Source organism: Entelurus aequoreus, linkage group LG09 (genome assembly GCF_033978785.1).
Source record: "Entelurus aequoreus isolate RoL-2023_Sb linkage group LG09, RoL_Eaeq_v1.1, whole genome shotgun sequence".
Taxonomy (NCBI): domain Eukaryota; kingdom Metazoa; phylum Chordata; class Actinopteri; order Syngnathiformes; family Syngnathidae; genus Entelurus; species Entelurus aequoreus.
In genome coordinates this window covers 57,938,830-58,001,328 of record NC_084739.1, presented here as the reverse complement: position 1 = coordinate 58,001,328, position 62,499 = coordinate 57,938,830, and the positions used below count along the sequence as shown (strand labels likewise).

The following is a 62,499-nucleotide window of genomic DNA, read 5'->3' as shown; positions in this document are numbered from 1 at the left end:
TTAGCATGATACCGGCGTCAAACAGCAAATGGCACGGAAAACATGTTCCAAGTACCTGGACAGTGAGTACATAAACATGGAAAGCGAGCTAAAGAAAACACTCCAAACTCTGCCTCTGCTCATCATTCAGCACTGAAGGTATACACACGCTGTCAATTCTCTTATATACTTCTTTCTAGACTTCTAGAGTGTTTGATTATCACATCACTCTAAAAATACAGACTATAAAGTTCACAAACATAAAGAGGGATCCTAGTGGGCCAGGGCAATCTTTCCTTATCTCTAAACTAAAACTGGGGAAATGTGTAGAGTGTTCTGGGCTTCAGTACAGTGTTGATCTCCTGAATACATTTTATTTCCGAATTCCTTGAGAGAGAAAAAATGCCTGGTTAGGCTTTGTGTATGTCATGTGTGCCTTCCTTAGGTGAAGCCAGGTTTACAGCTATGTTGTTATTATGCTGTTTGTTACTTACGTATGTTATGTTGCAGCTATTTAAAATAGTTTTGTCAATTTGTTCTGGCCTGAAATAAATTGGCCCTTTGAAACATATCTTTGTCTTTGTGTGTTGTATGTAGACCACATTGCTTAGCAGAGTTCAGTGATGCAAATGGATGTCAAGTTGATCAACAGATTGTATTATTCTCCAGTGCAATAACAGTACTGAAATGAAGGAGCATTAATGGGAGCTTTTTTTTTTAAAAAAAAGTGGAAGAAGTAACTAAATAGTTACTTTTCACAGTAATGCATTACTTTTTGGTGTAAGTAACTGAGTTAGTAACTGAGTTACTTTTGAAATATAGTAACTGTAACTAGTTACTGGTTTTCAGTAACTAACCCAACACTGCGTGTGATGTCTGTAGAAGTGGTTTCATGCTTATTTATATGTGCTATCGTAATGTAATGATTGGCCAAATTGTGTGGCAAAACTGGGGGAATTGGACAAAGTTAAAGGGCACGCATACTGGTTTAATTTGCGTGAATTGGCAACATCGCGAAATCTTTGAGGGACTCATGTACAAATTAACGATTAAGCCCAGCAAACTTTTGGAGTCTGGTGAGAAGCAAAAAACAGCTCCAGTTCGCCACCCCTGTGATGTCCTGACAACAACAAAAGCTGTGAAAACATTCTCAGAACCAGCTCTCAAACAGCCACAGTGGGATGAGGAGCCTACAGAGGTTTTTGTGCGGCTGCAGCAGAGATGTCAGTCATTGTGGGCTGAATGGCGCAGTAGAAGACAGCAGAGTCGCTCAGCTGCACGTCTTGGATCTTCAGAGGAGCTTGCTTGGCGGTGTCATTGATGCTGCAGCTCAACCTCTTTTCAAAGCTGCTCTCAGTCTTGCCCTGACTCCTCAAGAGGCTCAGGATGAACTTTGGTGCCGCCTGCCCGTCCTGTTTGTACCAGAAGATGTTGTCGTTGCTTCCAGAATTTTCATAGCTACAGTCCAGCGTAACTGAGTCGCCTTTCATGGCGTACACATTCTCTGCTGGTTGGTGCACCGTCTGGCTGCCACATCCTGTCAGAGGACAACAATGTGGTCAAACATCATATAACCTGACATGCTCACCTCAAATGACCTTACCAAGGCTCCAGGCAGCCATCAGCACACACACCAATGCATGCTTCATGTTTGCACTTCTGTGCTGCGTGCACTCTGACTTGGTGGCTGAGGAGGCGGAGCCTAATCCCAAAGAGGGAGGCACTTCACAAACACATCACATACATAGGCAGGGTTTCCCGCAGTGTTTTGTTGTTAAGGCGGCCACCTTAACAGAAGAGAACAGAATAGAATAGAATACAATGGACTTTATTGTCATTATATTAGGCACTTCACAAACACATCACATACATAGGTGTAGTACTGGGGGAAACATGCCTCTTCAATACTTCATTATTGGAGAAAGACGCATTTGTCCCCAAAAAATATACTGCGGAGGTATACATGATTTTGTTTTGAAAGCGCAACACATCATCATGTGACTGACAGGCCCCTTACCTCACAGCAGTGAGAGAAAACCAAAAGAGAGCAGGCTGTGAGGGTGACACTAAGCAGACGGTCTGGAACGAACTGTTGGGAACATTGCCATGAATATTACATGATTATAATGTCTTGCCGTGTGTCTATTTTCATATTTAGAAACCATGTCCTTTGAGTTTAGTCATCTTAATCCTGGCATGGTCACACGTCCATAATTTAATTGCTAACTTCGAACAGTGTTCCTAATCAGAATAATTTTCATTGGCATCATACAAATGTGCAATGACATTGTTGTGTTTTATCATTCCTCAGTAATTCTACTAAAACGTCACTGTGGACTGATTGAGTCTTTTTAGCTGATGGAGAGGTAGGTTCCACAGCTGGTGGGTCCTTGACGATGACTTCTGTTGTTTGATCAGCCGTTTACTGCCGTGTTACAAATACTGTTTGGAAACAATTAAGGTATGTAAATAAACATTTACAAAATATTTCTGTGTAAATAAATCAATTCATAACGTATATATCTGCGGCTCACAGTCCAGTGCGAGCCAATATATGTAAAAATAATATTTTTCTCCTAAGATTTTGTGGGTGCGGCTTATCCTGGTGCACTCGATAGCCCGGAAAATGGTCATTTTGGTTTCGGTTCACCATGGCCCAGCTCCAAAAGTACCTGTTGGATGAACTGGACATGTTTACTTCATGGACATTGGGTAGTTGAGATGCAGTCCAAAGAGAATGCACACAGCTTTTGGTAGGTCTTGAATCTTGTCCATCACAACTTCTCCCTAAATGATGATTCTCAGCGTGCTTTTCGAAACACTCGTAGCAATATGTGTTTTAAAAAATACAAGTAATTTCAAGATAATACTTAAATGGGAAACACAAACTTTAAAAGTGTATCAAACAAACCTTTAATGAAGTGGTCACTGCAAACTCCTGCCGCCCCCCTGGAACAGAAGACAGGGACGGGTGGGAGGGAGCCAGAGAACCAGTCTTTGCAGCACTCAAGCCGCAGAGCTTATCCATCATAGAAACCAAACGGGTACACTTCTCCTCAACGGCTTTCTCCCGAGCAGCCATTTTTTGCCTCCAGACAGCCCACCAAATCTCTGGGGGTTCATGTTTGGCCCGATGATTTTGTCAGGGTCTGTTGTCTTGAACCCCAAGATGCAGAGATGGCAGGCGTTGCGCAGGAAAACACGACTTTAATGTCAAAAAGGAAATGATGCAACTGGTAGGTGCACATGCAGGGAAAATTGACACAGGAAACAGGAAATAGGAAACAATCATCGAGCCCTGACTTGAGGGCGAGGCAACTGCAACAAGGTGTGCCAGGCTGCCAATCAGGGACAGGTGAGGGAAACGAGCGCTGCGGGAGACATGCAGGAAGTGGAACTAAAATAAGAGTGCTGACAGGAAATAAACACAAACTAAGGAAACATAACAAGACGTGAATGTGACAGATCGTCACAGAATCTCTGTTGACGTAAACCAGGAAGTGAAGATGTTGAGCGATGCAGGGAGACATTTGATTGGTTAACAGTTGCGTTGCGTTTGTGTGCTGGCAAAAATGTCAATGATTTGCCAAATTGTGCGGGCAAACTGGGAAGATAGGACAAAGTTAGGGGGCGCGCATAATGGTTGAACTTGCGTGAATTGGCAACATCGTGAAATCCTGGAGGGACTGATTAAGGAATGTACAAATTAACGGTTAAGTCCAGCAAACTTTTGGAGTCTGGTGAGAAGCAAAAAAATTATCTCCAATTTGCCACCCCTGTGATGTCCTGACAACGACAAAAGCTTTGAAAACATCCTCAGAACCAGCTCTCAAACAGCCACAGCGGGATGAGGAGCCTACAGAGGTTTTTGTGCGGGTGCAGCAGAGATAATGGGGTAATCGTCGCTTTCTCGGTCCGAATCGCTCTCGCTGCTGGTGTAAACAATGTGCAGATGTGAGGCGCTCCACAACCTGTGACGTCACGCTACCTCCGGTACAGGCAAGGCTTTTGTATCAGCGACCACAAGTTGCGAACTTTATTGTCGATGTTCTCTACTAAATTCTTTCAGCAAAAATATGGCAATATCGCGAAATGATCAAGTATGACACATAGAATGGACCTGCTATCCCCGTTTAAATAAGAAAATTTAATTTCAGTAGGCCTTTAATTACATATTACAAAACTGTTGTATATACTAATTCACAGATATTTTATTATAAAAAGGTCAGTAAATGATGTATATATTTGTAAACGCTATGAAGTGGGAAAGGGGTAGGATTAAATAAGCTTTACTTCTTCCTACTCCTGTAAAGTGAAATGATATGAAAGTGTGATGTATTATGATGTGGTCGGATCATGTTTTGTTTAGTTATGTTCTGTTAGTTTTGGACTTCCTTAGTTGTTTTGTGCACTTCGGGGGTTTGTTTTAGTCACCATGGTTACTTATGATTTTCACCTGTCTTGTACGCGCACCTGTTGCTCATCAGAGACTCTATTTAAGCCTGCCTTTTCCGGTCACTCGTCGTGGCTTCATTGTTTGCATTTGCAACAGTTACGTTGGCATTCTGGTTTTCGAGCTCATGATTCCTGTGCTAAAGTTACCTTAGCTTCTAGTATTCCTGTGCTAAGAAAGTTTTTGCTTTAGCTTCTCATGCGAACGGCACGCTTTCCTTTTGTTTCGTTCCTGTCTGTTGTAATGTGTATGATTTATGAGAAATAAATCATCTCCTACCTGCACGCTTTCGTCCGGCGCCGTCAGTTTTGCGTCCCGGGAACGAACGAACCGCAGCACGCTGCATCCCACCGTGACAAATGACGTCATTTCTTGTGATGTCACACGGGGCATTTCTTGTCGGGACGGGAGTCGTTTCCAGGGATTCGAATAAAGAACCAACTCTTTTTCTTTACTATAGTGGTCTCAATAACGGGTACCGGTTCTCAAAAAGGGATTTGAGTCAGAGGACTCGGTTCTTTTCTTATCGAACAACCGGGAAAACCGGTTTCGTGCATCATCCCTACTCATCACCCCCTGTAATGGGACCAACCACCATTGTGTCATCGGCAAATTTCATGATGGTGTTCTCCGGGTGGGCTGGACTACAGTCATGGGTAGGGATGATGTTTGATAATGAATTATCGAGTTTGAGCCTATTATCGAATCCTCTTATCGAACCGATTCCTTATCGATTCTCTTATCGAGTCCAGATAGGTTGTTGTATATGGAAAAAAACACACAATATTTGGTTTAACAAAAGCTCACTTTTATTATATAATAAAAAAATAAAATCTAATAAATAAATAAATATTGACTGTTACCCACCTAAAAAAATAAAATAAAATAAATAAATATTGACTGTTGTTACCCAAAGTATATTAAGTGGGATTTTTCAGAGAAACAAATATATACAGTAACACAAAAACAACCTGTCTCTGTGATCACTATAGGTGTATAAATAATAATATAGTGTTAAATAAAATCCGTCCCTTGGGCACAACACTGGAAATAATACAGCTCTCCAAAAAGTGCACTTCTGCTGCTATTTGACATAACTGTTTGTTATGATGCTTTGACATTTTTGCACTGTATTTCTTTATTGAAAGAAAATTCTATGAAGAGAAAAGTTCTTTGCAAATGTGGTTACATTGCTAAAAAAATGAAAAGTTAAAGCTAAAAAAAGAAATACACTTTATTGAGTTAACATTATTTCTTTATAGGGGGGAAAATGTTATGAGCTAGAGCAGGGGTCACCAAGGCGGTGCCCGTGGGCACCAGGTAGCCCGTATGGACCAGATGAGTAGCCCGCTGGCCTGTTCTAAAAATAGCTCAAACAGCAGCACTTACCAGTGAGCTGCCTCTATTTTTTAAATTTTATTTATTTACTAGCAAGCTGGTCTCGCTTTTCCGACATTTTTAATTCTAAGAGAGACACAACTCAAATAAAATTTGAAAATCCAAGAAAATATTTTAAAGACTTGGTCTTATTTTGTTTAAATAAATTCATACATTTTTTTACTTTGCTTCTTATAACTTTCAGAAAGACAATTTTAGAGGAAAAATACAACCTTAAAAATGATTTTAGGATTTTTAAACACGTATACCTTTTTACCTTTTAAATTCCTTCCTCTTCTTTCCTGACAATTTAAATCAATGTTCAAGTAAATTTATTTTTTTTGCTGCAAAGAATAATAAACACATTTTAATTTAATTCTTAATTTTAGCTTCTGTTTTTTCGACGAAGAATATTTGTGAAATATTTCTTCAAACTTATTATGATTAAAATTCAAAAAAATTATTCTGGCAAATCTAGAAAATCTGTAAAATCAAATTTAAATCTTATTTCAAAGTCTTTTGAATTTCTTTTAAAATTTTTGTTCTGGAAAATCTAGAAGAAATAATGATTTGTCTTTGTTAGAAATATAGCTTGGTCCAATTTGTTATATATTCTAACAAAGTGCAGATTGGATTTTAACCTATTTAAAACATGTCATCAAAATTCTAAAATTAATCTTAATCAGGAAAAATTACTAATGATGTTCCATAAATTCTTTTTTAAATTTTTTCAAAAAGATTCGAATTAGCTAGTTTTTCTCTTCTTTTTCTCGGTTGAATTTTGAATTTTAAAGAGTCGAAATTGAAGATAAACTATGTTTCAAAATTTAATTGTCATTTTTTTTCGTGTTTTCTCCTCTTTTAAACCGTTCAATTAAGTGTAAATATCATTAATTATTAATAATAACATAGACTAAAGGTAAATTGAGCAAATTGGCTATTTCTGGCAATTTATTTACGTGTGTATCAAACTGGTAGCCCTTCGCATTAATCAGTACCCAAGAAGTAGCTCTTGGTTTCAAAAAGGTTGGTGACCCCTGAGCTAGAGAATATAACAACTACACTACCCAGCATGCAACGGGAGTTACGAGCATGCGCGGTAGCCCTGAAAAGTGTTGCATGTTGCCACGCTGTGAAAGTAAACGTCAAGAACTCAGCCAACACGCCTCGTCTGCATTATTTATAACTAGACAGACAACACATCTACAGTGTGATTTTGTTTTGTTTACAAGGAAAGAAAAACAAAAGTTAAAAAAGGGAGATATATGTTGTATATATATGTATGTGCTGCGGTTGTTTTAAGAACGTTGCGACAGCTGCCGTAAAGGAGGTGCGTTGCTAGCCTGGTTGCTATGTTTCCGGTTGGTCGTAAAAGTGTTCGTCATGTGTTTTACCCTGCTAAAATCTCTCAGTAAAGTTATTCGATGGATTATAGCTTTTGTTTTGAACTTTATTACACCTTGGAGCGCTTTTTCCCGTCCATTGTTTTCCTGCTTTCGCTATTTGCGCCTAATGACTGAGCTAGGTGACGCCATTTCTTGTGATGTCACGCGGAGCATTTCTGGTCGGGACGGGATTCGAATAAAGAATCAACCCTTTTCCTTTACTATAGTGGTCTCGATAACGGGTACCGGTTCTCAAAAAGGGATTCGAGTCCGAGGACTCGGTTCTTTTCTTATCAAACAACCTGGAAAACCGGTTTCGAGTATCATCCCTAGTCATGGGTGTAGAGGGAATACAGCAAAGGGCTCAGCACACAGCCCTGTGGAGAGCCGATGCTCAGTGTGCGGGAGGAGGAGAGATCGGGGCAGAGTTTCACTGTCTGGGGTCGGTTGGTCAGGAAGTCCTTAATCCAAAGACAGATGGGTGCGGGGAGGCCTAAGTCCAGCAGTTTGGTGACCAGGATGTCTGGTATGATGGTATTGAATGTGGAGCTATAGTCGATGAAAAGCATCCTGACATAGCATTCCAGGTGGCTCAGTGCAGAGTGGAGAGCCATGGTTATGGCGTCGTCCGTGGATCTAGGTGGGGGGGAGACAGGCTTGGATGTGATGTAGGACCAGCCTCTCGAAGCACTTCATGATGACAGGTGTGAGTGCTACTGGGCGATAGTCGTTGAGGTTGTTTGTGGCAGCTTTCTTGGGTACAAGAAAGCTGTTGTTGTTAACAACAAAGAGCCACCGCCTAAACTAAAGTCTTAACAAGATCTCCAGCCACACGTGCGCATTTAAAAAACTATTACTGTCTCCAAGCAAACGCATACACTGAGTGTCATACGCATGCCAAAATACTGGGGGCGCTGTAGCCTAGGCGGCCTATAGAAAAAAGGGCAGGTCACGGCAAGAAAGAATAATATATGTGGACTGACAGAGGAGTAGAGATACTTTTAAGCATCGTTTTGGAGTTTAAAGTTAACAAAACTCAACAAAGTGTTGACTGGGAAACTCGCCAGTCCAAGTGTGGTGAAATTTTTACCCTATTTTGGAACGGTACTGACTTGGAGGGACATCTGAGGAATTTCCTCATAGGAAACAGGACATCACAAAAACAACTATCGGCACGAAACTGAAAGCGATTTGTGGAAAGTCAAGCAGTCGACGCAGGTTAAAGAAGTGGTTACGGTAGAGTTTTTTTGCTGTACTTCGAACTATGCGAGCAGATTTCTGGCGGTTCTCCATCAACTACATCCATTCAATTTGGAATAGAAACATCAGATATTGACACAAGCTCTCACAGGAGTTCAGAATCTCCATTCACCCTTGACAGCCTGGTCACAGACAAAGATATGCCAAATGATGTACAAGAGCAGCAAGATTCCAATAGGAGCAATCCACAATCTTCTGTGGTGAAAGAGAGAAGCGCTCTACTTCAGGTATGTGGGCTGAATGGCGCAGTAGAAGACTGCAGAGTCGCTCAGCTGCACGTCTTGGGTCTTCAGAGGAGCTTGCTTGGCGGTGTCATTAATGCTGCAGCTAACCTCTTTTCAAAGCTGCTCTCAGTCTTGCCCTGACTCCTCACGGAGAGGCTCAGGATGAACTTTAGCGCCGCCTGCCCGTCCTGTTTGTACCAGAAGATGTAGTCGTTGCCTCCAGAATTTTCATAGCTGCAGTCCAGCATAACTGAGTCGCCTTTCATGGCGTACACATTCTCTGCTGGTTGGTGCACCGTCTGGCTGCCACATCCTGTCAGAGGACAACAAATGTGGTCAAACATCATATAACCTGACATGCTCACCTCAAATGACCTAACCAAGGCTCCAGGCAGCTATCAGCACACACCAATGCACGCTTCATGTTTGCACTCCTGTGCTGCGTGTACTCTGACTTGGTGGCTGAGGAGGCGGGGCCTAATCCCAAAGAGGGAGGCACTTAACAACACATCACATACATAGGTGTAGTACTGGGGGAAACGTGCCTCTTCAATATTTCATTATTGGAGAAAGACGCATTTTTCCCCAAAAAATATACCGCGGAGGTATACATGATTTTGTTTTGACAAAACAACACAACGTCATGTGACTGACAGGCCCCTTCCCTCACATTAGTGAGAGAGAACCAAAAGAGAGCAGGCTGTGAGGGCGACACTAAGCAGACGGTCTGGAACAAACTGTTGGGAACATTGCCATGAATATTACATGTTTACAATGTCTTGCCGTTTGTTTATTTTCATATTTAGAAACCATGTCCTTTGAGTTTAGTCATCTTAATCCTGGCATGGTCACTCGTTTCACAAATTCCTCAATAAATTCACTAAAACGTCACTGTTGACTGATTGAGTCTTTTTAGCTGATGGAGAGCTAGGTTCCACAGCTGGTGGGTCCATTAGGATGGCTTCTGTTGTGTTTGATCAACCGTTTACTGCCGTATCACAGACACCGTTTGGAAACAATTAAGGTATGTAAATAAACGTTTACAAAATATTTATGTGTAAATAAGTCAATTCATAACATATATATCTGTGGCTCATAGTCCAGTGCGAGCCAATACATGGAAAAATATATATTTTTGTCCTAAAATTTTGTGGGTGCGGCTTAAATCCTGGTGCACTCGATAGCCCGGAAAATGGTCATTTTGGTTTCAGTTCACCATGGCCCAGCTCGAAAAGTACCTGTTGGATGAACTGGAAATTTTTACTTCATGGACGTTGGGTAGTTCAGATGCAGTCCAAAGAGAATGCACACAGCTTTTGGCAGGTCTTGAATGTTGTCCATCACAACTTCTCCCTAAATGATGATTCTCAGTGTGGCTGGGCTGAGATGCAGTGAGGATGAGGGCACAGCACCTTCATGTTAAACCAGGAGGATCCCGATGTCAAGGTTAGACTCGCCGAGTTGGTGCTTTTCGAAACACTCGTAGCAATATGTGTTTAAAAAAATACAAGTAATATCAAGATAATACTTAAATGGGAAACACAAACGTTAAAAGTGTATCAAACAAACCTTTAATGAAGTGGTCACTGCAAACTCCTGCATTCTTCGACTCTGCTCCTTTGGACTGGAGTGTGTGCTACTTTTTTCGTCGTCATTTTGTAAAATCTTGCACTCTTCTGTTTATCTATATTACCTCTCGAGGAACTCTGAAAAAACTTTTATCCTTTTTGCGGTGAAAATAGTTTGTACAGCCGAATACACAAAAGAATGGGGCATTTTTATTCAAGAAAGGCTAAATGCTGCCTATTACCCATTGAGAACAGACGCTGGCTTGACCACCACGCATATTTGATGAGCGGTACGTTAGCAGGACGGGATCCATCCATCCATCCATTTTCTACCGCTTATTCCCTTCGGGTCGCGGGGGGCGCTGGAGCCTATCTCAGCTACAATCGGGTGGAAGGCGGGGAACACCCTGGAAAAGTCGCCACCTCATCGCAGAGCAGGACGTGATGTCATTTAAAACCAAACAATTGGCCAAAGATGTAGACAATAGGTTTAAGAAAGTTGTACCCGGCCTGATGATAGGTATAGCAGAGACAGACCTGCGAAGGTGATTCACTTTAACATACAGATCATTGGCACCCAGAGCGTTTCTTTTTCAGGGGCAGTTTCAGTTTTACAATTTCTCAGTAAATTCACTAAGACGTCTTCATGGACTGATAGAGTCAGTTTAGCTGATGGAGATATCTTCCGTAGCCAGTGGGTCTATCATGATGACTTCTGTTGTGCTTGATCAGCACTTTACTGCCGTGTTACAAACACGGTTTGGAAACAATTAAGGTATGTAAATAAAAAACATCTCCAGTTCGCCACCCTTGTGATGTCCTGACAAGGACAAAAGCTGTTAAAGGGAAATGAGGAGCCCACAAAGCTTTTTGTGCAGGTGCAGCAGAGATGTCAGTCATTGTGGGCTGGATGGCGCAGTAGAAGACAGCAGAGTCGCTCAGCTGCACGTCTTGGATCTTCAGAGGAGCTCGCTTGGCGGTGTCATTGATGCTGCAGCTCAACCTCTTTTCAAAGCTGCTCTCAGTCTTGCCCTGACCCATCATGGAGGGGCTCAGGATGAACTTTGGTGCCGTCTTCCCGTCCTGTTTGTACCAGAAGATGTAGTTGTTGATTCCAGAGTTTTCATAGCTGCAGTCCAGCGTCACTGAGCCGCCTTTCATGGTGTACACATTCTCTGCTGGCTGGTGCACCGTCTGGCTGCCACATCCTGTCAGAGGACAACAAATGTGGTCAAACATCATATAACCTGACATGCTCACCTCAAATGACCTTACCAAGGCTCCAGGCAGCCATTAGCACACACACCAATGCACGCTTCATGTTTGCATTCATAGCCTTTGTGCACGTTGACTTGATGGCTGAGGAGGCGGGGCCTAATCCCAAAGAGGAAGGCGCTTCACAAACACATCACATACATAGGTGTAGTAACGGGGGGACGTGCCTTTTCAATATTTCATTATTGGAGAAAGATGCATTTGTCCCACCCAAAAAATATACCGCGGAGTTATACATGATTTTGTTTTGAAAGTGCAACACATCATCATGTGACTGACAGGCCCCTTACCTCACAGCAGGGGGAGAGAAACGAAAGAGAGCAGGCTGTGAGGGCGACACTAAGCAGACGGTCTGGAACGAACTGTTGGGAACATTGCCATGAATATTGCATGTTTATAATGTCTTGACGTTTGTGTTAGTGTTATTAACTTATAATGGCATCCTATTTGCAATGTTTCAGTTTCACAAATTCCTCAATAAATTCAGTAAAACGTCACCGTGGACTGATTGAGTCTGTTTAGCTGATGGAGAGCTAACTTCTGCAGCTAGTGGGTCCATGACGATGACTTCTGTTGTGTTTGGTCATCTGTTTTCTGCCGTGTTAGAGACACGGTTTGGAATATAAGGTATGTAAATAAAAAACATCTCCAGTTCTCCACCCTCGTGATTTCCTGACAAGGACAAAAGCTGTGAAAACAGCCACAGTTGGATGAGGAGCCTAAAGAGGTTTTTGTGCGGGTGCAGCAGAGATGTCAGCCATTGTGGGCCGAATGGCGCAGTAGAAGACAGCAGAGTCGCTCAGCTGCACGTCTTCGATCTTCAGAGGAGCTCGCTTGGCGGTGTCATTGATGCTGCAGCTGAACCTCTTTTCAAAGCTGCTCTCAGTCTTGCCCTGACTCCTCATGGAGAGGCTCAGGATGATCTTTGGTGCCGCCTGCCCGTCCTGTTTGTACCAGAAGATGTAGTCGTTGCCTCCAGAATTTTCATAGCTGCAGTCCAGCGTAACTGAGTTGCCTTTCATGGCGTACACATTTTCTAGTGGCTGGTGCACCGTCTGGCTGCCACATCCTGTCAGAGGACAACAATGTGGTCAAACATCATATAACCTGACATGCTCACCTCAAATGACCTTACCAAGGCTCCAGGCAGCCATCAGCACACACACCAATGCACGCTTCATGTTTGCACTCCTGGGCTCCGTGCATGCTGACTTGGTGGCTGAGGAGGCGGGGCCTAATATCAAAGAGGGCGGCACTTCACAAACACATCACATACATAGGTGTAGTACTGAGGGAAACATGCCTTTTCAATATTTCATTATTGGAGAAAGACACATTTGTCCCCAAAAATATACCGCAGAGGTATACATGATTTTGTTTTGAAAGCGCAACACATCGTCATGTGACTGACAGGCCCCTTACCTCACAGCAGGGGGAGAGAACCAAAAGAGAGCAGGCGGTTGTCATGTCTGTGTGATCATGTTTTGTTTTAGTCATGTTCGGTTTTGTTTTTGGACTCTTTGTGCACTTTTGTTTGTTTTGTCACCATAGCAACCCATTAGTTTTCACCTGTCATGTCACGCACTTGTTTCACGTTTTGAGTCACGCACCTGTTTTCACTAATCATGTCACAATTATTTAAGCCCATTGTTGCCAGGAAGTCTACACTCTACACACCCTTATGATCCATGCTGCTCTTTTTCAGGCCCTTTTCTCATCCAAGTAAGTTTTCTTTATTCATGCCATAGTTTGCAAGTTTTGTTTTTTGTCCATAGTTCTGCCTTTGTGCAAGTTTTTGTTTTTATAGCCAAGTTTTGTACTTCCGCCATTGTGCGCGCCTTTTGTTTATTCCTTTTTTGAGTGTTAAAATTAAACATGTATTCAACTTCACGCCATGTCCGGTCCAAATCATTTGCACCACGGGAGAACAAAACACGCCAAAGTCCAAGTCTTGACACACTTAATCACACTCAATCGCACAAAAGGGTTGTTTCTTTCTGCTATTAATATTTCTGGTTCCTACATTATATATCATTATAGATCAATACAGTCTGCAGGGATACAGTCCGTAAGCACACATGGTTGTATTTTTTTATGTACGTGGGACAAATTTTCAAGCGTTGACCGGTCAACCACGCCATAGTCCAAGTCTTGACAGATGTCGCCAGCAAGAAAGTTCTCCCGCAAGACATTTGGATGAGGCTTCTCAGGCGGTCCTGCGCGCAATGGAAGAAGAAACACTGCGCTACTCCTCCGTGGAGCGCAGAGACCTGATTTGATCCCAGGACGGCGCTGCGTCACCGCAGTCCCGGAAGCGCCGCTCCAGACCAAGGACGTCAGGGAAGGCGAGCGGACAGCACGCGGCGCTCCCGCAAGCTCCTCCTCCTCCGGGCGGAAATAGATGGCCGCCAGCCTGGCAGCTCCAAGAGGACTCCACAGACCTGTATATTTTTTTTCAAACTTCTGTTTCTTTTGATCACACGCCTCCAACCATAGACTCTAAAAACATGATAAGACATTATCAAGACATCCATCCATCCATCCATTTTCTACCGCTTATTCCCTCCGGGGTCGCGGGGGGCGCTGGAGCCTATCATGTTTTTAGAAATCAGATCCTGTCAAGCCAAGCCACCCAAATTTCATGCCCCGCCCCCCAGGACTCAAGCCACGGCCAAGTCACAAAAAAAAAAAAAATTTTCATCCACAAAAGCCCAGGTGGGGGGGAAGGAGAGACATTTTGGACAATTTAGAGGGGAGGATTCTGCCCCCCTCCTGACCTCCCTCCACCCACCCCAAAAAACAGTTCCAGACAGCGGGGAGCGCGTCTGGTATCCGCTCCTTGAGGGGGGGGGGCTAGGGCTGGGAACTGTTCAGGTGGGGTCGCTTAGCGTCATGCCAAGCCACAGCCTCTAGCACGACCGCCACCACCAGTTCTTCGGCCTGCCAAGCCACAGCCGCTAGCCCGGCCGCCGCCACCGGTCTTTCGGCCTGCCAAGCCGCAACCACTAGCTAGGCCACCTCCACCTGCACCACGGCTACCACCACGGCTAGCTTCTCCAAGGCTAGCACCTGTCGCTAGTCCAAGGCTAGCACCACGACCTGCACCACGGCTAGCACCAGCGCCAAGGCTAGCACCAGCGCCAAGGCTAGCACCTACGCCACGGCTAGCTCCACGCCCTGCTCCAAGGCTAGCAACATGTCTAGCCGCACCACGCCAAGCTCCACCACGCCAAGTTCCTCCAGTAGCAGCTCCACGCCAAGTGCCACCAGTTGCAGCTCCACGCCAAGTGCCACCAGTCGCAGCTCCACGCCAAGTGCCACCGGTCGCAGCTCCACGACGCCAAGTGCCGCCGGTCGCATCCCCACGACGCCAAGTGCCGCCGGTTGCAGTTCCACTACGCCAATTGCCGCCAGTCGCAGCTCCACGACGCCAAGTGCCGCCAGTCGCAGCTCCACGACGCCAAGACCAAGTCCCTCCATGCCAAGACCAAGTCCCTCCACGCCAAGACCAAGTCCCTCCATGCCAAGACCAAGACCCTCCATGCCAAGACCAAGACCCTCCATACCAAGACCCGCCATGCCAAGACCCGCCACGCCAAGCTTCGCCATGCCAAGACGCACCACGCAAAGCTTCGCCATGCCAAGACGCGCCACGCCAAGTTTCGCCATGCAAAGACACGCCAAGCTTCGCCGCCTGACACGCCATGCCAAGCTTCGCCGCCTGACGCGCCACGCCAAGTTTCGCCACCTGCCACGATGACGACGCATCCACCTCCTCGTCGGCCACGGATGTGGCCATTCCATGGGCGTCCGCCACGCCAGGTTCACCGACCTCCTCGTCGGCCACGAATGTGGCCATTCCCAGGTCGCCCACCTCGTCTGGTACAGCGGCGCTCTACTCGTCGCCGCCACCTAACTCTGCCCCGGTGGATACGGGGACACGTGGTCTGGCGACCCACCGCCATGTCCCCCTCCCGCCCTCCCATGACTATTGATCATTGTTTTGTTTTTAAAAAAGATTAAAGTACCAATGATTGTCACACACACACTAGATGTGGTGAAATGTGTCCTCTGCATTTGACCCATCCCCTTGGGGAGCAGTGGGCAGCAGCGGCGCCGCGCCCGGGAATCATTTTGGTGATTTAACCCCCAACTCCAACCCTTTGTTGCTGAGTGCCAAGCAGGGAGGTTATGGGTCCCATTTTTATTGTCTTTGGTATGACTCGGCTTGTATCTGTCCTTAAGGGAGGGGCTCTGTCATGTCTGTGTGATCATGTTTTGTTTTAGTCATGTTCGGTTTTGTTTTTGGACTCTTTGTGCACTTTTGTTTGTCTTGTCACCATAGCAACCCATTAGTTTTCACCTGTCATGTCACGCACCTGTTTCATGTTTTGAGTCACGCACCTGTTTTCACTAATCATGTCACTATTATTTAAGCCCATTGTTGCCAGGAAGTCTGCCAGGCGACATCACACTCTCTACACACCCTTATGATCAATGCTGCTCTTTTTCATGCCCTTTTCTCGTCCAAGTAAGTTTTTTTTATTCATGCCATAGTTTGCAAGTTTTGTTTTTTGTCCATAGTTCTGCCTTTGTGCAAGTTTTTGTTTTTATAGCCAAGTTTTGTACTTCCGCCATTGTGCGCGCTTTTTGTTTATTCCTTTTTTGAGTGTTAAAATTAAATATGTATTCACCTGCACGCCATGTCCGGTCCAAATCATTTGCACCACGGGAGAACAAACCAAGCCATAGTCCAAGTCTTGACAGCTGTGAGGGCCACACTAAGCAGACGGTCTGGAACGAACTGTTGGGAACATTGCCATGAATATTGCATATTTATAATGTCTTGACGTTTGTCTTTTTTCATATTTAGGAACCATGTCCTTTGAGTTTAGTCATCTTAATCCTGGCATGGTCACTCGTCCATAATTTAATTGCTAACTTCGTTGAACAGTGTTCCTAATCAGAATAATTTTCATTTGCATCATGCAAATGTGAAATGACATTGTTGTGTTTTATTATTCCTCAATAAATACACTAAAACGTCACTGATTGGGTCCTTTTTAGCTGATGGAGAGCTAGGTTCCACAGCTGGTGGGTGACTTCTGTTGTGTTTGATCAGCCGTTTACTGCCGTGTTACATTCACCGTTTGGAAACAATTAAGGTATGTAAATAAACATTTACAAAATATTCCTGTGTAAATAAGTCAATTCATAACGTATATATCTTTGGCTCAATATATGGAAAAATATATTTTTCTCCTAAAATTTTGTGGGTGCGGCTTATATCCTGGTGCACTCTATAGTCCGGAAAATGGTCATTTTGGTTTCAGTTCAACATGGCCCAGCTCCAAAAGTACCTGTTGGATGAACTGGAAATTTTAACTTCATGGGCGTTGAGGAGTTGAGATGCAGTCCAAAGAGAATGCACACAGCTTTTGGCAGGTCTTGAATGTTGTCCATCACAACTTCTCCCTAAATGATGATTCTCAGTGTGGCTGGGCTGAGATGCAGTGAGGATTTTTAAATGTCTTTAAAAAAATGCAAGTATTATCAAGATAATACTTAAATGGGAAACACAAATATTAAAAGTGTATTAAACAAACCTTTAATGTATTCAAACTCCCGCATACTTCGACTCTGCTCCTGGAGTGCGTGCTACTTTTTTCGTTGTCATTTTGTAAAATCTTGCAGTCTTTTTTTATTTTTAATTACCTCTCGAGAAACTCTGAAGAAACTTTCATCCTTTTTGCGGACGGGCTGTAACAATCTGTTGGGAACATTGCCATGAATATTGCATGTTTATCATGTTTTTCCATTTGTTTATATTCATATTTAGAAACCATATCCTTTAAATTAAGTCACCTTAATCTTGGCATGGTCACTTGTCTATAATTTGATTGCTAACTTTGTCGAACAGTGTTCCTAATCAGAATAATCTTTATTGTCATCATACAAATGTGCAATGAAATTTTGCAAACTCCACTCGTTTCTTGGCAGGGCATATTGTGGTCCGATACTGGGCTACTTAAGCTAGCTCTTGGGACGAGGAATGTCACCTCGCTTGGGGTGAAGGAGCCTGAGCTCGTGCACGAGGTGGAGAAGTTCCGCCGAGATATAGTCGGACTCAATTTGACGCACAATAAGTGCTCTGGAACCAGTTCTTTCGAGAGTGGTTCCAATTCTTATTGCCCCACGGCTGTTCTGTTGCTTACGTTCCAAACAGCAGCACAGAGTACCCAACCTTTTTGGATTCCCTAAATGGAGTACTGGAGAGTGCTCCCTCAGGTGATTCCCTTGTTCTAAAGGATGATTTCAACACTCATATTGGCAGCGACAGTGAAACCTGTAGAGGGAAGAATTGGGAAGAATGGCCGCCCTGATTTGAATCTGGTGTTTTGTTATTGGACTTTTGTGCTCGTCACAGATTGTCTATAACGAACACAATGTTCAAACATAAGGATGTCCATATGTACACTTGGCACCAAGACACCCTAGGCCACAGTTCCATGATCGACTTTGTAGTTGTGTCATCGGATTTGCGGTCACTTGTTTTGGACACTCGGGTGAACTCAGGGATGGAGCTTTCTACCGATCACCACCTGTTGGTGAGTTGGCTCAGATGGTGGGGGAAGATGCTGGACAGAGCTGGAAGGCCCAAATGCATTGTGAGGGTCTGCTGGGAACGTCTAGCAGAGTCTCCTGTCAGAGACAGTTTCAATTCCCACCTCCGAAAGACCTTTGAACATGTCACAAGGGAGGCGCTGGATATTGAGTCCGAGTGGACCATGTTACAAGTACCTCTATTGTCGAGGCGGCCGATCGGAGCTGTGGCCGCAAGGTGGTTGGTGCCTGTCGTAGCAGTAATCCTAGAACCCGCTGGTGGACACCAGTGGTGAGGGATGTCCTCAAGTTGAAGAAAGAGTTTTATCGGGTCATTTTCGCTCATGGGACTCCGGCGGCAGCGGACAGGTACCGACAGGTGAAGCGGTGTTCGGCTTCGGCGGTCGCAGAGGCAAAAACTCGGACATGGGGGGAGTTCGAGGAAGCCATGGAAAAGGACTTTCGGACGACTTTGAAGCGATTCTGGACCACCATCCACCGCTTCAGGATGGGGAAGCAGTGCACTGTCAACATCGTGTGTGGTGAGGATGGTGTGCTGCTGACCTCGACTGAGAATGTTGTGGATTGGTGGAGGGAATTTTTCAAATACCTCCTCAATCCCACCTACACATCTTCCTATGAGGAAGCAGTGACTCAGGAGTCTGTGGTGGGCTCTCCTATTTCTGGGGCTAAGGTTGCCGAGGTAGTTAAAAAGTTCCTTAAGGCTCTGAATGCTGTGGGACTGTCAACATTGCGTGGACATCGGGGCCGGTACCTCTGGATTGGCAGACCGGGGTGGTGGTTCCTCTCTTTAAGAAAGGGAACCGGAGGGTGTGTTCCAACTATCGTGGGATCACACTCCTCAGCCTTCCCAATAAGGTTTATTCAGGTGTACTGGAGAGGAGGCTACTCCAGATAGTCGCACCTCAGATTCAGGAGGAGCAGTGTGGTTTTCGTCCTTGTAACTAAAAATCAACAACATAAGTAGTTCATATGACATGACTATAGCATGTTGTGCGAGTAAAAACATATTTAAATTGTGTGCACAGGTTTGAAGAAGAAAAAGATCATCTAAAAGTCAACAACATAAGTAATTCATATTATTGAATGACTATAGCGTGATATGCTATTAAAACATTTAAACAGTGTGCACAGGTTTAAAGAATAAAAAGATTGTTAGTTTTGTAGTAATAGTTTAAAACTGCGTGTAATTGAATAAGATATCTCTAACTTGTCAATTACGCTTTTAAACGACTTCTGATTAAGTTTAAATGAAATGCTAGGCCATTGTATACAAAGTGTTTAAAGATGGCTAAATCTACTTTTAGTTCGAATATGCTCCCTCTTACACACAATGCATATTGAAGCCATTAAAATTATATTTTAGTCTAAAAAGAGAAGCTATGTATTTGAATGCCAGAATAACATCTGTTTAATTAATTTTACAATAAAGTATTCTTTGCTATATAACATTGCTAAAATAGTTGCGGCAAAGAAAGGGTACAGTTGCAGCGATTATCTTTTCAAACGCTCGTCTTTTTTGTCTTCTTCACTTTGTTCCTGTTGCCTGACCATTTTTTTTTTAGCCTGTTTGCTGTTTTGTGTAGGCGGAGAAAGAAGCACCTCCTACTGAGTCCTCGTCGGGCACCGCTTGCCGTTTTCAGTCACATGGTGACTTTAAATCTGATTTGCATATTTATAAGGGAGCGTGGCCTGGGCGTGCCAGGCTACACAGGTCGATTCAAATTAGATTGCGATGTAACAAAGAATTGTGCTTGGAATTGTGCGTGCGAACACTTTCGTACATCTGATTTTTTTACTGGTCGACGCCATTTTCTGGATTTGATCGTACGTCCATATTTAGTAGGAAAGCCACGCAACTCTCTGAACATGAGGCCCCTGGTCCACATGGAACACCTACTCAGTGGCCCTGTGGTTAGAGTGTCCGCCCTGAGATCGGTAGGTTGTGAGTTTAAACCCCGGCCGAGTCATACCAAAGACTATAAAAATGGGACCCATTACCTCCCTGCTTGGCACTCAGCATCAAGGGTTGGAATTGGGGGTTAAATCACCAAAATGATTCCTGGGCGTGGCCACCGCTGCTGCTCACTGCTCCCCTCAGCTCCCAGGGGGTGAACAAGGGGATGGGTCAAATGCAGATGACACATTTCACCACACCTAGTGTGCATGTGACAATCATTGGTACTTTTACTTTTAACTTTGTGCTTACGTTACGTCTGAACTGTCAAGTCCTGTTCTGCTTGAAAATACTCGCTGACCAGCAGCTGTGGAGGAAAACGGTGACTCCTCTGGTACCAGGACAGGCCAGTGTCACCGCTGGAGAAGTTGCAGGACAGCGTCAGCAGCGCTCTCTCCAAACCCACCACTTGCTCCAGAGAAGTCGTCATCATGCCCTGACAAGAACACAAACTATTCAACAAAGTATTCGCCATTTTTGCCTCACAACCAGTAGACCAGGGGTGTCTAAAACGTTTGACTTGAGGAGGCCACATTGGGCTTAAACAATTGCTATATATGTGTGTGTACATACACACACATTATGTTGATATAATCTTATATACTTATATAATTTGATGGGGAAATGGGGAGAGTGTGTTGCATATCACTCATCATGCATTTTAGTGGATTTATATTGGTGTCATTTTAAATTATGAATGGTAATTGGACATGTTCTATAATGTCCACAAAGTTCAATGTGCTATGTTCGTTTTTCTGTGTTGGTTATAGTTTAGTAGTGGGAAAAGTTGCTTAGATTGGGTCATAAAAAGTGATGCTGTGCTCAAAACTTGCAAACAAAATTCATATTTAAAACTCATGGTCATTGACCATAAATACCCACTTAGATGTCTCACAAATATTCTATTTTGGCATCCGGCAAACATAAAAGCCACGTCCAGTTTTATGAATCTTCAGGTATAATCTAGTCCAGATTTGAGAATTTAAAGTGGGTTTAATTTGGACCTGGACTAATCTGGTGTACATGCTTAAAGGCCTACTGAAACCCACTACTACCAACCACGCAGTCTGATAGTTTATATATCAATGATGAAATCTTAACATTGCAACACATGCCAATACGGCCGGGTTAGATTAGTAAAGTGCAATTTTAATTTCCCGCGAAATATTCTGCTGAAAACGTCTCGGTATGATGACGTTTGCGCGTGACGTCACGGATTGTGCGGACATATTGGGACACCATTGTGGCCAGCTATTAAGTCGTCTGTTTTCATCGCAAAATTCCACAGTATTCTGGACATCTGTGTTGGTGAATCTTTTGCAATTTGTTCAATGAACAATGAAGACAGCAAAGAAGAAAGCTGTAGGTGGAAAGCGGTGTATTAGCGGCCGGCTGGACTCTTACCAGGAGGACTTTGAGTTGGATAGCAGACGCGCTACCATGAGTACCAGCTGCGGCTTCCAAACATTTGATCGCTTGTCCGTCCGTGCGTGCCGCTATGTGCATGTCACGTACGTAACTTTGGGGAAATATATGTGCTGTATGAACTTTACGGAGGTGAACGGTACTTTGGGCTGTGGGATTGAGTGTGTTGTGCGGGTGTTTGATTTGTATTGGTGGGTTATATGGACAGGAGGGGGGAGGTGTTTGTTATGCGGATTAATTTGTGGCATATTAAATATAAGCCTGGTTGTGTTGTGGCTAATAGAGTATATATATGTCTTGTGTTTATTTACTGTTGTAGTCATTCCCAGCTGAATATCAGGTCCCACCCGCCTCTCACAGCATCTTCCCTATCTGAATCGCTTCCACTGCCCTCTAATCCTTCACTCTCACTTTCCTCATCCACGAATCTTTCATCCTCGCTCAAATTAATGGGGTAATCGTCGCTTTCTCGGTCCAAATCGCTCTCGCTGCTGGTGGGAATGATTGTAAACAATGTGCAAATGTGAGGCGCTCCACAACCTGTGACGTCACGCTACTTCCGGTACAGGCAAGGCTTTTATATCAGCGACCAAAAGTTGCGAACTTTATCGTCGATGTTCTCTACTAAATCCTTTCAGCAAAAATATGGCAATATCGCGAAATGATCAAGTATGACACATAGAATGGACCTGCTATCCCCGTTTAAATAAGAAAATGTCATTTCAGTTGGCCTTTAAATTAGTATTTGTTATATCTTCACTTCTGCCATAGCCTGATAATGTATAGCAGCAGAATGCAGTGGAGAGAAATAGATTTTTTATTTTTTTCACTGTTCCAATTTACTTCAAATAGAACTCCACTGTATTCTTATGTAAACAACTTAATCAGCAACATTTTTTTATTCTCATCGTACATTTGGATGTCTTCAATCAACACTTTACTGAAAATGTTGCACAATGTAAAAAGATAATTTTACGTCTGATGTTCCTTCTTTTCCAACAAAACAGTTGGTGACAACATTATGTTTCTCAACAATGGAGATGTTTACGCCTTGGAAGGGTGGCGCTTGAGTGACGTGATGGCGTGGAGAGAGGCAGCGCTTGAGTGTGGTGAGAAACAGAAGTTAGCAGGTGGATCATTCATCATGTCGCTGTCAGCTTGTTGGCTGCCGCTCCTCTCTCTGATAGGTGAGTCAGTGAAAGTGAAGTTATATAAAAATTATTTGATTGATTGATCTTTGAAACATGCTTGTCTCGCCTTTCAGGGGTTGTCTGCGGTGGCGAGCTGACGGCGCTGATGGGTGAAGTGTTCGCGTCAGAAGGCGGTCAGGTGACGTTGTCCTATCTTTATATTAGTGACTTCTCTAGTGGCACTTACTTCTTCTGGTACAAACATCTTCCGGGACGAGCGCCGCACTTCCTCATGTCCCACTCGGGAGGCACAAATTTGACGGAAGGCCCCTTCTCGGTGAGCTTGGAGAAAGAGCAGAGAAGATTAAACGTGCTGATGGAGAACGCTGACATCAGCCACTCTGCTGTCTACTACTACGCTGTGAAGACCACAGCGACAACATGGCCTTCTTCTCCGTTCAAGAACTCTTCATGGACACTTCCAAAAGCCTCCACCAGGGGGACAGCTACACAACTTTAAACTATTGAAAGCGGGTGTGTGTGTGTGTGTGTGTGTGTGTGTGTGTGTGTGTGTGTGTGTGTGTGTGTGTGTGTGTGTGTGTGTGTGTGTGTGTGTGTGTGTGTGTGTGTGTGTGTGCGTGAAGCACCTCCCTCAGTGGGATTAAGCCCACTGAGTCAGCGTACATGCAGCACAGGAGTGCAGACATGAAGCGTGCCTTGGTGTGTGTGCTGATGGCTGCATGGAGCCTCGGTAAGGTCACGTGAGGTGAGCATGTCAGGTCACATGATGTCTGACCACCTTTGTTGTCCTCTGACAGGAAGTGGCGGACAGACGGTGCACCAGCCAGCAGAGAACGTGTACGCCATGAACAGCGGCTCAGTGGCGCTGGACTGCAGCTATGTCAACTCTGGAGGCAACGACTACATCTTCTGGTACAGACAGGACGGGCAGGCGGCACCAAAGTTAATCCTGAGCTGCTTGAAGATCCGTCAGGGCGAGACGGAGAGCAGCTTTGAAACGAAGTTCAGCTGCAGCATCAATGACACCGCCAGGCGAGCTCCTCTGAAGATCCGAGACGTGCAGCTGAATGACTCTGCTGTCTTCTACTGCGCCCAGCAGCCCACGGTGACTTACAGCACTGCTGCACCCGCACAAAAACCTCTGTTGGCCCTTTTAGATCAAAGGTCACACTGGTGGCGTCGCCTCACAGATATCCCTTTTTTCACAGGTTCAGAGTATATTTTCAGTTTTTGTTGTTGTTTAGTATGTTTTTTTGCTTCTTACCAGATTCCAAAAGCTTGCTGGGCTGATTGTAAACATGATATTTCACTTCATATTTTTCACCACAATATTAATGCAGCCAGAACACTGCTAGTGAGTCACTGTATTGGGGGGGGGGGGGAATCGCAGTGTAAAAAAAGTGGTTTTGGCACTAAAACAAGTTTTGGCACTGCAACCTAAAACAAAAAAATACACCTTTTGTTGATACTTTCTGTATCATGACATGATTTTCACTGCCAATCTTCATATATTTTTACTCTGTCACAGGTTTTTATTTTCAACTTTCCGTTTTTCAGATCCACTTTTCTTTTTAACAGTTTCAATTTACTGGCAGAAATTTCAAGTAAAGGGGAGGGGTTCTGTAGGTTGGGACAGCGTGGCGCGGTTGGGAGAGTGGCCGTGCCAGCAACCTGGTTCAATCCCCACCTTCTACCATCCTAGTCACGTCCGTTGTGTCCTTGAGCAAGACACTTCACCCTTGCTCCTGATGGGTCGTGGTTAGGGCCTTGCATGGCAGCTCCCGCCATCAGTGTGTGATTGTTTGTGTGAATGGGTGAATGTGGAAATAGAGTCAAAGCGCTTTGAGTACCTTGAAGGTAGAAAAGCAATATACAAGTATTTACCATTTAAAAAAAATAGTTTTTCCAATTTCAGATTTTGTGCACAATTGGAAAATGGATAACGGGCAAAGGAACTCACCAAGACACTAAGTTTACCCAGAAGTAGAGTTATGTGGACTTGGGCTTTCAGGTAAACAAATGTAGAAGAAGACTGTTGGTGTCAAAATAAAGTGGAGGTTATGGGATGTCTTTATTTTAACCTAGGCAAACACTGAATCCATCCATCCAGCCATCCATCCATCCATCCATTTCTACCGCTTTTCCCTTTCGGGGTCGCGGGGGATGCTGGAGCCTATCTCAGCTGCATTCAGGCGGAAGGCGGGGTACACCCTGGACAAGTCGCCACCTCATCATAGGGCCAACACAGATAGATAGACAACATTCACACACTAGGGCCAATCTAGTGTTGCCAATCAACCTATCCCCAGGTGCATGTCTTTGGAGGTGGGAGGAAGCCAGAGTACCCGGAGGGAACCCACGCAGTCACGGGGGAGAACAATATGTAGTATAATTACAAAACTGTAAAAATGACTAATAGCCACGTCAGGAGTTTATAATCTTGTCATGAGCGTGTTCACAAAAGTGCCATCTTCATCTCTTTGTGGCAAATCACAAACATGGATTAACTTCTTACTCATAAGAACAATTTTTTTTTTTTTGTCCTGTCCAGCCACTCAGGAAAATCATATTGTTGATGTTGATGCCATTATTTGCTGTACAGATTTAGTTTACAAAAGAGAAGTATGGGATACTTCTCTTGTTGCCTTATTTGTATTTGACTTTACTAAATGGATTTATATTAATGTTTGCCGCAGCCGGACCGGAGCAGGAGGGGATAGAAAAAAGAAGGAAAAGAAAGACAGGGGGAAATTGCGGGGACAAGAGGGGGGAAAAGACAGAGAGACAACAACAACATCAGCATAAGAACAATCTTATGTAGTTGACCATTTTAGTTGTATTCTTTCAACTTGAGGGTGCACACTACAGAAATACACTGTGAGAGATAGTAACGTATGCCGCAGAAATGTTTGAGTTTGAGTTTGAGTTTATTTCGAACATGCATGCATACAACATGATACATCACAATTTCCAGTTTCTCTTTTCAACATGTTCGAAAAGGAGTAGGAAGAAGCAGAGCTTATTTAATCCTACCCCTTTTCTTTACATAACAGTTGCAAAAAATTTTGTTCACTTCCTGTTCACAATTTTTTCACAATAAACTCCATAAGTAATCACAATATAAATAAATAATAGTAAGAATTTAATAATAATAATTGGTGAAGTAAGTCATATTTCATATGATGAGATAAGTAAGATTACTTTAAGAATGAATGAATGGATGGATGAAATAAATTGAGAATGTTTGTCATGGTTCTTCTTCTTTGTACTTTGTAAACACTTTAAGTTTGAAGAGTTTCTTGAAGTGGATCATATTAGTACATTGTTTGATTGCTTTGCTTAATCCATTCCATAATTTAATTCCACATACTGATATACTGAAGGTCTTAAGTGTTGTACGTGCAAACAAATGTTTTAAATTACGTTTTTCTCTAAGATTATATTTCTCTTTTTTTGAGAAGAGTTGTTGTATATTCTTGGGTAGCAGGATATAGTTTACTTTGTGCATAATTTTAGCTGTTTGCAAATTCACTATGTCGTGGAATTTCAGTATTTTTGATTCAATAAATAAAGGATTTGTATGTTCTCTATATCCAACATTATGTATTATTCTAACTAATCTTTTTTGTAACACCGTTAATGAATGAAGTGTACTTTTGTAATTATTTCCCCATATTTCTACACAGTAGCTCAGATATGGTAACACTAGTGAGCAGTAGAGAATATGAAGGGATTTTTGGTCTAGAACATGTTTTGCTTTATTCATTATTGACGTGTTTCTTGCAACTTTATGTTGTATATTTTTTACGTGAGATTTCCAGTTCAATTTATCATCAATCATTATACCTAGAAATTTGGTTTAATTTACTCTTTCAATTTATATTCCGTCTATTTGTATTTGTGTTTGACTTTCACTTCTACTGTTACCAAATAGCATTATTTTAGTTTTACTAAGATTCAACGATAGTCTGTTTTTGGCAAACCATCTTTTTAATTTGTTAATTTCTTCTGTTATTATTTGTATTATCTTCTGTGTGTTCTCTCCTGAACAAAACGCTGTTGTATCATCCGCAAATAATACTAACTTTAAATCTTTTGTAACTTTACAAATGTCATTTATATAGAGATTGAATAATTTAGGTCCTAGTATTGATCCCTGAGGTACACCACAGGATATATTTAGCGTTGTAGACGTGTGTTCGCCTAGCTTCACGTATTGTTTCCTGTTCGTTAGATAACTTCTTATCCAGTTTAAGACTAACCCTCTGATGCCATATCGTTCTAGTTTTTTGATTAAAATATTGTGATTAATTGTGTCAAATGCTTTAGTTAGATCCATAAAAACCGCTGCCGCACATTTTTTACTATCCATTGCATTGGTAATTTCTTCTGTAATTTCAATTAAAGCCATTGAAGTTGAGACATTAGCTCTGTATCCATATTGGTTCTCTTCGAGTATTCTATTTTTATTTATGAAACTTTCTAATCTGTTATTGAACAGTTTTTCAATGATTTTAGAAAATTGTGGAAGTAGAGAAACAGGTCTATAATTTGTAAATTGATGTTTGTCTCCAGTCTTATAAATTGGTGCAACTTTAGCTATTTTCATTTTGTTTGGAAAAGTACCTGTTTGAAATGATAGGTTACTAATATACATTAATGGTCCTGAGATCTCTTCAATAACCTTTTTTATCGTTTCCATATCAATTCCGTTACAATCAGTTGAAGTCTTAGATTTACATTTTTTCGCGATTGTAACTATTTCCTCCTGTGTCACATTACTGAGGAACATGGAGTTGGGATTTCGCTCTATGGTATCATTATAGTCCTCAATTGGAACTGGGTCTGTTGTCCATTTCATCTAACAGGTGAGAAATAAAATCACTGAGTAAAAAAAGTCTTTGACCCCTTGTGACTTTGAGTCCAGTTAAATAATCTTTCACTAGAAAGCAGCTGGTACCTCTCCAGTTTGCCTACCAGCCCCGACTGGGAGTGGAGGACGCCATCGTGTTCCTGCTCAACAGTGTCTATGCTCACCTGGAAAAGCACTGTGAGGGTTGTGTTCTTTGACTTCTCCAGTGCTTTTGACACCATAGTTATGTTGTAGGGTTGTCCCAATATCAATAATTTAGTACCGGTGCATTTCGATACTTTTTGATACTTTCATACATTTCCAAATAAAGGGAACCAAGAAAAATTTTAATATTGGCTTTATTTTAACAGAACATCTTACAATAAATCAAACACTCAGAGTCAAAGAACCATTTTACAAGATTAAAACATAAATTAAAAGGCATTAAACACATTGGGCTTTTCTTGTTGCACTCAAAGAACAATTTACAAACCCCGTTTCTATATGAGTTGGGAAATTGTGTTGGATGTAAATATAAACGGAATACAATGATTTGCAAATCCTTTTCAACCCATATTCAATTGAATGCACTACAAAGACAAGATATTTGATGTTCAAACTCATAAACTTTTTTTTTTTTTTGCAAATAATAATTAACTTAGAATTTCATGGCTGCAACACGTGCCAAAGTAGTTGGGAAAGGGCATGTTCACCACTGTGTTACATGGCCTTTCCTTTTAACAACACTCAGTAAACGTTTGGGAACTGAGGAGACACATTTTTTAAGCTTCTCAGGTGGAATTCTTTCCCATTCTTGCTTGATGTACAGCTTAAGTTGTTCAACAGTCCGGGGTCTTCGTTGTGGTATTTTAGGCTTCATATTGCGCCACACATTTTCAATGGGAAACAAGTCTGGACTACAGGCAGGCCAGTCTAGTACCCGCACTCTTTTACTATGAAGCCACGATGATGTAACACGTGGCTTGGCATTGTCTTTCTGAAATAAGCAGGGGCGTCCATGGTAACGTTGCTTGGATGGCAACATACAGTATGTTGCTCCAAAACCTGTATGTACCTTTCAGCATTAATGGCGCCTTCACAGATGTGTAAGTTACCCATGTCTTGGGCACTAATACACCCCCATACCATCACAGATGCTGGCTTTTCAACTTTGCGCCTATAACAATCCGGATGGTTCTTTTCCTCTTTGATCCAGAGGACACGACGTCCACAGTTTCCAAAAACAATTTGAAATGTGGACTCGTCAGACCACAGAACACTTTTCCACTTTGTATCAGTTCATCTTAGATGAGCTCAGGGCCAGCGAAGCCGACGTCGTTTCTGGGTGTTGTTGATAAACGGTTTTCGCCTTGCATAGGAGAGTTTTAACTTGCACTTACAGATGTAGCGACCAACTGTAGTTACTGACAGTGGGTTTCTGAAGTGTTCCTGAGCCCATGTGGTGATATCCTTTACACACTGTTGTCGATGGTTGATGCAGTACAGCCTGAGGGATCGAAGGTCACGGGCTTAGCTGCTTACATGCAGTGATTTCTCCAGATTCTCTGAACCCTTTGATGATATTACGGACCGTAGATGGTGAAATCCCTAAATTCCAATAGCTGGTTGAGAAAGTTTTTTCTTAAACTGTTCAACAATTTGCTCACGCATTTGTTGACCAAGTGGTGACCCTCGCCCCATCCTTGTTTGTGAATGATTGAGCATTTCATGGAATCTACTTTTATACCCAATCATGGCACCCACCTGTTCCCAATTTGCCTGTTCACCTGTGGGATGTTCCAAATAAGTGTTTGATGAGCATTCCTCAACTTTATCAGTATTTATTGCCACCTTTCCCAACTTCTTTGGCACGTGTTGCTGGCATCAAATTCTAAAGTTAATGATTATTTGCACAAAAAAAAAAAGTTTATCAGTTTGAACATCAAATATGTTGTCTTTGTAGCATATTCAACTGAATATGGGTTGAAAATGATTTGCAAATCATTGTATTCCGTTTATATTTACATCTAACACAATTTCCCAACACATATGGAAACAGGGTTTGTACAATTTCCATATTACATATAGTCTGCCATAATCTAGTAGTAGGTTAGAATAGAACAGAAAGTTTTACTGACATTATATTAAATTATTCATGATGGTTGCCACTCCTGGTCTGTGCTTTAAGAAAATACAATTATTATTAAGTACTAAAAACAAAACTATGGATAAATGGACACAGATAAGCCATTTAGCAGGCAACACACACATTGTTAAAGACAAAACACAAATTGTAGGAATTTGTTACAAAATTTAGTCATTTCACTTGCATTAGTTGACGCTAATTGGGCAGTCTTTTTTAACTTCGCTAATATTTGGCATCAAGCCAAGCAGCTGTGTGAACGTCTATGTATCTACATGTTATGTATGTACATGTTATGTATCTACATGTGCACAACAGGGGAGCTGGTTAACCTATGAGAGTAGAGTATGTGTGTGTTTGCGAGAATGGCAATGTGTTGGTTGTGTGACAACAGTGAGTGAGTCGGCGCGTAAAGAGAATGAGAGGGAGCGCGTGCACTGCGCAGTAGAGAGATGAACTGGTCCAGTTGTGTCCTGCAAAGCTAATAATAAAGCAACCAGATTGTCATGAATCGGCCTCAAGTTCTGACCTGAAAGCGGAGTTTAGCAGACCCATTGCCGGGTAAAGTGAAGTGTGTTGACCCGACCAAAACATCCGCTCTGGAAGGAACGTCTGCCCTGTGTTCCTCTACTACGGTCTGCATGGGAGCCGAACAGCAGGACAGGTGTAACAACTACATTATTACCTGTCACTCTTTATAACTCCTTGTGCAGATCTGAATGATTATTATTTAAATGTTTACCTAAATTTGAAGCAAAGGTGGTAATACTAATCGCCACATTTGGCGAGGCGTGTTTTAAAGCAGCTGTTGTGAGAGTAGCGTATGTGTGTGTGTGTGCTCCTTTAAGAATGGCAGTATGTGGGTTGAGTGACATGAGTAAGTGAGTGGGCAAGTTAGGAGAGAAAGCGGTAGCATGTGCAGGAGTATTAATAGCATGGTGGATGTCCATGGAACGGCTACCTCCTTGACCGTTGGGAAGGCAGACGCGAGTGGCGCCAGAACCACAGCAGCCTAAAAGTTCAACGCCTACTTCCTGGGCGTCCCTGCTGTTGGTGCAAAAAGCGTCCATGCGCTGGCCACAGGGGGCGCCGTGTGCGGGCATCTGATGGCTGCCTGTGCGGCTGTCCAGCCAGAGGGCGGCGCCGTGGGACGCAGCAGGCTGAGGAGCTGGCTTAGGTGCTAAAGCATGAGCTGGCTGTGGTGCTGAAACAGGCGCTGCCGGCGCCGTGGAAAGGCCCGCCAGAGACAAGGAGGACGATGTCGTCGGAGTCAGAGACAAAGCAGCAGGCCGAGGTGCTGAAGCATGAGCTGCCCATGGTGCTGAAGCAGGCACTGGCCGTGGTGCTGGTACAGGGACCAGCCTGGGTGCTGGTACGGGGACCAGTCTGGGTGCTGGCACGCGGACCAGTCTGGGTGCTGGCACGGGAACCAGTCTGGGTGGTGGTACGGGGACCAGTCTGGGTGCTGGCACGGGGACCGGTCTGGGTGCTGGTACGCGGACCAGTCTGGGTGCTGGCACGGGGACCAGCCTGGGTGCTGGTACGGGGACCAGTCTTGATGCTGGTACGGGGGCCAGTCCAGGTGCTGGTACGGGGACCAGTCTGAGTGCTGTTACGGGGACCAGCCTTGGAGCGGGTGCTGGCCACAAGATGTTAGTACATCAATCGAGGAAAATTATCAAACTACATAAATAACATCGTGTAATTTGATTTTTAAAATAATTTTTTTATCTTGATAGATTGAAAATGAACACCAATGAGTTGACTGATGAACATTATGACATAATTTATTCAGAAAATATAAATAACGACAAATAAAGATAGAATACTATTAACCGCAACATGTAAGTGTAAAAAAACACAACAAAATTATGATTTGTACATTTTCAGAATGTGCTTGTTCTATTTTTAAACAAAAAAAACAATCTGAAGTTGTCTTTATTTTTAAGTTATCGTGCCATGGATTTTTCTCCATGTGGCCCCAGGGTTTGTAAATAGAAAAATGTTTTTGATTCAAGCAAAGTTCCCTATAAGAACCAATGTAAACATGTATAATTGGTTTCCGCATTGACAAAAGTCCCTATTTCGTAAAATGTACACTTTCAAGACACAATAATGCAAGCATGGACAATTATTTGGACTCGGGGGTCACATTGGTCGGTAAAAAGGCATCTGGAGGCCGTGATTTTACCAGTCCGGCCCACTTGGGAGTAGATTTTTCTCCATGTGGCCCCCGATTTAAAATGAGTTTGACACCCCTGCTTTAAACCGACAAACACAAATCCTCCACTTTTAGATGTTACAAGAGATGCCAGCCACCTCAATGAGACCACCTGTGACAGCACATGCTGGACTATATCCACTGAAACTCAAAGCTACAATTCTGATAACACTGGAAATGAAGATAAACTTTTTTTAAGTCAAGATATAAATAACTTCACCAAAAAAAGTGGTGGAAAAGACCAGCAATGTTATTGTCTTTATTGTTGTAAACCTTACGCTAAGATGGCAAAATTCAGGGAAAAGGAAATGACTCGTTGGGTCCCATCCCGAGAGGGACAAAATGGATGGATGGATGATTTTCAGGCTTTGCAAATGATTATAATATTGCAGGGTCCCCGTAAACACGATAGATGGTTGTGTGAAATATGCATTGAAATTATTTAACTCACAGGAAAGGGTTGTGGTAACCAGACGAGCCCTCAAAAATAATACAGGTGTATGTGTGGTTGCAAAGGATGAGAAGCACCTTCCTCCGTGAGAGTTGGCCCCGCCTCCTCAGCCAGCAAGACAGCATGCACAGAGCCCAGGAGTGCAGACATGAAGCGTGCGCTGTTGTGTGTGCTGATGGCTGCATGGAGCCTCGGTAAAGTCACGTCAGGTGAGCATGGTCAGGTCACATGACGTCTGACCACCTTTCTTGTCCCCTGATAGGAAGCGATAGCCAGACGGAGAAGGTGCACGCCATGAGAGGCGGCTCCGTGACGCTGGACTGCAGCTGTGAAGCCAACGACTACGTCTTCTGGTACAAATGGAACGGCCAGGTGGCACCAAAGTTCATACTGAGCTATTATAAGACTGAGAGCAGCTTTGAAAAGAGGTTCAGCTGCAGCTTCAATGACACCGCCAAGCGAGCTCCTCTGAAGATCCAAGACGTGCAGCTGAGCGACTCTGCAGTTTTCTACTGCGCCGTTCGGCCCACAATGACTGACATCTCTGCTGCACCCGCACAAAAACCCCTTTAAGCCCCTCAGGTCAAAGGTCACACTGGTGGCGTCGCCTCACAGATATCCCTTTTCCATTGTGGCTATTTAAGAGCTGGTTCCAAGGAGGTTTTTACAGCTTTTTTTTAATTTTTATTTAAGATTTATTTAGGATTTTCAATTTTTATAACACATATACAGCAGTATACATTGAAATGTTGGCAATGCAAATGCCCACAAAACGCCACAAACAACAGGGGGAAGGAAACAACAAGAAGACACATTTCAATAACACTAATCTTAACAGTCAGTGGAGAAAAAAAGTGTATGTATATATATATATATATATATATATATATATATATATATATATATATATATATATATATATATATATATATATATATATATATATACATATATATATATATGTGTATATATATATATATATATATATATATATATATATATATACACACATATATATATATGTATATACATATATATACATATATATATATATATATATATATATATATATATATATATATATATATATATATATATATATACATATATATATATGTATATATATATATATATATATATGTATACATATATATATATATATATATATATATATATATATATATATATATATATATATGTATACATATATATATATATATATATATATATATATATATATATATATTTATATATATATATATATATATATATACACATATATATATTTATATATATATATATATATATATATATATACACACATACATAAATACAGTAAAGTGTTATGAAAAAATAAAACCAAGGATACGCATACATGTATACAAACATACACACACACACACACTCACACACACATATACATGACATTTTTACAGCTTTCGTCACTGTCAAGACGTCACAGGAGAACTGGAGATGTTTTTTAGCTTCTCGCCAGACTCCAAAAGCTTGCTGGGCTGAACCGTTTGCATAATTAACTGTAGGAGGCATTACCTCAAGCAAATACCAACCTCCATTTCAACATGACTTTTTACAAATATGACACTTCACTTTATATTTTGCACCACAGTGTCCGTCAAACAATGTTGTGAATGATGTATTAATTCAACTTAAATCTATTCACTTACTCATGCCTTCATCAGTCCCTTCAGAATTTTAGGATGTTGCCAATTCAAGCAAATACAACGAATCTCTGCAATTTACCCTCACATTTTGGACAAATGGATTTGTCCTAGCAGCACTCAAACGCAACATCAGGGTTTCCCACACATTCATTTATTTGTGGCGGCCCGCCACGAAAGAATTACGTCCGCCACAAATAAAAATAAAAAATTTAAAAAAAATTGTTTTTATTTTTTTATTTTTTTGTCCTGTCCAACTTCTCAGGCAAATCACATAGTTGATGTAGATGCCCATATAGGCTGTTCAGATTTACTTTACAAAAGAGAAGTGTAGGATACTTCTCTTGTTGCTTTACTTCTATTTGACCACTACTGTTTTCTGTTTATTTGTTACTGACTGTGGCAGGACACCTCTGCCTCTGTTTCACTTTATGTTGCTGGTAAATAATATGGTTGTAGTAGTAGGCTAAAGTTAAATTATTTAGTATGCACTAATTAAAGGGGCAGAGCTTTAAGAGACATTTTAGCTTTTATATTTTATAAGATATATTTTTTGTAAGAACCACAATTAATAAATACATTTCAGTGAATAAGTTATTGTTCAAGTCTGTATATAAATATGTACATAAAGTGTTGTAATTATATTGTAAAATGGATGGATGGATGGATGGACGTTTAAAACAAAACTGTTATTATTAATTAGTAAGTATACATTTTTTGAGCCTTTTTAGAAAAAAATCATATCATTGTAGTAAATTATGCAAATTACTCGATGATGTCATGGTGACCACGCCCATAGCCACGCCCCCACCGCCACAGGTATCTTGGCAGTTTATGGGAAACACTGAACATAGTCGTCAATCAAATGAATCGCACCACGTCTTCTCTTCCAGAGACTCATTCAGTCACTCATTTATTACTCGTCATTGGTGATTTGAATCTTACAACAACTCACGATTCAATTCGATTTCGATTCTTGGGTAATGTTTCGATTCAGAATTGATTCTCAAATCAAACCGATTTTTGCAATACATTTTTTTGTATCAAAAGTTTAATAAAACCTTTTCAGAACAGGTTACAAGCTCCTCAGTCGTATTAAAATTGGATTATTTGAAAAAAATGCTTGGCTGTTTGCAACTTTTAAACAGTGTTGTAAACAGTTTACAGTGGAACCTTGATTTACAAACTGAGTTGGTTCTTGAACAGGGTTTGTAAATAGAAACAATTTTTAGATTCAAGAAAAGTTCCCTATCAGAACCAATGCCATCCATCCATTTTCTACCGCTTATTCCCTTCGGGGTCGCGGGGGGCGCTGGAGCCTATCTCAGCTACAATCGGGCGGAAGGCGGGGTACACCCTGGACAAGTCGCCACCTCATCGCAGGGCTAACACAGATAGACAGACAACATTCACACTCACATTCACACACTAGGGCCAATTTAGTGTTGCCAATCAACCTATCCCCAGGTGCATGTCTTTGGAGGTGGGAGGAAGCCGGAGTACCCGGAGGGAACCCACGCAGTCACGGGGAGAACATGCAAACTCCACACAGAAAGATCCCGAGGCCGGGATTGAACTCACGACTACTCAGGAACCAATGTAAACATGTATAATTGGTTCCCGCATTAAGAAAAGTCCCTGTTTAGTAAAAAAAAAAGTACACTTTCAAGACACAATAATGCAAGCATGGACAATAATTTGGACTCGGGGGGTCACATTGGTCAGTAAAAAGGCATCTGGGGGCCGGTGTGTGTTTTATATATATATATATATATATATATATATATATATATATATATATATATATATATATATATATATATATATATATATATATATATATATATATATATATATATATATATACACAGTATATTGACTGATTGATTGAGTTTAGTTTATTTCGAACATGAACACACAATATAATACATCACACATAATTTCATATCATTTCTCTTTACATCATGTCCGAAAATAACAGTAATATATATACAAACCCCGTTTCCATATGTGTTGGGAAATTGTGTTAGATGTAAATATAAACGGAATACAATGATTTGCAAATCATTTTCAACCCATATTCACTTGAATATGCTACAAAGACAACATATTTGATGTTCAAACTGATAAACTTTTTTTTTTTTTGCAAATAATCATTAACTTTAGAATTTGATGCCAGCAACACGTGACAAAGAAGTTGGGAAAGGTGGCAATAAATACTGATAAAGTTGAGGAATGCTCATCAAACACTTATTTGGAACATCCCACAGGTGAACAGGCAAATTGGGAACAGGTGGGTGCCATAATTGGGTATAAAAGTAGATTCCATGAAATGCTCAATCATTCACAAACAAGGATGGGGCGAGGGTCACCACTTGGTCAACAAATGCGTGATCAAATTGTTGAACAGTTTAAGAAAAAACTTTCTCAACCAGCTATTGCAAGGAATTTAGGGATTTCACCATCTACGGTCCGTAATATCATCAAAGGGTTCAGAGAATCTGGAGAAATCACTGCATGTAAGCAGCTAAGCCCGTGACCTTCGATCCCTCAGGCTGTACTGCATCAACCATCGACAACAGTGTGTAAAGGATATCACCACATGGGCTCAGGAACACTTCAGAAACCCACTGTCAGTAACTACAGTTGGTCGCTACATCTGTAAGTGCAAGTTAAAACTCTCCTATGCAAGGCGAAAACCGTTTATCAACAACACCCAGGAACGACGTCGGCTTCGCTGGCCCTGAGCTCATCTAAGATGAACTGATACAAAGTGGAAAAGTGTTCTGTGGTCTGACGAGTCCACATTTCAAATTGTTTTTGGAAACTGTGGACGTCGTGTCCTCCGGACCAAAGAGGAAAAGAACCATTCGGATTGTTATAGGTGCAAAGTTGAAAAGCCAGCATCTGTGATGGTATGGGGGTGTATTAGTGCCCAAGACATGGGTAACTTACACATCTGTGAAGGCGCCATTAATGCTGAAAGGTACATACAGGTTTTGGAGCAACATACTGTATGTTGCCATCCAAGCAACGTTACCATGGACGCCCCTGCTTATTTCAGCAAGACAATGGCAAGCCACGTGTTACATCATCGTGGCTTCATAGTAAAAGAGTGCAGGTACTAGACTGGCAGTGGCGTGCGGTGAGGTTCATGTCAGGTGAGGCACTGACTTCATCACAGTCAGATTTACAAACATATGAACCCTAAAGAGTATCTTATTCACCATTTGATTGGCAGCAGTTAACGGGTTATGTTTAAAAGCTCATACCAGCGTTTTTCCCTGCTTGGCACTCAGCATCAAGGGTTGGAATTGGGGGTTAAATCACCAAAAATTATTCCCAGGCACGGCGCCGCTGCTGCCCACTGCTCCCCTCACCTCCCAGGGGGTGATCAAGGGGATGGGTCAAATGCAGAGGACAAATTTCACCACACCTACACTGTAAAAAAAAAGACATTTGAGAAAACGCAAATTTTCAAGGCAACATGATGCAACAAGATTTTTGCGTTTTCTCAACTTTTGACTACTGCTAACCAGACACTGTTTTGGTACACTGTAAAAAATAATTATAGTTTTTAAGTTAGTCAGACTCAGAAATAAGGTTTCACTATGTTTAACTACCAAAACAGTGTCTGGCCAGCAGTAGTCAAAAGTTGAGAAAACGCAAAAATCGTGTTGCATCATGTTGCCTTGAAAATTTGCGTTTTCTCAACTTTTTTTTTTTTTACAGTGTAGTGTGTGTGAGACAATCATTGGTACTTTAACTTTACACTTACAAACTGTAGCACACAAAAAAGCACATTTAATTAAAAAAAACGTTATTATGGTCTTACCTTTACTTATAAGTGCGGGAGCAGTGGTGTTCGTGTTGGAAGAGTCGTGAATGAATGAAATATGAAATCCGCGCAGCAGTCTGCAGGTGTACCTAATGTTGTGTCCCTGTTCACGGCTCCTCCGGCGCGCCGCGCGAGCATTGTTGTTTTTGCACTTTTTGGCTTCTTGTTAAGTGACTTTTTTTTGGGTGGATTCGGTCTTGCACGTGGAGGGTTTGGGTGTGGGCTTTGGTTGGTGTGGTGCTCCCGTCGGGCGATGCATTCTGCGGCGGAGGTGCTTGGCACCAGGAGGCGGGGTTATGAGGCGAGCCTCTCACAGTGCGTCTTCGCAGCAGTTTTATGATCGCTCAGCACAAGAAATACGTTACACACATACAGTTGTTGACAAAATACACTGTACATTATATACCTCAGCTAACTAAACTATAGAAATGTATAATATAATTCATATAGCAATACGGTCTCACTGCACAGCAGGCCAGCAGTTAGCCGAGTCATTGTGCACAATCCATGTTGAGGCACAAATCAGTGACGTGCCTCAACTGGCTGCTGATCACCGCACCGTCTCTTCTCAGTATTTGAACGGCAAATGTGAAAATAAAAATAAAAATCATCTAAAACTGGTGAAGTTAAATGGAAAATAACTTTAGTATAATCACTGGATACATATAACAATTTAATTAATTTTTTTTCTTTTTCCTTTTTTTTTCTTTCCATGATGGCAGGTGAGGCCGTGCCTCCCCTGCCTCTAGTGACGGCACGCCACTGTAGACTGGCCTGCCTGTAGTCCAGACCTGTCTCCCATTGAAAATGTGTAGCGCATTATGAAGCCTAAAATACCACAACGGAGACCCCCGGACTGTTGAACAACTTAAGCTGTACATCAAGCAAGAATGGGAAAGAATTCCACCTGAGAAGCTTAAAAAATGTGTCTCCTCAGTTCCCAAACGTTTACTGAGTGTTGTTAAAAGGAAAGGCCTAGTAACACAGTGGTTAACATGCCCTTTCCCAACTACTTTGGCACGTGTTGCAGCCATGAAATTCTAAGTTAATTATTATTTGCAAAAAAAAAATAAAGTTTATGAGTTTGAACATCAAATATGTTGTCTTTGTAGTGCATTCAACTGAATATGGGTTGAAAAGGATTTGCAAATCATTGTATTCCGTTTATATTTACATCTAACACAATTTCCCAACTCATATGGAAACGGGGTTTGTATATATATGTATATATACATATATACATCGGTCGATCTACGTTCCCATCCTCACCTATGGTCATGAGCTTTGGGTTATGACCAAAAGGACAAGATCACGGGTACAAGCGGCCGAAATGAGTTTCCTCCGCCGGGTGGCGAGCTCTCCCTTAGAGATAGGGTGAGAAGCTCTGCCATCCGGGGGGAGCTCAAAGTAAAGCCACTGCTCCTCCACATCGAGAGGAGCCAGATGAGGTGGTTCGGGCATCTGGTCAGGATGCCACCCGAACGCCTCCCTCGGGAGCCGTTTAGGGCACGTCCAACCGGTAGGAGGCCACGGGGAAGACCCAGGACACGTTGGGAAGACTATGTCTCCCGGCTGGCCTGGGAACGCCTCGGGATCCCCCGGGAGGAGCTGGACGAAGTGGCTGGGGAGAGGAAAGTCTGGGCTTCCCTGCTTAGGCTGCTGCCCCCGCGACCCGACCTCGGATAAGCGGAAGAAGATGGATGGATGGATGGATGGATACATATATATATATACATATATGTATGTATATATATATATATATATATATATATATATATATATATATATATATATATATATATATATATATATATATATATATATATATATATATATATACATATATATACATACATATATACACATATATACATATATATACATATATATACATATATATATACATGCATATATACACATATATACATATATATACACACATACATATATATATATATATATATATATATATATATATATATATATATATATATATATTAGGGCTGTGAATCTTTGGGTGTCTCACGATTCGATTCAATATCGATTCTTGGGGTCACGATTCGATTCAAAATCGATTTTTTTTTTTCAATTCAACACGATTCTCGATTCAAAAACGATTTTTTTCCCGATTCAAAACGATTCTGTATTCATCCAATACATAGGATTTCAGCAGGATCTACCCCAGTCTGCTGACATGCAAGCAGAGTAGTAGATTTTTGTAAAAAGCTTTTATAATTGTAAAAGACAATGTTTTATCAACTGATTGCAATAATGTACATTTGTTTTAACTATTAAATGAACCAAAAATATGAATTTGTGAAAATATTGGACACAGTGTGTAGTCAAGCTTATGAGATGTGATGCAAGTGTAAGCCACTGTGACACTATTGTTCATTTTTTTTTATTTTATTTTTTTATAAATGTCTAATGATAATGTCAATGAGGGATTTTTAATCACTGCTATGTTGAAATTGTTACTAATATTGATACTGTTGTTGATAATATTCATTTTTGTTTCACTACTTTTGGTTTGTTCTGTGTCGTGTTTGTGTCTCCTCTCAATTGCTCTGTTTATTGCAGTTCTGAGTGTTGTTGGGTCGGGTTTGGTTTTGGAATTGGATTGCATTGTTATGGTATTGCTGTGTATAGTTTTTTTGGATTGATTAATAAAAAAAAAGAAAAGAAAAAAAAGAAATTTAAATTTAAAAAAATCGATTTTTTAAAAATGACAATCGATTCTGAATCGCACAACGTGAGAATCGCGATTCGAATTCGAATCAATTTTTTCTCACACCCCTAATATATATATATATATATATATATATATATATATATATATATATATATATATATATATATATATATATATATATACACACACATACTGTGCACATATGGAGGAGTTACTGACTGATGATTGTATGACATTATTCATCAGGCTTTTTCTTTTATTTCAGATTTTTAACATTACACCATAAAATGTTATGTATAATGTTTTTTGACACAAAATTTTTGCTGTAAAAAAGTATCACGCATTCTGTTATACATGTGCTTGGTTCTCCTTTTTTAAGGAACACTTTAAACATGTGTAGGTTGTTCACCATTAGTAGAATTAGTAGAAAAAAATCTTAAAATTGTCATGACGCGGAGTCGATCCCAGGTTTCCACTGCAGCTGGAGCTGCAGGCACCTCTGCTAACCCCTCTGCTGGCAGGACGCTCAAACACACCTCTGCTCACACTGAGCACAACACGCCCACACAGCAACAAGTCTGCAAGCAATCACTGATCAGCACACCTGGACTTGACGAGGGGGAGCGGCATAAAGACCAGCGGACCCAAGGAACCTTTGCCAGAACGTCGCTAACCTTCCAGTAAGCATCACGTCTGGCATTCCTTTTCCCAGTGATTTCCTCGTCCTTGTTTTGCTCTATTTCTCCGTGTTTCCCCCTGGTTCATGCCCTTTTGTATTTCCACAGTGACTCTCCTGACCTCCGTGATCGTGCCTTGTCACTCGACACCCATCCGGATTCCTAACTGCCCACCTCGATCCACGACCTCCCTGCTCGGACCCAGACCACGCTGCCCTGCTCTTGTCCACGACCACTTGCCTGTCCATGAACTGCCTCTTCACCTTTTCCCCCTTGGATACGACGAAAGATACAACCAACATTTACAGACAACAACCCTTGGTAACATTTACATTATAATTTTACACATAGTCAACACTCACTCACTTTGAGTAGCATACACACGCCACGTATTCATCTAAGGTTTTTCCAATCAACCTTGTAAACCGCAGTCCTGCCCTGGTTGTCGCCTCCTTCCCTTCTCTGAGACACAACAAAAATGCCATAAAAAAGGGTAAATGTTAAACACAAAACACTCAAAATATATGACTGATGGAATGCGAAAAATATTGTGATAGACCGCTTTTAAAAAAACAAATGGAATTTTACAGACGTATTGGTGAATAAATGAATGTACATGAAAATAAATAATGTGTCAATATTAACTATGAACAATAAAACGCTGAATATTAAGAACATATGGCTGTCGCTCCTCCTTACTTTCCAGATGACCTTTTCAAGATCGATCTTTTACAATAATGCAAAATGCAACAAATATGGCAAAACATGAACGGAATGGACAAAAAACACCCACAGATCCATATAATAATAGTCCATATAACCGTGATCGCGGTGCACCTGCTGATTGGGCTGGGAATTACTCTGGTGTATCGTCAAATTCGGAAGACGATGGCAGCCACTCACGGAGCCCAACAGCTGTTCGTCGCAATGGAAGAATTGGGCAGGGCTGTGGGAACAGACTGCGGCGATTTCTGATCTGAATCGCAAGATGGATTTCATCACGGAGAAGTTTGCTGAGAAGGAGAATTTAATTGAATTTGAGAGAAATCAGCATGGACAAATAGGGCAGGCAAGTTATTGTTTTTTGACTGCTTGAAGAAAACAACATCCTAATCTACGATTTGACTCCCTCGAATGGCCTTGACGCTATCAGGAACAGGCTGTTCTGAAAAACACCCCCGAGGACACCTCAACGATGGACGCTTTTAACCTCCCTTTTTCTCAATAACACCTGGTATCGAACTCTGAGATCGGCCCCAGTCCACAAAAAAATTTCAACATCACACCCAAGTTAATTGGGCATACATGCACGCACCTGCCCCTTCCCCAACCAACGCCTTCACCACCACTTGTTTGCTCCAACTCCCCCTCCCTCTGTTGCGAGTTTGTTGTGACTAAATGTAACATGTTTATGTTTGCATTGCAAATGACTTTTTTTCCCTTGGTCTCAGTCTGGACCCCCTCTTGTGGATCCAGCATTTGACTGATATTTTTTTACTCTTCCCCCCTTTCCCAATATCACCTTTTTCTCACCTTTTTTAAGGAGCGCCGAAAAAATGGCTGCGCCGTCGGCAGTCTCGTCTTGTCTCCCTGTAACGTATGTCTGCTCTTAGTGGGACTGTGCCGAAAATATACTTTTCAGTTTTTATGTGTCTTGTGCTTGTTAAGAATTGACAATAAATCATCTTGAATCTTGAATATAATATCACTTTTCTGCAGAACAGAACTTTGTTGAAGAAATCTACTTCTGTGTCCCTCTCTGACACTAACCTCTCAGGCTGGCTGCTGTAAACAGAGGTGGAACCGGACTTAAACGCGTTAGTAGGAACTATCTACTGTCACGTGCGGGTCGCATCTTACTGCGGGGTCGTTCTCCCGGGATGCAGAGGGACAACTCCAGACAAAAGCGTGAGGTAGGAGATGATTTATTGTTCATAAATCATGCAAAACACAAGAATACAGAAAAGTGTTCCGATAGCATGGGAGCTATGGCAAAGCTTAGCATATGAACTAGAAACAAGAAACATACAAGTACTCAACGTAACTGTTGCTTGCAGCAAACAATGACGCCAGGCCGACTGACCGGCAAAGGCAGGCTTAAATAGTCCCTTTGATTAGTGCTCGGGAAACAGGTGAGCGTCCCGAGCACCAATCAGAGATAGGTGGAAACAATAAGCATCCATGGTAACAAACAAGGGTGCACAAAAAACAGGAACTTAGGGAGTCCAAAACTAACAAAACATAACAAAAACATGAACCGGACCACGGATCATGACAGTACCCCCTCCTTTAAGGACAGATTCCAGATGTCCAACAAAACAAAGCAAGATCATGGGAGGGCGGAGGGAGGACTTGGTGGTGGGTCGCCAGGCCAGGTGTCCCCGAATCCACCGAGGACAAATCAAGTGGCGGCGGCGAGTGGAACGGCGCTGCAGCATTCGTGGCTCTTGAGAAGGTGGACGCGATTGACCCCAGAACCTCAGCAGCCTTAGAGCTCTATGCCCAATTCTTGGGCGTCTGCTGCTGGTCCATTAATTGCCCCCTGAGAGGGCCGCATGCAGGCGTCAGTTGGCCGTTTGCGCAGCCGGCCAGCCGGCCAGCCGGAGGTCGCAGAGGCAACGACGGTGGCGATGAGGAGGGTTGGGGCGCCGTGGGAAGGCCCACCGGAGACGAGGAGGGTGGCGGCGCCGTGGGAAGGCCCACCGGAGACGAGGAGGGTAGCGGCGCCGTCGGGAAGGCTCGCCGGAGACGAGGAGGGTAGCAGCGCCGTGGGAAGGCCCGCCGGAGACGAGGAAGGAAGCAGCCGTGGAGCAGGAACTGGAGCTTGCTTTGGCGCAGGTGCAGAACTGGAGCTTGCCTCGGCGGAGGTGCAAGAACTGGTGCTCGCCGAGATGCAGGAACTGGTGCTCGCCGAGATGCAGGAACTGGTGCTCGCCGAGATGCAGGAACTGGTGCTCGCCGAGATGCAGGCACTGGTGCTCGTGCTCGCCTCGGTGCAGGAACAGGACCTGGTGCTCACCTCATTGCAGGAACAGGTGCTCGCCGAGGAGCAGGAACAGGAACTGGTGCTCGCCGAGGAGCAAGAACAGGAACTGGTGCTAGCCTTGGAACGGGGAGGGGTGATAGCCTTGGAGCAGGAAGGGCATGCAGGCGTCAGATGGCCGCTTGTGCAGCCGGCCAGCCGGAGGTCGCGGATGCAACGACACTGGCGATGAGGAGGGTGACGGCGCCGTGGGAAAGCCCGCCGGAGACGAGGAGGGTGGCGGCGCCGTGGGAAGGCCCACCGGACGACGAGGAGGGTAGCGGCGCTATGGGAAGGCCCGCCGGAGACGAGGAAGGAAGCAGCTGTGGAGCAGGTACAGGAACTGGAGCTTGCTTCGGCGCAGGTGCAGGAACTGGACCTTTCCTCTGCGGAGGTGCAAGAACTGGTGCTCGCCGAAATGCAGGAACTGGTGCTCACCTCGATGCAGGAAAAGGACCTGGTGCTCGCCTCGGTACAGGAACAGGACCTGGTGCTCGCCTCGTTGCAGGAACAGGTGCTCGCCAAGGAGCAGGAACAGGACCAGGTGCTCGCCTCGGTGCAGGAACAGGTGCTCGCCGAGGAGCAGGAACAGGAACTGGTGCTCGCCGAGGATCAGGAAGGGGTGCTAGCCGAGGATCAGGAAGGGGTGCTAGCCTTGGAGCAGGAAGGGGTGCTAGCCTTGGAGCAAGTTTGGGTGCTAGCCTTGGAGCAAGTTCGGGTGCTAGCTTTGGAGCAAGTTCGGGTGCTGGCCTTGGAGCAAGTTCGGGTGCTGGCCTTGGAGCAAGTTTGAGTGCTAGCCTTGGAGCAAGTTTGGGTGCTAGCCTTGGAGCAAGTTCGGGTGCTAGCCTTAGAGCAAGTTCGGGTGTTAGCCTTGGAGCAGGAAGGGGTGCTAGCCTTGGAGCAGGGACTGGTGCTAGCTGAGGAGCAGGAACAGGTGGCGGAGAGGATGGTGTCTTAAGCCCACCTGGGCTGAGGTTAATCGTGATCTTGGCGGAGGTGGCCTAGCTGGAGGTTGTGGCTTGACACGCCAAAGAACTGGTGGTGGTGGCCGGGCCGGAGGTTGCTGCCTGGCTGGGCGCAGCTGAGCCACCCCACTAGCAGAGCTCCCGGCACTAGCCCCCCCCCCCTCAAGGAGCAGATTCCAGACGCGCTCCTTGCGGTCTGGAACCGTCTTTAGGGGTGGGTAGAGGGAGGTCAGGAGGTGGGTAGACTCCTCCCCTTTAAATTGTCCAAAATGTCTCTCGTCGTCCCCCATCTGAGGTTGTGTGGGCAGACAAAAGGAACAGGTCTGTGACGCTGGGCGGGGCTTGGGTCTTGGGGGTGGGGGCCTGGGACTGATTAGATCGAATTTCAAAAACATGTTCTGATAATGTCTTATCATGGAGCTAGCGTCTTTTGGGGGCGGCTGACAGAAAGAAACAGAATTTTTTTAAAGTCTTGGTCTCTGACGTCATCAACAGTGGGCGGAGTGACGTCATCAGGGGAAGGATACTGGGCTGCCTGCAGCTTGCTTCGGTCCGGGGGAGGAGCTTTCGGGAGCGATGCGTCCTGACAGCGAAGTGAAGCCCTTTTGGACCGGCTTCCGTCTATGCTGCCGCGTCCAGTACTGTGGTGGTGCGGCAATGTCCTCGGGCCATACGAGTTGATAGGGATCAACTGCCGTTAGGACCCCACATCAGGACATGGCGCTCCAAGGGGGAATGGCGAAGAGTCTCCACCTCCATTGCCTTTAATACCATCCACATACCTTCGTCCATCTCCTCGATGTCCGTTGCGGAAGAACTGTTTGCTAGCGTCATTCTGTCACGACGGGGTTTTCGCAGCTTACTGCGGGGTTCGTTCTCTCCGAAATGCAGACAGACCACTCCGGACATGGCGTGCAGATTGGAACATGATTTATTCCTCAAAATATCAAAGTAGTACAAAAAATGGAAAACGAGTCGCACTCGAAGCTAATGCTACTATCTAGCATGGACTATGGACAAGGAATACTCACTAACTGTGGCATGAAGCAACCAAAACTTACGTAGCAGGTCGCATGAAGCAAACAATGACGCCAGGCCGACTGACCGGCAAAGGCAGGCTTAAATAGTCCCTCTGATTTAGTGCTCGAGAACAGGTGAGCGTCTCGAGCACCAATCAGAGACAGGTGGAAACAATAAGCACCCATGGTAACAAACAAGGGTGCACATAAACAGGAATTATGGGAGTCCAAAACTAACAGAACATAACAAAAACATGATCCGGACCACGGATCATGACATCCACAACAATGTAAATGAGACATGAAGCGATATCAACAATATACAGGAACAGATTATCAAAGGAGTACAAAAAGATGTTGCAGATCTCTAGAACAGATTATCAAAGACAGAAAATAATCTCGTAATGATATGATGGAATTTAAGAAAGTTCAGAGAAGAAAGGAAGATTGTCTGTGAAGACAACACAGCATTGAAACGGAGGTGGAGAAGCTGATAGAGGAGAATGCAACATTGCGCCAACAGTTGAATGACAAGCAGCAAGACAACACCCATTGGAACAACAGCAGTGTTGTGGAGAAGATTAACACGGAGATAGAAGCATTGAGCCAACAGTTGCAACTAAATAACACTGATTTGAAGAGCTTCAGGGAGGAGATGGCTGCATTGGTGCCAGAACCACAGCAAACTAAAAGTTCTACGCCTGGGTGTCACTGCTGTTGGCGCAAAAAGCGTCTGTGCGCTGGCCACAGGGGGCGCCGTGTGCGGGCGTCTGATGGCCGCCTGTGCGGCTGCAATCAATCAGCCATCTGCACACTTGAAGCTGATGATCGTCGCGGAGGCGACGATGCTGGAGACGAGGGTGACGCTGTGGGACGGCCCGCCGGAGACGAGGAGGATGGCGCCGCCGCAGAAAGACCCGCCAGAGACAACGAGGAATATGTTGTCGTAGTCAGAGACGAAGCAGCAGGCCGAGGTGCTGAAGCATGAGCTGGCCGTGGTGTTGAAGCAGGCGCTGGCCTTGGTGCTGGTACAAAACGGGTTATTTTCTCGTACCAGCCTAGGTGCTGGTACGAGGAACCAGTCTAGGGTGCTGGATGCTGTCACAGGGACCAGTTTGGGGGGCTGACACGGGGACCAGTTTGGGTGCTGGCACGGGGACCAGTCTGGGTGCTGGTACGGGGACCAGCCTTGGAGCGGGAGCTGGTACGGGGACCAGCCTTGGAGGGGGTGCTGGTACAGGGACCATCCTTGGAGCGGGTGCCGGGACGTGGACCAGCCTTGGAGCGGGTGCTGGTGCGGGAATCACATGACCCATTGCTGGAGAAATACTATACAGAAACACCTTTACGCACTACTGGGCATTGTACAAAACGGGTTATTTTCTGGCGCGTTTAAAAATCAATAGACCCGCAACAGCAATTAAAACCTATCTTATGTGGGTACTGTCAAAATTAAAATTACAAAAAACATTTTAAACGTGAAGAAATAAAGATATAAAATATCTGAACTCACATTTCATCGACAGCTGAGCTAGCTTCCGGAGTTGGCCGAGATGGTCTCACAAGATGTAGTTTCTCTTTAATTTATCCTTCTTGAAAATGGCCTTGCAAATATGTGTTGTCTTGTCTAATCAAAACAGATGCAGACGAGGTGTGTTGGCTGAGTTCTTAAAGTTTACTCCACAGGTGCTCATCCAAAACATCCCGGCCGGCATGTCTACATTAAACAACCTAAACAGGGCTACTGCGCATGCTCTTTACTACTGTGGCTTGCTGGGTAATGGAGTTCTTATGTACCTGGCTCATAACATCACAATATACTGTATATCTGCCTTAGGCATCTAGAAGGCCTTACTGACAACAACGCGTGATCTGATTAGCTGTTGCAACTGTCTATCACTGTATGTCCCGATCGTTTACAGCGCACGGACGCCCGCATTGCTGAATCTGAAGGCCTGTGGCAGATTTGATACAGCATGGCAACATAATTAGATGAATTCTGATTTGATAAAAACTCTATAAACTATAAAACAACAGCGCTGAGGGAGCATGATATGACATGAAGAGAATATGAATACTTTTAGATAATTAGGGAAAGTAAATAAAAATAATAATTTTATCTTTAATTATGATTAAGATTTCTGGTTATGTTAGGCCAGCAGAGAAGGCCTTGCTGGCCCTGATGGCACACCACTGCTATATTCCTACCTCCTTCCTGTGTATGTGTGCTGGGTCAGAACAGCACATCCTGACCATAAAAGGAGATGTTTGTGTGTGTCTGGAAAAAAACTGCTTTAAGTCATAACTTAAATGTTGGCGTTGAGCTAGACAGGTAGTCTCCTCTCAAGGATATGGTTATCACTTGTGCATTCCGAAGTCGCAATTAGGGCCTCTTTCCTACGAGAAGTGATCCAATCCACCTGCGAATATCAAACTAATGGGCCTTATCTTATTATGTGCTCAAACTGAAATACCGCTGTTTACTTAAACTTGAAGGTTTGCTTTCTCCAAGATGAATATGAACATTCACCATATGTAGAACATAATATGAGTTAATTAATTCACTTCACCCATGCTAAACGTCCAGGTGGCCAATGCTAGAGGAATATGCGTTCTTCAACAACAACTGTCCAATTTGGCGAATGTAGACCACGCCCTCTGAAGCAAAAACCTCAAAAGAGACAACTTGAAAATTCAGTGGCGCTGATGTGGCGGAGCTTGAAGCAGAGCCAACATGACTGTCAAATGAAAGAGTTTCAAACAGGTGTTACTGTATGTTTTTTTTTTAATCTCAATAGTGAGTCTGAGTGTCCTAAAAAACAAATGTCACATACGTGTATGTGGCTGGAAGTCATTGTGTGTTTTTTGTCAGTGAATGATGTCTGAATGCTGCTCTAGGCTACAAGATCATCTTTGGCGGTGGAACCAGCTTGATGGATGAAAGCCGTAAGTTCTACTATTTATTACTTAAAAGCTGTATTCCACTCTTTTCCTTCCATCTTTCTCTCTAATTTATTTCGACTGATTTCGATCCAGCTACCTTACATACTAAGGCTAATCAACTCTTCACATACAGAACCAGTGGTAGTGATGTGTGAGGACGATTCTCATTAGGTTCTTGTTGAGGTCACAATCAGTCTGTGTCTAAAGTCAACAGATTATGTTTTGGAAGTGGAACCAAACTGACCATGGTAGGAGTAAGTAGTAGTAAGTTCTACTTTCATGTGAGAACGAAAAGGAAAATGTGTTTTGTTTCAAAGCGAAAAACTTGACAATTGAGAATGAGTTCATCAAAGAACTGGAATATGCAGATGATATTTATGGGTAAACACGGAAAGGTCTTCACAATTTGTTGAGGTCACAATCATTGTGTGTCTGCAGTGAGCAAATTGCATTTTGGAAGTGGAACCAGACTGACAGTGGAAGTTCGTAAGTTTGACTCTCATGCTAGAATGTGAGCCCAAAACTGCGGTCACTCATTAAAAAACTTTTTTTTTTAAAAACTTTAAGTCAAAATGTTCATTTTGATTAATAAAACTAGACAAAATATTATAATACTGTTCTAAACTGGACACACAAAACCAGACTAGCCCCCAAAACGGTCAGTACAGACTTCTAAGTTCCAAAGAGGTTCTTGTTCATATCACAATCAGTGTGTGTCTGGATACAAATTAGTTTTTGGAAGTGGAACCAGACTGACAGTAGAGGCCCGTAAGTCTTAATTTCATGTGAGAATGTATAGTAAAACCCAAAGTGTAGGCTAATGAGTTTCTTTTCAAAGTATGAAACATGGCAATTGTTAATCATTTTTTGTCTGTAAACTGGACAGGCAGAACCGTACTCAGCGTAGAACGAGAATCACAATTAATGCAGATATTTATGTATGTAAGGACAGAAAGGTTCTCAAGAGGTTCTTATTGAGGTCACAATCAGTGTGTCTGGATACAACAAATTACTGTTTGGAAGCGGAACTAAAAGTGGAAATTTGTAAGTTTGACTTTCATGCTAGAACATGAGCCCAAAACTGGGGTCAAATTAAAGGATAAAATAACACAATAATAATTGTAAATAGAATAATACTTCACTAAATAGGACAAAAGAAACCTAACTGACAATGGAATCTGGTGAGAAAAGACATGTTTGGGTTTTTGTTGAGGTCACAATCGGTGTGTGTCTGGGAGCTGGAGTGTACTTTTTAGAAATGGAATCAAACTGACAGTAGAGACCCGTAAGTTATATTTTCATCCAAGAAAATCAACTGAAACGCAATCTAGTAGCAAATTAGTTTTTCTTCAAAGTATAAAACATAATATTTAATGAGTTTACTATTTAGGACATGCAGAATGTGCAAGAGCGTCGAACCGGAATCACAAGTCATGCAGATGATATTTAAGTGCGGGAGAACTCAGATGTTCTTATGAGGTTTTTGTTTAGGTCACAATAATTGTGTGTCTGGAGTCAACAGATTGCATTTTGGAAGTGGAACCAGACTGACAGTGGAAGTTCGTAATTTTGACTCTAATGCTAGAATGTGAGCCCAAAACTGCGGTCACTCATTAAAAAACATTTTTTTTAAAAACCTTTAAGTCAAAATTTGCATTTTTATTAATAAAACTAGACAACAATTATAATAGTGCTCTAAACTGGACACACAAAACCAGACTAGCCCCCAAAGACGGTCAGTACAGACGTGTAAGTTCCAAAGAGGTTCTTGTTCATATCACAATCAGTGTGTGTCTGGATTCAACTTAGTTTTTGGAAGTGGAACCAGACTGACAGTAGAGGCCCGTAAGTCTTACTTTCATGTGAGAATGTATAGTAAAACCCAAAGTGTAAGCTAATGGGTTTCTTTTCAAAGTATAAAACATGGCAATTGTTAATAAAAAAAATTCTGTAAACTGGACAGGCAGAACCGTACTGAGCATAGAACCAGAATCACAAGTAATGCAGATATTTATGTATGTAAGGACAGAAAGGTTCTCAAGAGGTTCTTATTGAGGTCACGATCAGTGTGTCTGGATATAACAAATTACTGTTTGGAAGCAAACTAAAAGTGGAAGTTTGTAAGTTTGACTTTCATGCTAGAACATGAGCCCAAAAGTAGGTTCAAATTAAGGGATAAAATAACACAATAATAATTGTAAATAGAATAATACTTCACTAAATAGGACAAAAGAATCCTAACTGACAATGGAATCTGGCGAGAAAAGACATTTTTGGGTTTTTGTTGAGGTCACAATCGGTGTGTCTGGGAGCTGGAATGTACTTTTTAGAAATGGAATCAAACTGACAGTAGAGACCCGTAAGTTCTATTTTCATCCAAGAAAATCAACTGAAACGCAAATTAGTTTTGCTTCAAAGTATAACACATAATATTTAATGAGTTTAATATTTAGGACATGCGGAATGTGAAAGAGCGTCGAACCGGAATCACAAGTCATGCAGATGATATTTAAATGCGGGAGAACTTGGATGTTCTTATGAGGTTTTTGTTGAGGTCACAATCATTGTGTGTCTGGAGTCAACATATTACGTTTTGCAAGTGGAACCAGAATGACAGTTGAAGTCCGTAAGTTTGACTTTCATGCGAAACATGAGCCCACAACTGGGGTTAAATTATGGGATAAAATAACAGTAATAATTGTAAATAGAATACTACTTCATTAAATAGGACAAAAGGAACCTAACTGACAATGGAATCTGGTGAGAAAAGACATGTTTGAGTTTTTATTGAGGTCACAAACGGTGTGTGTCTGGGAGCTGGAGTGAACTTTTTAGAAATGGAATCAAACTGACAGTAGAGACCCGTAAGTTCTACTTTCATACAAGACAATCAACTGAAATGCAATCTAGTAGCAAATTAGTTTTGCTTTTAAGTATAAAACATAATATTTAATGACTTTAATAATTAGGACATGCGGAACATGCAAGAGCGTAGAACTAGAATCACAAGTCATGCAGATGATATTTAAGTGTGCGAGAACTCGGATGTACTTATTAAGTTTTTGTTGAGGTCACAATCATTGTGTGTCTGGACTCAGCAGAATACTTTTTGGAAGTGGAACCAGACTGACAGTTGAAGTCCGTAAGTTTGACTTTCATGCTACAACATGAGCCCAAGGCTGTGGTCAAATTAAGGGATAAAATAACACAATAATAATTGTAAATAGAATACTAATTCACTAAATAGGACAAAAAGAACCAAACTGACAATGGAATCTGGTGAGAAAATACATTTTTGGGTTTTTGTTGAGGTCACAATCAGTGTGTGTCTGGGAGCTGGAAAGTACTTTTTAGAAATGGAATCAAACTGACAGTAGAGACCCGTAAGTTCTATTTTCATCCAAGAAAATCAACTGGAACACAATCTAGTAGCAAATTAGTTTTGCTTTTAAATATAAAACATAATATTTAATGACTTTAATATTTAGGACATGCGGAACATGCAAGAGCGTAGAACCAGAATCACAAGTCATGCAGATGATATTTAAGTGTGCGAGAACTCGCATGTTCTTATTAAGTTTTTGTTGAGGTCACAATCATTGTGTGTCTGGAGTCAGCAGAATACTTTTTGGAAGTGGAACCAGACTGACAGTTGAAGTCCGTAAGTTTGACTTTCATGCTACAACATGAGCCCAAGGCTGGGGTCAAATTAAGGGATAAAATAACACAATAATAATTGTAAATAGAATAATAATTCACTAAATAGGACAACAAGAACCAAACTGACAATGGAATCTGGTGAGAAAAGAAATTTTTGGGTTTTTGTTGAGGTCACAATCAGTGTGTGTCTGGAAACTGGAAAGTACTTTTTAGTAATGGAATCAAACTGACAGTAGAGACCCGTAAGTTCTATTATCATACAATAAAATCAATTGAAATGCAATCTAGTAGCAAATTAGTTTTGCTTTCAAGTAAAAAACTTAATATTTATTCAGGACATGCGGAACATGCAAGAGCGTAGAACCAGAATCACGAGTCATGCAGATGATATTTAAGTGTGCGAGAACTCAGATGTTCTTATGAGGTTTTTGTTGAGGTCACAATCATTGTGTTTCTACAGTGAGCAAATTGCATTTTGGAAGTGGAACCAGACTGACAGTGGAAGTTCGTAAGTTTGACTCTCATGCTAGAATGTTAGCCAAAAACTGCGGTCACTCATTAAAAAAATATATTTTTTAAAACCTTAAAGTTAAAATTTGCATTTTGTTTAATAAAACTAGACAAATATTATAATAGTGCTCTAAACTGGACACACAAAACCAGACTAGCCCCCAAAAACGGTCAGTACAGACGTGTAAGTTCCAAAGAGGTTCTTGTTCATATCACAATCAGTGTGTGTCTGGATTCAACTTAATTTTTGGAAGTGGAACCAGACTGACAGTAGAGGCCCGTAAGACTTACTTTCATGTGAGAATGTATAGTAAAACCCAAAGTTTAAGCTAATGAGTTTCTTTTCAAATTATAAAACATGGCAATTGTTAATCTTTTTTTTCTGTAAATTGGACAGGCAGAACCGTACTGAGCGTAGAACCAGAATCACAATTAATGCAGATATTTATATATGTGAGGACAGAAAGGTTCTCAAGAGGTTCTTATTGAGGTCACAATCAGTGTGTCTGGATATAATAAATTACTGTTTGGAAGCGGAACTAAAAGTGGAAGTTTGTAAGTTTGACTTTCATGCTAGAACATGAGCCCAAAAGTAGGTTCAAAAAATTAAGGGATAAAATAACACAATAATAATTGTAAATAGAATAATACTTCACTAAATAGGACAAAAGAATCCTAACTGACAATGGAATCTGGTGAGAAAATACATTTTTGGGTTTTTGTTGAGGTCACAATCGGTGTGTGTCTGGGAGCTGGAGTGTACTTTTTAGAAATGGAATTAAACTGACAGTAGAGACCCGTAAGTTATATTTTCATCCAAGAAAATCAACTGAAATGCAATCTAGTAGCAAATTAGTTTTTGCTTTTAAGTATAAAACATAATATTTAATGACTTTAAGCCCCCCGCGACCCCAAAAGGGACAAGCGGTAGAAAATGGATGGATGGATGGAATATTTAGGACATGCGGAACATGCAAGAGCGTAGAACCAGAATCACAAGTCATGCAGATGATATTTAAGTGTGCGAGAACTCGGATGTTCTTATGAAGTTTTTGTTGAGGTCACAATCATTGTGTATCTGGTCTGGAGTCAACAGATTACTTTTTGGAAGTGGAACCAGACTGACAGTTGAAGTCCGTAAGTTTGACTTTCATGCAAGACCATGAGCCCAAAACTGGGGTCAAATCAAGGGATAAAATAACACAATAATAATTGTGAATAGAATACCACTTCACTAAATAGGACAAAATGTACCAAACTGACAATGGAATCTGGTGAGAAAAGACATTTTTGGGTTTTTGTTGAAGTCACAATCGGTGTGTGTCTGGGAGCTTCAATGTACTTTTTAGAAATGGAATTAAACTGACAGTAGAGACCCGTAAGTTCTACTTTCATACAAGACAATCAACTGAAACGCAATCTAATAGCAAATTAGTTTTGCTTTTAAGTATAAAACATAATATTTAATGAGTTTAATATTTAGGACATGCAAGAGCGTAGAACCAGAAGACATGCAGATGATATTTAAGTGCGTGAGAACTCTGATGTTCTCATGAAGTCTTTGTTGGGGTCACAATCATTGTGTGTCTGGACTCAACAGATTCCGTTTTGGAAGTGGAACCAGACTGACAGTTGAAGTCCGTAAGTTTGACTTTCATGCCAGAACTTGAAGGAAAACCCCAAATTGCGTCAATCTGTAAAAACGTACAACAAAGTTCAATATCTATTTAAAATATATACATTTTCTACCGATTGTCCCTCTCGGGATTTCAACTGCACTCGGGCGGAAGGCGGGGTACACCCTGGACAAGTGGCCACCTCATAGACAGACAACATTCACACAAGAGGGCCAATGTAGTGTTGCCAATCAACCTGGGCATGTCTTTGGAGGTGGGAGGAAGCCGGAGTGCCCGGAGAGAACCCACACAGGAATCGAACACAGGCCCTTCTTGTTGTGAGGCACGAGAACTAACCACCATGCTGCCCCTTAAAAATATCCATCCATCCATCGCGGGGGTTGCTGGAGCCTATCTGTATATATTAAACTGAGTAAACCATTAAAAAGTGTCACCAAACTCCTGGAACCAAAGTGAACATAAAAGGTGGTGAGAACAGACATGTACAGTAAGTCAAAGTAGTTCTCATGAGGTTCTTGTTGAGGTCACAATGATTATTTGTGTGGACTCCGCAAAATATTTTTTTGAAGCGTACTCAAGTTCTACTTTCATGCTGAACGTAAAAGAGGACCCAAACTGGAAACACTTATTTTCTTTTTCTTAGCTCATTTTTGTGTCTTTCGTAAAATCGTCAAAGTGCATGAAGTTTGGTAATATTCTAAGTGTGTGCATATGTGCGTGCAGAGGAGGACTTGGCGCCATCTTTCTACAAAATGGAGGGCAACGTCACAGCTTGCCTCGCCACCGGCTTCAGCCGGCACAACGCCACGGAGAAGGCAGGAAAAAAAGAGGTGTTTGAGGGCTCGCATGCCGTACGGATATCGGGCGAGCCGCTGTACAATCAGGTGGCGTTGCTCACGGCCGAGAAAGCCGACTTGTGCGAGAAAGGTAGGCGAGGGGTGTGGTTTGGGCTGTTGGGCCGACGCCATGGAGTCGCCATCACCATGTGACGTTTGCTTCCGACGTTTGCTTCCAGGTGACAGCGGACCGGGGCGCTGCCAGGTCGCCTGGTCGCCAGGTCAGTATTGAACGTGGAGGAGGCGGAGCCTGTTCGGTGTGACTTTAATGTGTGTGTCATTTGCAGATGAGAAGGTCAACCTGGTCTCCCTCACAGTCCTCGTTCTCCGTCTTGTCTTCACCAAGACGCTTGCCATCAATGGCGCCATGACACTTCACCTGTGGTTTGCTGCACCTTAATTGGCTGCATCGAGCCACAGAGGCGGAGTCACGCTGTGTCCACTTGTGCTTTTGCTTCGAAGAGTCATAACATGTATTAATAAGGTCAATAAATCAATAAAAGTCAAATATGTTTCTTTCTTAATTATTATCCATCCATCCATTTTCTACCGCTTATTCCCTTCGGGATCGCGGGGGGTGCTGGAGCCTATCTCAGCTACAATCGGGCAGAAGGCGGGGTACACCCTGGACAAGTCGCCACCTCATCGCAGGGCCAACACAGATAGACAGACAACCATTCAAACTCACATTCACACACTAGGGCCAATTTAGTGTTGCCAATCAACCTATCCCCAGGTGCATGTCTTTGGAGGTGGGAGGAAGCCGGAGTACCCGGAGGGAACCCACGCAGTCACGGGGAGAACATGCAAACTCCACACAGAAAGATCCAGAGGCCGGGATTGAACTCACGACTACTCAGGACCTTCGTATTGTGAGGCAGACGCACTAACCCCTCTTCCACCATGCTGCCCCTCTTAATTATTATGTTTTACTTATTTATTACACTTATAATGTGCTTGAAGCTAATTAATACAATCATTACAATGCTTCTTATCGATAATAATAATACAATACATTTTACTACAATGTAGTGTTGTCCCGATACCAATATTTTGGTACCGGTACCGGTACCCAAATGTATTTCGATACTTTTCGGTACTTTTCGATACTTTTCTGAATAAAGGGGACCACAAAAAATTGCATTATTGGCTTTATTTTAACAAAAAATCTTACGGTACATTGCCGATTTAGTCCTTAAATAAAATAGTGAACTTCCAAGACAACTTGTCTTTTAGTAGTAAGTAAACAAACAAAGGCTCCTAATTAAGCTGCTGACGTATGCAGTGACACGGTGTGTCATTTTCCATTTTATTATTTGTCAAAATTATTAAGGACAAGTGGTAGAAAATGAATTACTAATTTACTGTTATTATCTGCTCATTTTCTCTTTCACCATGTTCTATCTACATTTCTGTTAAAATGTAATAATCACTTATTCTTTTTTTGTTTGGATGCTTTACATTAGTTTTGGATGATACTATAAATTTAGGAATCATTCCGATTCCAAGTAGTTACAGGATCATACATTGGTCATATTCAAAGTCCTCATGTGTCCAGGGACATATTTCCTGAGTTTATAAACATAATATACATAAAATAAAAAGAAGATGTTGTGATGCCAAAAAATATTGATGTAATCATAGTAGTATCGACTGAATACGCTCCTGTACTTGTTATCATTACAGTGGATGTCAGGTGTAGATCCACCCATGGCGTTTATTTACATTTTGACGCCGATGAGCTACGGCGTGTAGTGAAGCATGTTTAGCTATTCCTCGTCCTGCAGGGATGATACTTGTAAGAAACGTACTTTATTTGTCGCCATGGAGACCAGGATTAGTGATTTAGAAGTAGCTACAACACTGCAGACTGCAGATGGACTTTAGCCGCTAGCTAGCTAGCCATGTCTTAAAGCACCTCTTCCTGTGGGCATTTCAGTATTATAACTTCACCTTTATCGTTAGTTTTTAAGCCAAAATGCGTCTATTCTCCCTTTTCTATCCCCACACTGTGTCTGCTTGTAAGTACTCCGTGATTGTGTGCTGCCGAACATGCTCCTCTGCTCGTAAACCAGCAATGACACGACGTGACGACAACGGGGGGGTACCGAATATGATTCATTAGTATCGCGGTACTATATTAATACCAGTATACCGTACAACCCTACTACAATGTGATAATCAAGTATTGACTAAAAAGTGTTCTACATTTCAGTGTGTGCGTGTTTGCAGCTGTGCTCTGATTGGTTGGCGCCCATAGAGCATATTTATGACTCTTTCCACAAGAAGTGGTCACCATGGCACCTACGTCACAGGTGTCAGCTGTGGTTGGGGGGGGGGAAGGCGGGACCGGTACTTTTTAGCGGCAGTATAGTACCGAATATGATTCATTAGTATCGCGGTACTATACGATTACCGGTATACCGTACAACCCTACTACAATGTGATAATCAAGTATTGACTAAAAAGTGTTCTACATTTCAGTGTGTGGATGTTTGCAGCTGTGCTCTGATTGGTTAGCGCCCTTAGAGCATATTTGTGACTCTTTCCACAGGAAGTGGTCACCATGGCATCTACGTCACAGGTGTCTGCTGTGGTTGGGACAGGATGTGGGTGGGGCCAATGTAGGTCAGGTGCTTGAATGCACAATCCGCTGGTGACATTGTTGTTGTTTATTTAGTGCCTTGTCGTCACAGGCAGGAAGTGCAGGCGTGCTGGTGGCGGCCGCAGAGATGCTTCCTGATCACAAGAGCATATCAAGACCACAGCAGTGTATACGTATGCGCTCTTAAGGCCCTATTCTACTGTTTGCACACGTGAGGCTTTTTTTTACCATGCTTTAAGTTACCAATAATAATAATAATAATAATAATAATAATACCTGGGATTTATATAGCGCTTTTCTAAATACCCAAAGCCGCTTTACACGTGTGTGAGTGTGTTAACTTTATTAGGAAAAGAAACTAAGAAAAGAAAAAAGATGTTTCCAATGTTTCCTTATTCATATTCTTCCATCCACACATCCGCCGTAAAGGTGACACTAGTGTGCAAGTCTGAATAAAGGCGGAATCATTACAAATGAGGCGAACTTTGCCTTGACACATTTATTTTGGCTGCGTGAAAATTTGTTTCACCCACAATTAAAGGAGCCATATGTAAGAATATGGCCAGAAATAGTACTGCAATCACGGTCAAAATGATGTAGTCCCCTCCCTCTCTACCTGACTGAGGTTGCCAGATACGCAGCCGAATCCAGCTTGATCGACTGGGCTACTCCAAGGAACTTCAACTTCCACTGCCTCTTACTTGGGGTTGAGGTGCTGGGACCATAAAAGCTGAACAGACCATTTTGTCAATAACAAATCTCTAACCAACACATTTTACACAGAAATCAGGCTAATTTCAAGAAGAAGTACGTCATGCCTGCGTACAATATTACAACAAATGGCAATCCTATGGTTATTGTCAGTACTATCAGAAAACAAAGACTAAAACGAACTACAACCAACGCTATCAATGGTTGTACTGGTGAAAATAAGTAGAGCATGCGTAGCAGCCTAATGTACGCCCAAAACTAAAGAGGAGACATTTTACCAAGGTATGCCTATAGGCTACTGTTTTAACCATTTCAGATTGCCATATAACTTGGTACATGTAGTCCACAATATGCAAACACGAATGAAGAAATGATTGGCTGTCGCCATACGTTTCACATTACCATGACAGTCCTGCTAATGTTGGAACCCATTTCCTCAGCATATTATCAGCATATTGAGAACGAAATAGGCACTGACACTACCCATATCCACATAGGTTTTATTTGTGGAAAAATATATTTTGCAGTGTCAGTTCGAATACACATCGACATACAGGCTAACAGGCATATATTTACCCCGTTAACCTATATGTCTAGCATGCTAAGCATTAAAGTTAAGTTAAAGTACCACTAATAGTCACACACTAGGTGTGGTGAAATTACCCTCTGCATTCGACCCATCCCCTTGTTCCACCCCCTGGGAGGTGAGAGGAGCAGTGAGCAGCAGCGGTGGCCGCTCTTGGGAATCATTTTGGTGATGGGGGCGGGGGGCGTGGTTGGGGACGTGGTTAAGAGGGGAGGAGTATATTTACAGTTAGAATTCACCAACTCGAGTATTTCATATATATATATATATATATATATACCGTATATTACCAAATAGTAGCCCGGGCGTTTATTTTACAAAATGGGGTCAGACCCCGGGCGGCTATTAGGACATGGGCGGTTATTTGCACAAGGCTTTTATTTATTTTTGCACCAGCCTGCACCAGGCCATTATTTGGTTACAATGGTTACTGTCCAGTATTTTTTTTTCATACAAACAATTTTAAATGTAAAAGCTATTGTAAACATACAAACAAAAAAACAAGACTATCAAAAGACAAGAGATCAACAAGGCCTCAACATGGCAGTACTGCAACAATTGTCAAATAGAATACCAATACTAAAAATAAATACACTTTTTAAATAAAGCAGCCTACTGGGAAAAATAAAATTATGGTACCAAGTACTCAAGTATTAAAAAACACACCATCAAAACAGAACAATAATACCGTCACTTAAATAAAATAAAGGCTACAGTACTCCAAGTTTTAAATAAAGAAGCATACAAGAAAAATACAATTATGGTACCAAGTACTCTATAAAACCATCAAAACAATAATACTGCAGCAAACGCAACCCCAAATGCAACTCAACCCCACTCATCATCCTCCTCTCCCTCACCCCCCTCATCATCATCCTCCTTTTCAATCACAAGTTCATTGAGGAACTGCTGTTCCTCATCACTGTCCTCCTCTTCCTGAACCACAGCAGCAGCCTGCTGTCTAGCCCTCAACAGCATCTCTCTGCCTGCGTGACATGGCTGTCCCTTCTTGAAGCAGTAAATGAGCTGGTCCTCACTCCCATCAGCCCACACACCTTGTAGGATACCAGAAAGCAACATCCAGCTATGGCTACTGTTTGCAACACACACACACACACACACACACACACACACACACACACACACACACACACACACACACACACACACACACACACACACACACACACACACACACACACACACGATTAAGCCAGCCACTTGTTGCACCAAACACCACCCCGGTGTCTCTCGTGTCACTCGCGGTGACATACAACTCCTTTGCCTTAATGCGGATCATTTTGCGGGACACACGGTGGTTCAGTCCACGCACGTGATGTATCCACTGACACAAATTAGCATCAAGCTCGTCGCTCACTTTCTTCCTACCTCCATCCGGGGGGGGGGGGGGGCGTTTTCCATCGATTGCCGACTGAGATAGTAGTTCTCCCTTTTTTTGTTTCCATTCTCGTACACGTTTTGGGTCAACGTTAAACTGCCTGGCCGCTGCCAAACCAGAATTCTGCTCCGCATACTTCACAATCGCTAGCTTGAACTTTAAGTCAAACTTCCTCTTCTTCCCCCTTAAAGTATTCCCGTCCATCAGTTGTGGTGTAGCGGTATCCTGTTCATTCAACTCACTGCTACTGTTGCTTGCCATGTTGAAACTTTTCCTCGTGGGTTTGTTGTGTGTTACGCTATATGCGGTGACCCATTGCAATATGTTGATTACCCAGAATCCCCACGTGACGTCTGCTGTTACCGTAATGACCAGAATTATTGCACCTTTGCTTTTCCTTTTAGCTTATAAATTGGGTTTAATGAAAATTAAATCAATATGATTTTAATCTAAATTATGCAAATAACAGCCCATGGGCGGCTATTTGGACATAGGCGTTTATTAGGAAGAGGCTGTTAATTCACAAAATGGGCTCAGACCCCGGGCGACTATTAGGACAAGGGCGTCTATTTGCACAAGGGCGTCTATTTGGTAATATACGGTATATATATTTATTTATTTTATTATACATATAAATAAAAGAAATACTTGAATTTCAGTGTTCCGGAGGCTATCCAGTAGATGGCAGTATTGTCCTGTTTAAAGGCCTACTGAAACCCACTACTACCGACCACGCAGTCTGATAGTTTATATATCAATGATGAAATCTTAACATTATAACACATGCCAATACGGCCGGGTTAACTTATAAAGTGACATTTTAAATTTGCCGCTAAACTTCCGGTTCGAAACGCCTCTGAGGATGACGTATGCGCGTGACGTAGCCCGACGAACACGGGTATGCCTTCCACATTGAAGCCGGTACGAAAAAGCTCTGTTTTCATTTCATAATTCCACAGTATTCTGGACATCTGTGTTCGTGAATCTGTTTCAATCATGTTCATTGCATTATGGAGAAGGAAGCCAAGCAAGCAAAGAAGAAAGTTGTCGGTGCGAAATGGACGTATTTTTCGAACGTAGTCAGCCACAACAGTACACAGCCGGCGCTTCTTTGTTTACATTCCCGAAAGATGCAGTCAAGATGGAAGAACTCGGATAACAGAGACTCTAACCAGGAGGACTTTTGATTTGGATACACAGACGCCTGTAGAGAACTGGGACAACACAGACTCTTACCAGGATTACTTTGATTTGGATGACAAAGACGCAGACGTGCTACTGTGAGTATGCAGCTTTGGCTTTTTTTTGCGTATGTACGTAACTTTTTTAAAATATATAAGCTTTATGAACCTTGGGTTAGGTGAACGGTCTTTTG

The 62,499-nt window shown here is 42.5% G+C and overlaps 1 protein-coding gene, 1 pseudogene and 2 gene segments (V, D, J or C); 2 read left to right on the top strand and 2 right to left on the bottom strand.

Annotated features, from left to right (window-relative positions):
* Window positions 1-8,628: 8,628 nt before the first annotated feature.
* On the bottom strand, window positions 8,629-9,631 carry LOC133657005 (T cell receptor alpha variable 38-1-like; annotated as a pseudogene).
* A 1,726-nt stretch (window positions 9,632-11,357) lies between these two features.
* LOC133657542 (T cell receptor alpha variable 38-1-like) lies at window positions 11,358-12,776 on the bottom strand. The segment is given in 3 exon segments: window positions 11,358-11,454; window positions 11,522-12,590; window positions 12,657-12,776. Coding segments are annotated over 2 exon segments (396 nt in total).
* Window positions 12,777-22,596: 9,820 nt separating this feature from the next.
* Window positions 22,597-56,304, top strand: LOC133657004 (T cell receptor alpha chain MC.7.G5-like). Its single transcript, XM_062057889.1, has 8 exons — window positions 22,597-22,714; window positions 22,792-23,162; window positions 23,348-23,408; window positions 23,476-23,783; window positions 49,891-49,948; window positions 55,711-55,914; window positions 56,003-56,044; window positions 56,111-56,304. Exons 1-8 carry the CDS (start codon window positions 22,606-22,608, stop codon window positions 56,221-56,223), a joined length of 1,266 nt encoding a protein of 421 aa, XP_061913873.1. The 5' UTR covers window positions 22,597-22,605; the 3' UTR covers window positions 56,224-56,304.
* On the top strand, window positions 32,465-33,130 carry LOC133657544 (T cell receptor alpha variable 4-like). The segment is given in 2 exon segments: window positions 32,465-32,539; window positions 32,608-33,130. Coding segments are annotated over 2 exon segments (357 nt in total).
* Window positions 56,305-62,499: the final 6,195 nt, after the last annotated feature.

Bases quoted from the DNA above. Each gene is read 5' to 3' on its own strand.
- LOC133657004 (XM_062057889.1), top strand. From the start codon at position 22,606: ATGGCGTGGAGAGAGGCAGCGCTTGAGTGTGGTGAGAAACAGAAGTTA. The intron at 23,409-23,475 runs GTAAGGTCACGT...GTCCTCTGACAG, and splicing joins GATGGCTGCATGGAGCCTCG to GAAGTGGCGGACAGACGGTG. The intron at 56,045-56,110 runs GTCAGTATTGAA...TGTCATTTGCAG, and splicing joins CCAGGTCGCCTGGTCGCCAG to ATGAGAAGGTCAACCTGGTC.